This window comes from Neltuma alba, unplaced genomic scaffold, assembly GCF_004799145.2.
Source record: "Neltuma alba isolate B1F8T4 unplaced genomic scaffold, ASM479914v2 tig00000901_pilon, whole genome shotgun sequence".
NCBI classification, from domain to species: Eukaryota; Viridiplantae; Streptophyta; class Magnoliopsida; order Fabales; family Fabaceae; genus Neltuma; species Neltuma alba.
In genome coordinates this window covers 60,067-132,155 of record NW_021632246.1, presented here as the reverse complement: position 1 = coordinate 132,155, position 72,089 = coordinate 60,067, and the positions used below count along the sequence as shown (strand labels likewise).

General features: G+C 33.5%; 2 protein-coding genes and 1 pseudogene across 5 annotated transcripts; all 3 read right to left on the bottom strand.

The window, feature by feature from the left end:
• Positions 1-5,376: 5,376 nt before the first annotated feature.
• LOC114747702 (G-type lectin S-receptor-like serine/threonine-protein kinase At1g11300) lies at positions 5,377-13,678 on the bottom strand (annotated as a pseudogene).
• Positions 13,679-38,255: 24,577 nt separating this feature from the next.
• LOC114747655 (G-type lectin S-receptor-like serine/threonine-protein kinase At1g11330) lies at positions 38,256-42,917 on the bottom strand (the record flags this gene model as incomplete). Its single annotated transcript, XM_028936008.1, has 8 exons — positions 38,256-39,062; positions 39,171-39,321; positions 39,395-39,632; positions 40,006-40,216; positions 40,293-40,456; positions 40,920-41,030; positions 41,460-42,652; positions 42,895-42,917. Coding segments are annotated over 8 exons (2,403 nt in total), but the record flags the coding sequence as incomplete, so codon positions are not given.
• Positions 42,918-59,473: 16,556 nt separating this feature from the next.
• On the bottom strand, positions 59,474-63,970 carry LOC114747629 (G-type lectin S-receptor-like serine/threonine-protein kinase At1g11300). 4 transcript variants are annotated; one of them, XM_028935988.1, is made up of 8 exons: positions 63,835-63,970; positions 62,657-63,742; positions 61,650-61,760; positions 61,252-61,406; positions 60,962-61,169; positions 60,401-60,638; positions 60,170-60,320; positions 59,474-60,062 (listed from the first exon to the last, which is right to left on the bottom strand). In XM_028935988.1, exons 2-8 carry the CDS (start codon positions 63,729-63,731, stop codon positions 59,751-59,753), a joined length of 2,250 nt encoding a protein of 749 aa, XP_028791821.1. In that variant the 5' UTR covers positions 63,732-63,742; positions 63,835-63,970; the 3' UTR covers positions 59,474-59,750. The 4 variants fall into 4 exon arrangements, 3 of the variants coding, with proteins under 3 accessions (XP_028791821.1, XP_028791815.1, XP_028791830.1); XM_028935982.1 differs by having other exon boundaries at positions 62,657-63,970; XR_003740397.1 differs by having other exon boundaries at positions 60,052-60,062; positions 60,170-60,237; positions 62,657-63,970.
• Positions 63,971-72,089: the final 8,119 nt, after the last annotated feature.

The following is a 72,089-nucleotide window of genomic DNA, read 5'->3' as shown; positions in this document are numbered from 1 at the left end:
GTCCTTCCCCTGGCATATGTTGACCATATTTTGTGTGCACACCTATTTCGTGAAAAAAGAGCACAGGGTAAATACACTTTGGAAACCATCTACTGATGGCCAATTACAATTAATTTTGCTTATAAATTTCTCCTTGTAGGTACTGAATAGCAGGTGGACAATATTTGGAAGAAAATTTGGCAATTACAGGCACCAGAGAAGGTCAAGTATTTCATGTGGTTGTTTTCATATAGAAGAGCTCATACAACAGAACTCAGACAGAGGAGGGGTTTCGAGATGCCAACAAATTGCCCCTTGGTTGTGAGGAACTTGAGAATGATATGCAATTGATTCGTGATTGTACTAATGCTATCCATAGATGGCAGCAATCAGTTATTGGTCTAGTATATTTGGAGTCATTTTACTTCCCTTTAAGAATAGACTGGGTCAACTGAAACCTCAGTCATTTTACTTCCCATATGTTGGATATTCCTTTTTATATCTTTAATCACCCTCCACCTTTTTAGGAAGAGGTGGACGATGATAAGAGATTGCCCTTGATCACATTACTTCCCATATGTGTTATTTGATGTTTTTGCAATGATTATTGTTTCAATTCAAAAAAATATTGAATCCTCCTTCCCATTCTTCTATTTTCCTAATAGAAATGTTGGTCTCCCTTTTGATCAATGTCAAAAACATAATAAAAATCCCTTATATATGTTTGTTTACCTGATAAAAAATATATATATAATTTGTCCTTGATCACATTACTTCAACTGGATGCCATCTTCTATCTGACAATTTTGTTTGTAGAATCTGTTGTAAAAATTGCAAAAGGGGTGCAAAGTGTATCAGGAGTTTAAATCCTAGCCAAGGACATGTGGTTTCTTTCTTCCCTTATCTCGATGTTTTACACTCCAGTCAAGATGAACACGTAATAGAACTTGACACAATTATTTATTGATAATAGACCATTTTGCAAAATTTAACTAAAAGCAATAATAATCCAAATCCTGCTTTTCTTATGCTGTAAACACTAGTTGTATAAATAAGTTGGTGAAAATGTATCATAAGATCTAGTGGTCAGTCACAACTTGCACTTTACAAACTAGCATTAGGAGGGACGCGACACATAAATATTCATTAAATATAGCGAGCATATTAAATATATAGGACTGACAAGGCAGAATTTTTTTTTTTTTGGACATATTTCACAATTCATGTCATTTACATAATTCAAGAAGATATTTTTTTTCCGGTTCTAAATATAAGACTTGTTTTGTAATGTAATTTATAATATAAAATAGATTTATATTTAGGACCGGGGAAGTATTAAATAATTTATTTTTTATTTTGTCCCTGTTAAAGCACTCGTTAGTGGTCAAATAGATTTTTTAAAGAGTATTTATTAATAAGTCTACAATATATAGACTTTTCAAATATTAAGTTGTTCACAAAACAAGCACACAGAGAGTTAAGAAAATTATGTTAAAAAATGTTTGAATCTACAAGTGGTCCATTATCATTTACATTAAAAACCACATTTTTATTATCATTTATATTGTATAGGCAATAGAGCAACCCCACAAAATAGGTTAGTGATGAAAAGAATGAAAAGAAAGTATAATTCCACTTCTGGGACCACATTTCATTTTCATTGCATTATTTCATTTATGGTCAGTCTTATAAGCCATAAATAGATAATATAACTCAAAAGATTAAATCATGGCAAGATTGGAAATTTTGTGTGATTTTTGGCCATCAAAATAAAGGAAATTTTGTGTGATTTTTGGCTATGAAAATAACAAAAAGATCAACAGATTTTTCATTAATGACTATTTTTATTTTGCGTTTTGCCTAGTATATTGAAGTTTTTCCTGGCATTATTTGCAAAACTTACTACGAATGTTGATGATATGACGAAGGAAGAGATGTTAAACATGTTAAGATTAATGATTTTTTGGATAACTGCAAATATTAATATATTAAATTGTAGGAATTGCAACCATGAGATTGAAAGCTAAGATATAGCCAATATTTCATGAGTATTTTTTTGCTGCTGTTGATTCTTCTAACTTATTTAGGAAACTGGAGCTTAGAAAATTTAATTGTGAAAAATAAATCCATATGACTAATATTAATTATGAAGTTACTTTTTTTCCTTTAATAAAAAGCACTCATCAATTCTCCTAAAACATATAGGTACATGGCATTGACTTTTCAAATTTAAGTTGTACCAAAAGAAGTTGATGCAACAAAAAAGAAAAAAAAATCACATTAGCGATCCATAATCATATTAAGGCAATGCTTTTATTATCCTTAAATTATGTAGGTCATAGAGTAATTCCAAAATGTATATTAGTGATGAGAATAAATTGTCACTGTAAGAAGTGTAATTTTACTTATCGAATCACATTTTCAGTTTTATTGTATTAGTTTAATAAGAGAGAATACTTTCAAAAATGGGTTAACGACAAGACATCAAAGAAACAAACAAATATATGTAAAATCTTTGGAAATAAAAAAAATATTGGCATGCAAGAAGTCAAATTGTATTTTATGTATCACATACGAATGATCTTATTAAAAAAAGAATCTCCTTGTGAATGATAAAAGCAACAGCTAGATTTATTACTCATATTGGTAATGATTGGTGACTTTTTCAAATCTTTAAAATTGTATGAGCAATGATCATTTTTAAGTTAAAGCAAAACTTGAAGAAAATTTTAGAGATTCTTTAATTCTTTATCCAAATATAAAATATAAAACAATCAATATGAATATTAGCTAGTTAGGTTTCCCGGAAAGAAGAAAAACACACACGCGCACACACCAAATTTTACGCTTGAAGAAAGATCAAACTAAGAAAGCATCTCATAAAGTAACACTAAAAAAAAAAAAAATTTGAAAACAAAGGTGTGCATACTTGATGAGTCTAAAAGCAAAAAACCAGGCCCTAGCAGATCAAGCATTAGTGTCATGTCCTTGGATCGTAGGTGAGCCCAACCCTTTTCTAAAATTTTGTTAAAAAAAATATTGCATAAATAGTTTTAATTTGAAATTTAAAGTAACACTCATTTAATCTTTCTGAAAAGAGAAATTCAGTAAATGACCATACATTCAACGTTAGATTATTTTACTTAATGGCAAAAACAATGTTCAACATATGATAAAGACAACATATAATCTACTCTAAATCCTGGAAGGTTATGCCACCAAACTCTTTTTAGGCATGTTCTCATAGACCACATCCTACTAGTCCTTTGATCAGATGCTCTTGAGAGCCTCTTCACTGCAATTTCCTGTCTATCTTGCAATTCTCTCTGTAAGAACATGTTATGAAAAAGCAGTTACTTCATAAATATTATTTGAAAAGATTTTGAGCTTCACGTGATTAAATTACTTTGTAAACAAAACGACAAAGCCACATCATCCAAACTTATTAGCATAATTGAAGTTGTATCATGCCAGTTGAAATGATTCCAAAATCAAAGTGTCAGTTCCTCTAAATCAGTTAATTTCATGTCTTCAGTTTGGTTTGCACCTTGGTTTGTTAGATGTAATCCTACTTTGTTCCACTGTTTTCTTTCCTTCTAGCTGAGTTAAAACATAAAGTGAAAGAAATGAATGAAAGAAAGACAGTTAGTTAGTTAGGAGAAACAGAACATTCTGCTGTGTTCACCAGAAGGTCCAGCAGTACACTACCAAACAAATTATGCAGAAAAAAATGATAGTTAATTTACTGCCCTTGTAACTATAATGACTACTTTCAACTCCTTCTCTTCATCTGTATCCATAGCAGTACATAATTTAGAATCTATATACTGGACAAGTTGAGAAATAAACTTAGCAAGAAATATCATTATATTAAACTTTTATCGAAATGTTGTATCTGCCATGACTACTTTCAACTCCTTCCCTTCAGAATGGGCATGGTAGATATAACGATCCGCTCTTCCACTTGAGAATCTTACAACGTCATTTAAGTTTCCAATCCAAAGACATGCTGCCAATAGCAGCATCATATGCGTATGCTGTACAATTGTACTTATTTAAGCATTAAATGCTGCATCTGTCCTGAGAAACAAATGACTGATAAGCAAAATCTGGCACATTTGTCATTGGCAGTTTCAATAACCTCTTTATCTTGATTCAGCACAAGAGTCTTGTCCTCAGATATTGCAAGAATCCCAGATAAATCTCAGATGATTCCTACAGAGCGATTTGTTGGATTTTAAGAGTTGAAGAGTCCAAACTCAAATGCACCATTGGCAGAGTTTACAGTTTCAGAATCTCTGATGAATTGAGGCTCTCTAATGATGTCCAAGGCAATGCTGAAATCTACACAAAAGCCAGAAAGTACAAGAACACAGGTAATAAGTTTTCAATTGAATTAATTCCCATCATTTGAAAGAATGCTCCTTAATTGCAGAAGCTTCATATGCAAAACCCAAAGGGACCTATAAGGTTATTATATTTGCAGGTAAAAGATTAATCTGTTTGTTATTTAAGAAGTCATAATTTTTATTCTTCTTACGAAGCGCTACTTTGAAGACTGCTTTTTGTCACTATGCTAGTTTACCTCTTTTAATCTTTTTGTCCAAAGTACTCCCTCCTTTCTATACGCCTTCATTGCAATGCATATAAACACACTCCTGCATGTATAAATATTGCTTCAGTGATCCGTGAATGACTGTTTGAGGCAGCAAAACATAGCAATTTTTTTATATTTTTAGTTTCTTATATATATATATATATAGAACAAAGTATTGAAGCTCAATCCAGGAATCCCTTGCCAATGCTTTATGTACTATTCTTCAAAAGCTGGTATGAGAAGTTTTTTTGGATCATTGCCAAAACGTCGTAATATTGAATCCTCTTTCTCGTTTATCTATTTTCCTAATGAAAATATTGGCCTCCCTTTTCTATTCCCCTCTTTATGTTTCCTTGCCTGATCCACATTACTTTAACTGTATGCCATCTTCTATTTGACCAACATCTGACAATTTGTGTTTGTAATATGAATACGTTGTAAAAATTGCAAAGGGATGCAATGTATATCAAGAGTTTGAATCCTAGCCAAGGGTATTAGCCAAAAAGGTCCAATCAATGAAAATACTTGTGTGGGCGGGGGCGCGCTTATATTCTCCTTTCACAACTTCTCATCAACATGTGAATTCTTTCATCCCTTATTTCTTCTAATATGTTTTACAGTCTTGTCAAGATGAACAGGTGATAGAACTTGCACAGTTCTTATTGATAACAGACCAGTTTGCAAAATTTAACTGAAAGAAATAATCATCTAATCCTACACACGTTAGGTGCATTTCTTATGCTGTAACACTAGCAAGGTAAATAAGTTCTTGAAAAATATATCAATAGACAAAGTGCACAGAACAAACACAAATCACATCATGATTTTACAAACTAGCATTCGAAGGAGGGAACATGACACATAAATATCCATTAAATATTGCGAACACATTAAATATTTAGGACTGCACGGCAGAAAATTTTTTCACTAGAAACAAGGTTTATGCCTACCCTGTTGAAGATGTTGAAAATATGTCTGATATATCTTAGATCTTCCAAATGAAACAGAAACATAAAAAATCCTATCTATCTCGCCTCAAACTTTGAGATAGTTACATTATTGATGGAACATAAGACACCATTATTTGGAGTTTTCTTTGCAGTACAAGGCATAGTTTGTCTAAGGATGAATGCAGGTTGGCTAGGAGGAGAAATATCCACAATCTCACTTTGAAGCATTGACATTATAGAGGCCATGGTGGGCCTGTCTTTTGCAAGTTCTTGCACACATAGAAGACCTATATGTATGCACTTCAACATATCCTTGCCAAAGCTTGGATCATATATTTGCGGATCAATTAGAGGTATAACATTGCCAACGATCCATAACTTCCATGCCTAAAATAATTGACAGAAAAGAAGTATAACTGTTATAATTTAATGTTTTCCCGAAGAAGGCATTCTTGAGTTATTTTATGAAAGAAAGGTACAAATTGGAGAGGCTTACAAATCCTAAAAGTGTGAAAGATTCCGCATCTTCATAAAAGCTGGTATTCTGTTTTTTCTTCCACTAATAATCTCTAGCAACAAAATGCCAAAGCTAAAGACATCAGACTTCTCTGAATAGAGTCCTTCTGTTGCATATTCTGGAGGAATGTAGCCACTGCATTTAAACAATACATCTCTAAGCTCTCAATATGTCATTGATATTATTTTCTTGGGCAAAGGAAAAGGAATACTTACTATGTTCCAACAATTCTTTTAGTGTTTGCTTCACCTTCACCACCTCCAAAAAGTTTAGCTAGCCCAAAATCTGATATCTTTGGATTCATTCCTTCATCTAATAAGATGTTACTTGGCTTCAAATCCCTATGTATGATGCTTAATCTTGAATCTCTGTGGAGATAGAGCAGTCCTCTAGCTATTCCTTCAATTATGTTGAAGCGCTTCCCCCAATCTAAGGATTTTTGTCGTATTGGATCTGGAAAACATTATTGTAAGAAAAATTGATGAAGCAAAACTTGTGAAGTGTAGAAACATCCAATTTAGTAAACCACCATGTGCACAAAAGTATACACTAACCGAAGATATGTGCATCCAAACTTTTGTTTGGCATGAATTCATAAACCAATATCTCTTCTTCTCCTTCAACGCAACACCCAAGAAGTGTAACTAGGTTTTGATGTTGAAGCTTAGAAATCAAGTCCACTTCATTGATAAATTCTTCCATACCCTGTCTAGATGATCTAGATAATCTTTTTATAGCAATGTCCTGTCCATCTTCAAACTTTCCCTACAATAAAATGATTGCAAAAAGCTAATTGCTATGTTTTGAAAGATGATAAACCGGACCAAAACCACCCTGTCCAAGTTTATTTGGTATGTCAAAGTTGTTTGTTGCAGTTGCTAACTTTCTAAAATCGAACAATGATTGCTCTTGAATATGGAGTTGCCTCAGGTTCGTTATCCTCTTGCTGCTGTGAATTTGTGTATGCATTTCCCCTGTGTTCTACCCATTTTTTTCCACATTATTTCATTCAAAAACATATGTTGCTATTCTAATACCAGGTTACTATAGATAATTTAACCATAAGTTCTCATATAATCTGTATCGAGATGATGAAACTCAAATGCTCTATAGATTGGCTATGATTTACGTGTCCTTTCTAGATGAAAAAAGCGCTCTCTCTGTTTCTCTCTGTCTCTTAGTCTCCCATTCCCTCCCTTCCTCTATATAATGTGAAAGAAAAAGAGAGATAAACTAGAAAGGAGAAATATGACTTCAGTTTTCAAAGAAGGATTTATCCACCTCAGCATTTGTTAAATATAAGTTAAAAATTAACAATAATTTCTTCCCCGAAAAAATATTATTAGATTTTGTGTAGAATTACTTTTTCATTGACTAGCTTGTTTTTATAACTGTATGCTTTTGTGTTTCATATATTTTTGTCATGCAGGTGCTCAAAAATCAGAAACAAAATCATTGATCCCTTGAATGAGGTGTTGCAATGAAACTGAAACTCACCCTTTTGCTTTGAAACTTTTTTCCATACAAAATATCCAAAGCCAGTAATGAGAACTATTCCCATCAAAACTGATATTAGAATAGCTGTTGTCATTTCCTCCGGTCTATACCTGTATCAAAGGGAAGAACATTCAGATAAATCTTCATTTTTTGATGACATAAGTTCAAAACTATACCTTGTACATTATCATTAAAAGAGTTAAAAAAGAATGAAGTTTCCCAGTATTTATTGTCAAATTCAGTCATAAATTCATAAATTTGAACATCTTATTTTTGCGATCAAGCACACCCTAGTTATAATTCTAATGAAGAACCTAACAATATAAACTGCAAATAAACTAAGAGGTGCCAGTATTTACATGGATATTTAACATGACATAATATGTGAATAGGCATAAGATAAAGTAGATAATGCTTGCATTAAATTTAAAGCTTCGTTTTTGGGTATGAAGCACATGTTGAAGAAAAAACACGATACCTAGCTCTGAGTGAGTGAAGTTTAACTGCCCTTAATTGTCGCTTTGGGGTTACTCCAAAAATTAACTAAATTAATGCAATATAGTGCACAATCCGGGTCGTATTCACTTTGAGGAGCCGAAAACGAAATTAAATCCTAGTAAATAAATGTAAGTAACCTAAACTATAAAAAGGATTTTTGATTTGAGTTTGAAAAAATTGCTAACTAAATGCCTTGAATTAAATTGAAATTAAAATACTTTTTTTTTGTTTTTATATAAAAGTGATTAAAATGAATGAAGATTAAAGAAATGAAAATGAGACACACAAATAACACTGATAAAAATCAATCCTCCAATTCAACAACGCAGGCAATCATCACTCTAAAAGATGTGGGAGTTAAAAATAATGAATTAAGAATTATAATTAAGCTTTTGATCCAACAACCGAGCCACCTCGAGTTGCCACAAAATATTTTCCTAAAATCCCAACTTACTAACTGCAACCAGAATAGTAAAATGGGATTAAGGATGCTAAAAACCAATGCTTAATTAGAACTCTTAAATCCAAAATAACAGAATTAAAGCTAGCAAGAGACTATATGATCCAAAATTCTAAGCCACCTTAGAAAATCACAATATATTAATTCCAAAATCAATACAAATGTCATAACCACAACATTATAATTGAGATCAAAACTATAAACAGCCCAATGTCAAATACTAAGCAATAATTCAGTCACAATAATCCCCAAATATAATCAGATTAAGCAATACAATTATCCCAACAATCAGAAAAACTATCCTAAGACCTAGGAATTGTTAAACAATTATTGAGTAAGAAATTAAAGTAACTAAAGCTCCCCTTTGATGATCCAAGCTCCGGCCATTGTTGTTGAATTAGAGAATCACATAACCTCAGCCACGGACTGCCATAAGGAATGCTACAGTCAATGTTCTGCTATGGGCTGCCATGGAGAAGACGGTGATAATGGTGATTCGGTGGAAAGGAAGAATTCGCCGTCGCTGGTCTGCTATATTTCACGCCGCCCCTCAGCTCGCTTCTGTTTCGCTGCGTCTTTCGCCCTCAGCTCGCTGGTCTGCGTCTGCGTGTTCTCTGGTCCTTTCTCCAGCCGCGCCCAGCTCGCCTTCAGCGTCTGTGTATTCAGCTCTGTTCGGCGTGCTCTGCTCTTCGTTTTTCCGCTGGTGCCGCCTGCGTCTTCCCTCAGCTCGTGCACACCTCTCGCTGTCGCACTCCTCTCTGCCACCAGGAGGATTCAGCGAAGACGAAGATGGTGGTGATGGAAGACTCTCTCGCTCGTGCCTGGTCCAGCCCGCTTCTGTGTGTTCGTTCTCCCTCCCGTTCGGCGTGCTCTGTTTTTTTTCGTGTGTCGGCCGTGCCTCCTGGAGAAGATGAAGAATAGATGATTATTAGGTTGGGGCAAAACGCAACGTTTTGCCCCCCCTAATTATTATTTTTATTTTTATTTTTATTTTTTTTCTTTTTCCTTTTTTTTTCTTTTTATATTTTTGAATTTTCCAAGAACCTGCAAACAAAATTCAAGGATAAGGTAGCATTAATTGTCCTAAAAAATCAATTAGTCACATTTAAACCAAAATATGACAATTTTGCCCCTTATAAAAAAATAATTCAAAATAAAATAAAATAAATCAATTAAGGCAAAAAGAGAGCAATTAAGCTGACAAAACTCATATAAAAGATACCAAAATATATAAAAATAATTGAGTTTGTCAGTGAGCCAAACGTATGTAAAAATCAAGCCCTCCAATTGGGAAGATTTGCAGGTCAAGTAAATCTACATTCCAAACCATACATCCAAGGCTTCTGTCGTAGGCATAAGCAATGCAAGAGCAATTCCTTAGGCACAGAGTTTGACAATCTTTAGTCTCCCCAAAGGTAGAAGGTAGCACTTCTGCATGATCTGGTAGTTTTATCCTCTCCAGCTTAAAAAACCCATCTGTCTTGCTAGCTTGAGAACCATTTTTGTCTCTCTCACACTGAAGTACTTTTCTTCTCATGCATCCACTGGTCCAGTTCTGCCTTGCCCATTCTTCTTTGTTCTTTGGTTCAAACCCTCTCAAGCAGCTACAGATTGGTGAATTAAGTGAATTGCAGATCCCGGATGGGCCACATATGCCATAAACATCACACTTAGTATAAGGACTTTGTGTTATCATTGAAAAGGGCTAAGAGACTAAAATACTAATTCACTCAACAACAATCACACCAATCAAAGCCCCTATTTATAGCCTTAATAACTAGATTCCCAAACTACCCCTGACCTTATCCCTAATTCCCACGTATCAATACTCCCCCCAAGAAAAAGATCCTTGCCCTCAAGGATCAGTACAAAAGTAGGGGGGACTTTAAACTCTTTCCCTAGCTCTTTCTCTTTGATTTTTTTTTTTTTGGGTTGCATCATTGTTGCAGGCGCAAGAAAGGAAAAGAACTTGGAAGTAAAATGAGCATCAAAACCCAAGCCTGTTGCAGTATGCCCTTAATCCAAAAACCCATTGTGACGTTACATGCAAGCCCAAGTGACATCCGCTGCTGAAACTTCAAGGACTGCATACCCCTCATCCCATCAAAAGCTTTTGGACCACATATGCTTGAAGAGCCCAAATCCCATTCAGATAAAAAACCTTACGTCCATTAATGTCAAGCCCAATTTTGATGGGATCTTGCTTGCTACCACGTGAAACATACGTTAGCCACACATGGAACACTTCTTCGTGAACGCACAAGACAAAAGCGCTAGCATCAAGGTTCGTATAGCAGGGAATTGGCACCGCACTCTCTGGTGCCTCTGGAACCTTCTCTGCGAATTTGAAACCCATGGAAACTTGCAAAGCTCCACCCGACCCGTTTGCTTCAACAACTTTGCCCGACCCAAATGCAAAACCATCTCCATCCTTGATGATCTGTTCGCTGCCTTCGTCGATCATCGTTCTGCTTGCGGCCTTGTGATCGAAGCCCCTCCCCTTGATGAATAATGCGAATAGCTCCGGTGAATGCATTGGAGTTAGCTTGAGCTCGTTGATGAATAGTTTGGCCGGTGTGTTCTCTATTCCTTCGATCCAAAATTTCATGTCAGTAATATTGTTGGGTGCCAATAGTAGGGTGACAGTGGGTTTGGTGTTGTTCGAATCAGACACCATAGTGACGCAGCGGCAAGACAAAGTAAGGATCACAGTAGATGGAGAAAATGCATCAAACGCAGAGGAAGGAGCAGAAGGAGGAGCACCAATGTGGGCTTGCAAGTTGAATTTGTGTCCCAGTGATTGTAGAAGTATATCGGACTTAGTGCTCAAATGGAATAGAATCTGGATGCCCCAAACTTGGCAGCCCGAGCAGTGAACGGAAAAGACGTTTGCGACGACGTCTTGCGAGCAGAGAGGGATGGTCGTGTATTCTGGTGCGAAGCTTGGGTGGGTCGAAGTTGCAACGGTTTCTCCATGAATAAACGTTTACCATGAAAACGGAGGATACAACATCCATTGTCATTCTCGAGACTTAGCAGAGGTGTTGATTCTTTCAATTTTTGAGCCGTCCTAATCTTGCCAATCGCATGTGCAGCGAAATCATCACGTGCAGAGGACTCATTCTTGTTCCTGTTTGATTTAGCATCGTCCATGTTCAGGTTAGTAGCATCGGCCTTTGATTCCATAAGTTCATCCTCCCGCTCTTTGGTAATAGCAAGGTTGAGTTCCGAAATCGCACCAAATTCTTTTTCGACACTTCCGTATTCCTCTTGCATCTGAGTCTTGAGTTTGAGTCCTCCATTTTCAAGTGCTTCGTTCTGGTCGTCGACATCCTCTGTTTCTACTAGTGCGTTCTTCGTCACTTTAGCTTCAGCAACAGCAATGGTGAGATCGGAAATCTCACCAGATTCTTCCTCAATTTGTTCAGGTTCAGCATGATTCAGAGTCTTGAGCTCCACTGGCTCGATGATTCCATAATCCTCGTCAGTTAAGGAATTAGTTCCTTGGTCAGCAGCAAGCCACAGAGAAGAAATCTGAGCAGATAACTCCTTTGCCATATCAGTCAAACGAGCGAAAGTGTGCGTGAGGTCAGTGATGGTGAGAGTATTTTGATCCAACCGGTTGTTGATAGAAGCGAAGGTGGATTGGTGAAGCTCAAGGCGATGCTCCAAGTCGTTGAGGCCTTTATTGACACAGTCCGGCAGCACCATAGTGGTGGTGGAAATCATTGAGGGGACCTCCGGCAATGGTGACGGTGGCCAGAGGCTAGGCTCTGATACCTTTGTTATCATTGAAAAGGGCGAAGAGACTAAAATACTAATTCACTCAACAACAATCACACCAATCAAAGCCCCTATTTATAGCCTTAATAACTAGATTCCCAAACTACCCCTAACCTTATCCCTAATTCCCACGTACTCCTCCGGTCCTTATTATAAGACCCCATTTGACTTTTTATTTGGTCCTAATTATAAGACCCCAATCCATTTTGTCTCTTATATTTATGCATTTTTTTCAAGATAATCCTTCTAATAATGATAGTTTTAGCCAATATACTTAATTAGCAAGGATATTTTAGGAATGACAACACTTATTTATTATAAATAACCAACTTAACTTACTTCTTTAATCTCCTCAAATAAATCAATTGGGTCTTATAATTAGGACCAGAGGAGTATCACTTTGCCTATTAGGTTCCCAAATATTTGTCCTGGAATTCCAAATCATTGGATTCACTATACCTTGAGAATCTAATATAATAGTCACTAAGCTTGACTTGTCTGTGAGATCATAAGATAGGTAAAAAATGCCTTCCTCTTCTTTAATCTGAAACCCATTCTGGTAGACCGATTGAACCGTCCTAGGTATCCCAAGGAAGGCTGTGCCACCCCAGGGACCAGAGCGCCAGTAAGGAAGATTTTCTTTCCATACGAATACTTCAGTGACATTACGGAGTTCAAGACTGCAAGAAAATGCTCCATAGGATGGATCGGATGTACTTTTCCATGATGTTAGTCGCACTTTCGTGCCTGTTTTTTTTACTAGTGCTGAGTTCCAAGCCTTGTAATAATGTATTACTGGGATGCTGGAAACTCTGCCACAAGAATGCTCCAGTAGTTCCATCTGCGAGAACTAGGTTGCCATAATCTAAGAGTTGAGCACGATAATTCGATGCAATTTGTGATACATTCGTTGACCAAATGACTTGCTTTTGCCCGTTCAAAAGTACAAGATTGCCATTCTCTGATATTGTGAGAGTCCCAGAAGAATCCGTTAATGGGTTGTCTCTGTTAGCCACCCACACAACAAAGGATTTTGCCATGAACCAAATTCCCACGTAGCGATTTGTCGAATTCTGAGGGCTGAAGAATCCCATTGTGAACATAGTATTGTTTGAGTTTATTGTTTCAGGTTCTTGAATCGACATAGATGTCATGATGGTGTCCAAGGCACGGACCTGAACACTAGAAGAGAACAAATATGCGAAAAAAGCGAGCAACAAGCAAGCTTTTCTACTGAATCCAATGAAAAACATGATGATTATCGGAATTGGAGACAGAAAATGGGTTTCGGAATGCCGTGAACGTTACTCTCAACCTGTTCTACTATGGTTTTACGACAATGCAACCAATACTGCTATTATCATAACAACACCGTCAACACATAATAGTATTTTGAACTATCAATCCCCCCCCCCCCCCGGTACAATTGCATTGGCTAAAGGGGTAAAACCCACAGCAAAAATTTGGAAGTGAGACTGCCAGCCTCCAAAGTGCGACCATTCTTCAACAATCCTTTTCTTCTAAACAACTTGCAAACAGAAGAATTTTGACACGTAACTCTGCAGGGGTGTGATTTTCTCAAGTTTCTCTGCCCCGCAAGTTTGTAATGGTGTTTACTAGAGAACGTTCGGTCTTCTTCATATCGGGGAAGAAAAATCTCCAGAATAGAAAAAGATAACAAGATTGATAGTGTCACTGTACCGTAATGACTCATCAATTTCTGTCCCAATTGACGGGTCAACGGAGCAAGTATGCTGTCATTCATCTTTGAGTAAATCCGATCAGAGGTCATAGTTGGCATGAATCGGTGAAGGAACGCCCGTGAATTGCAGTAACCTTCATGTACAAAACTGAAGGCGACGGTACTAGAGGCCCTTTTATCTTTTTTAAAAAAGTGATTTAATTAAAGGAAAAATGACAACAAAATACCCTCAAAAATATTAAATGATAAATAAGAGCAAGTGAATTTTCAAGATCTCAAGTACCATTTTAGAATTTTTAAATCTTGTAAAATTACACAAATATCTTTTACTATTTTTTTTCTTTTTTATTTTAATACTGTCACTTCAGCACTTCCTACCGCCGAAGCTCCGACGCTAGTGAACTTGTCATTGGCCAGCTGTTAGAGCTCTAGTGACATGTCACCAGAACTCTGGTAACTGGTCGCTGGAACTCTGATGACTATTCTTTTTTATATATTAACTACTCTTTTCTGGCTATTGATTACATTTGTTTTTAAAACTTTGATGACTACTTTTATTTAGTTAGTAACTACTCTAGTATTGTGATTGATTACTTTCATTTTTAAAATTTTGATGACTACTCTTATTTAGCTATTGACTACTATAATTTTGCTATTAACTGCTTTTGCTTTAAAAATTCAAAAAATGCATTAAGCATTGTTGGAGATCTAATAACTACTTTTTGTTTAGTTATTTATTACTATTGTGTAATAAATAGCTATATAAAAGTAATTACTAAAACTTTGAAAACAGAAGTAGTTAATAGTTAAACTAGAGTAGTCAATAGCTATACAAAAGTAGTCATCGCGAGTATAGAGAATCTTGTCGTTTTCCAAGACTTGGAAATTCCAAAATAGTACCTAAGGTCTTATTTGAGATTTTGAAATTCACCTACCCTCATTTGTCATTTAGTATTTTTTAAGAGATTTTTGTGTAGTTTTCTCTTTATTAAGGTGCTTTTCTATTATGAAATTCCAATATCAGACCAAAACTTACTTTTAGGAATATGTTCAGATAAAAAGTGCTTTTTATAAATATAAAAAATTATAATGGATTATTAAAAAAGAACAAAATTTATATAAGATTAATTAATTACAAATTGAACCATCTGTGTAACAAATATATTAATTACCCATGTAAAAACAACATCAAGTATTTCATAGTGAAATACTCCATCAAATCAAAATAAAGCAAATAACACATATTCAAAATAAACCACTCAAAATAAAGCAAATAACACATAGCGTATCATGTTCAAAGATGCATCCGAATATCATGGTCAGCTGCAGTAGGTAGCCATTTGCCTATTTATGACTCGAGAATTGAAGCCCATTTTCTCTTTTTTCACAACATATTTCAACATATATGACTTGTAAATAAAAAGGCTCCGCAACATTATAGTTGGGAATACGGGTCAGCCCGTCACAACCCGTGGGTTATTCCAGCCCACATTTTGACGGGTTAGAAAAATCCCAACCCTAACCCGCCACAACAAGTTGGCGGGCCAGTCCGCCAGCCCGGTATCTTTTTTATTTTTAATTCTCAATTTTCAAATCTTATTTTTATTTAATTTTTTAAATTAATAAATGATGATCTAAAATTTTAAAAGCAATCATAAGTATAAATTATGTTTAACCACATTTAAAATATAGTCAATACAAATATAAAACAATACATTACAAATATTTTACATGGTTAACATTCAACATCAACTCATCAAGTGATAAATTTTATAATTTTTTTCATACAAATGCCATGTTTGATACAAAACACTATCTCTTAATAAATTAGAAGTGCATTTATCTTTTTTTTTTTTTAAAGTTCATTCATCATGTTTTTCTAAAACATTTTTTTCGATAATAAATATTGTCTTATATTTGATTGTAATTATTAAATTTTTGCCATAAATATAGTATGCTTGTTTTTAAAAAATATTTTTTGTTTACATATGTATTATGTAACATGAAAATTGAAATATAAATAAGAGAAGAAAATTTTCAAATATAATAACATATTATTTATGTAAAAAAAAATTTAAAAAAAGGTGGCAGGTTAGGCGGGCCAACCAGCCAACCCGCGGGCTAGCCCGCCATAGCCCGTGAGTTATGCGGTGCGGGGTAGAGTAGCCCGCACCTTGGCAAGCTAACAAAATACCAACCCTAACCCGCTCTTTTATGGTGAGCCCCAGACCCCAACCCATATTCCCGGCTCCACACAACATATTTCAACACGTGACTTGTAAATTAAAAAGCTCTGATATTTAGAGGATGTTAAGCCAGGCTTTAGTTTGCCTATGCCTACAATTGAGATATAAAGACTGAGAATGAAGTTATATACTTTTGCCAAAGAGAAGTTTAGTACGGACAAAATTAGCAACAGAAAATTATTCTGTTGCTAATTTTGTCTCTAAATTTACAAATAAATTAAAGATAGATTCATAAGGAAATTTGATTGATAGTTCTGTTAATAAATTTTAAGTGACAAAATTTTATTATTGCTAATTTTATCACTTATTTTTGCCATAAAATTTTTAGTGACGAAATTTTTTATTATTATTAAGTTGTTTGCCATGCAATTTCTTGTCACTAATCTTGTTGTTAAGTCAATTTTATCACTAATTTGTCACTAATTTTAAATTTAATTCTTTTATATTATAACCCTGCAATAATTTAATGAATTTATATGATAACATTATTAATAATATAATGATTTAAATAGATTTTTAATTACAAAATAAATTGATATAAAATAATTAAATTTATGACAGTTAATTTTGTGAATAATTCAAGTTTTTATGATAATTATATAATGATACAACAATTTTATCCAAAAAATTAGTTTGATTTTGCAATCGATGTTAATAGTTAGTAAGAAAAATTAGAGAAAATACTAAATTCTTCTCTAAAATATAATATGCGAAAAAAAAAATGCAATGATAAGTTTGTAAGGGAAAATCTTTTAAGATATTTAAATAACCCAAATGACTCTAATTGCCCTTTTCATTAGAAGCCTGTAAAGATGAGGATTTTCTATCATTCTAATATTGCGTAAGAGTTTTAAACAAGGAAAACTTGTTGTTTACCATTACAAAGTCAAAAAATTAATAAAAAAGGCAATGGTGAGTTAGTTTTTTATATTAAATCTTTCTCTTTTTTATATTAAATCTTTCTCGCTTAATTCTTATAGTTTTATCCTAATATAAAGTTATTAAGTTAGAATTGAAACGTGTTAATTGTAAAATGAAACATATTAATTTTCAACATTGTATTGTGATAAAGTTTTATTCAAAGATTTATTACAAGTATGTTATGGAGACAAAAAGTTATTAATTTAGAATTAAAATATGTTTAATTATAAAATAGAACATATTAACTTTTAAGATTGTATTGTAATCAAGTTTATTTAAAGAGTTTCACAAGTGTGTCATTGAGACACACTAATGTTATTTTAAAATTAGAATATGTTAACTACAAAATGAAACATATTAATTTAGAATTATTCTCTTTTAGTTTCTAATAAAAAAGATATTATAGTCATTTCATAAAATTTTAAAATTCTTTTTTCGAGTCATGTGACTTGATTAAGAAATTAAAAAATTTAATGACACAAATGAGTATTTGGGTTTTTTAAGTATCTTTTTAAGGAACTTTCCCAATCTTTATTATTTAATAATACTATTACTTTTAAGATAAAAATATATTTCATTTGTAATTAGTTTTAAATAAAAAATAAAATTTGATAGAAAACTCATAATGTAATTAGTGATATAAAAAAAAACTTATGGATCATATTCAAAATTGAAATTACAATATAACATACGTGAAATTTTCAATAAAACATTCTATATGAACAAGAAATATAAATATTATAAATAAAAATAAAAAATAATATGTACATTATATAAATATTATTTTACCGAAAAAAGATTTAGAAAAATATTAATTATTAATAAATATTAATATGAAATATGAAAATTGAATATAAAAATTTAATAGAATATTAAATTATATGTGTGTGTTTGTTTATATACTATAAAAATAATACATTTGTGATTGTGTTTGTGAAATAGGGAAATATAATAGCTAATATATTATGCATATTAAAAGTATGTTCATTTTAGATCACTCTGCAAAGGCTCTGGTCACACGCGAATATGGTCACAAAATGGTTTAATTTGTGGTGTGACGATCATTGTCAGCAATGAGGTGATGATTGGTGGAGGTACGTGACAGAAATTTACTCACTGTGAAAAATTTTGTCAATAATCACATATTTTTTGTGGTGATGTATGATTTTTTTTTAGACGTAGATCTGAATCTTTAAAAAGCCTCATAAGATCTAAAACTTTTTAAAAGTTACTTAAAATGCAGGCTTTTAAAGAGGTTTAAAAGCCTATACTTCTAATCTTATATATAATTTTTCAAATCTATTTAAAAACATACATACGTTTTAAATATGTTTTGAAGTTATAAAAAAAGTTACATATAATTTAATTATTTAAATAAAATGAAAGTCTCAAAAAATATTTTTAAATTTTAAAATTTTAAATCATATTATTTATTACACTTTAATAACAAATGACAACATCTGAAAAACAAATGACAACAATTTTTTGTAGTCATTTCTAATTTGAGATTTTAAAATTTTAAAATTTTTTTATATTTTTCCATAAATAAATTTAATTTGAATTTATAACAAAATAATAAAATTTCCTTCATTGCAAAATGTCATAACAAAATCAACAAAATCACCATTTTACAATAATACAAATAGGATGATTTGCTTATAATAATAACAAAAGCAATCCTAAAAATTTATAATGGCCCCATCAATGATCTTGAATTTCAATATAATTTCTTCTTCATTAGATGACTCCTACAAAATGAATTAAGTCATTAATATCAAGGAGCATATTTAATACACTAAAAATAATTTTGAATAGTAATTGTATTAATTTGCTTATTAGTAAGCTAATTTAGATATTATTGTCGGCATTTGCTTTAACCCTTAAAATTGTGATTTGTATGGAAAGTGTAACATGATTTGGTTCTGCTGAATTGTTATCATTATTGCTATGTGTTGGTTTTGCTTCATACACTTTAAACCTACATATTATAGTAAAACTAACAATGCAAATAACTTCACTTGTTTTTTTAAAAAACAATGTCACTATATTCATCTATTTTGACCAAAAAAGATGTATATGGTGTGACATATTTGTCTGTTTGACCAAAACAAATGAACAAATGACACCATATTCGTCTATTTTGAGAAAACAAAAAAAATGTGAGGCATATATTCGTCTGTTTTTCTAAATAGATGAATATGTGCCTTACATATTCATTTGTTTCTAACATATGAATATTCAACTTCTATCTATATCTCCTTTGTTCACATCTCCCTTTAAATAGAAAAAAAAAAAAAGCCTTTAGAACAGACAAAAATGGACTTTTTTGTAATAGTGAAAGAATTATACTATGTAATAACCAAGCAAATTAATATTAAAATTGTAAATTTCATGCTACCTATTTTGTTTTTAGATTACATGGCCTCGTCTTTGGATCCTTGAGCTTCCACTTGCTCACTAGTATGACTCGCCAAACAATAAGAATAACTGTATTCCAAATCAATAATACCACCTACCACATAATTCTTTCTAAAACCCTCCCCCTTTTATCCTTTACTTTAGGGTTTTAGTATCATCAATCCTTCTATAATTCCTATAGATTTTTTCTATACAATTTCTCATGTAGAATCCATATTTGAACTTAGATTTATCAAAGCTCAATTCATTCTCTCCTTTTTCAAGTTGGTCGAATGGTTTCCTTTAAGGTTCCAAAATTCTATTTCCAATTTCAATACTTTTAAACACATGTTTTTCACATATCCATACACAAAATCACCTTCTAAATCTATTGGAAGCATCAAAACAACAAAAATCAAACCCTAGGGTATCATTCTTGCCTTGGCCGAATAGTCCCATATACATGCATAACTTGATATCTTCAAACAACAAGGTTTAACCACTATCTACTAATCATTTCCCATCCTTTAAACCATATAACAACTTAATATCAATCATAATCCATCAAAGAGCATTTCACGCAACACCAACCCTTGGGGTTTTCAATCATCAAACTTCACCAAAACCAAGTTTTAAACTATCAATCCATAGAAAGTCAAACACTAGATAGGATAGTCATGCTTTTATCTTGATTGAAGATTTGAATCACCTTGTTTATGCCTTGTTTTTTCTCTCCTCTTTGTCCTCTCCACTTGACCAAAATTCCTCTGCCTTCCATGCTCCTAATTTGGCTTAAGAAAGGTGAATAGGATGGAGAGGAAGTGGTATATATAAGGCTTGATCATACTTACCATATGGTAGTCTTTTTAAACATTGATTTTTACTATAGGAAACTTGGCCAAATCTCCTTTCTTCTTCCTCATTTAGGCGCCGCATGTTCTCTTAGGTGTCTTCCACATTTAATGAATATGCCACCTCATGGGACACATAAGCTCTAATGTGTAAAAATCTATATATTTTATTCAAAAATCCAATCTTCCAACTCTATCCTCTAATAAATTGTATTATTCCATAGGTCCTCAACCTATATATGGCACCATTCAAGTCAAAAAAATGAAAGAAAATTTGGCCCCAACAAGCTTAAGATTATCACACTGTGTAGTTAATTAAATTTTTCTTAGATCCTGTTAAATTTACTATCTCCAAAAATTCATTTTCTTGACCAATATCTTGTTTTTAATGAGAAAATATTTTTCAAAATTTTCTCAGATTTTATTTTGACTGATGACTCCTCCAATTGAATTTCCTTCGAAATTAGCCCTTTAACGACATAATTTCCAGCTTTAAATAATTTAAAGCTGACTTCTACATCTCTAGAGGTTGTGAGAAATTTCAAAATTCATAATAACCCTTCAAATAATTTTCTTAATTTTTCAGGAATTATTGAGCCCCCTTATTTATTATAAATAATTCAATTTGGCCAATTTTTTTTAATTAGTTAAAATTTTCAGAAAATGCAAAAAATTCTAAAATAAATTATTTTCATCTTCCAGGCCTTAAATACTATTCAGTATCCTTTATACTATTTTTCATGATTTTTGGAAAATTTTTGAGAATTTCTAGTCTAAATTCCTACTCTGTTCAATATTGACTGGATATTTCTAAAATGATAGTCTAGTCCTAGTATGATTTTAATTCAAAAATTGTGCCATTTAACTATTGGATATCCTGTTTAACCCATGGTCTAATTTATATTCTTCATTTTCAGGGTTAAAATTAACAAGATATAACAAATTACCTAAGAATGGGCATTAAAAGAGATAGAAAGTTACTTTATTTGCTATAAGTTGGTAGCCATGAGATTTTGATCGTAAATGAATGAATTTGGCCATGAAGCTTGGCAAACTAAAATCGATCATCTTAAGCTTTAGTTTAACAAGAGTGTTAGATTACCTAAATTGAAGTTATGTATGAAAAATTATGCAATTTTGAAGTTATGGCAAAACTTTGGAAAATGAAAAATTGACCATATGAATAATATATCTTTGATGTCCAATGGAACTCGAATGGCAAGGCTATAAATCTAATTAGTATTTTTTTTTCTATGTAGAAGATTGAAATAGATTCAAATAGAATATAGAATTACCTTATTTTTATTTTTATTTTTGAAAATTAGTTATGAATTTTTAAAATTAGCTAAAATTTTAGAGTTATCCTGTGAATGGTAAGCTGAGAAATTTTTTTTTTTGAAAACTTGATTTTCTAATCTCATGGCCATAAGTGTTAGTGGCAGTCTCACCCAAGAGGGGGGTCAATTGGGTGAGTTATAAAAATTTACGGAATTAAAAATAAATACTATCGAAAACAGAGAGTGTAAGTTTAGGAAGATTTCACCGTAGAGAGAAAGACATAGGATTTATACTGGTTCGGTCTTAACTACTTGACCTACGTCCAGTCCTCAGAACACCTCTGAGTATTTCACTATCTTCCAAGATTGATCGGGCTCTTGGCGCCTCAGTACAGTAATTGAGTCACTCAATCACTCTCACTTACTTCCCGTAAGGTTACAAACCCACTCAAGAGTCCGCACTCTTGAGTATCACACAAATGTAATTAATGATGAGTAAGTAATCTCTCTTGCAAAGTGAATAGATGATAAATACTGACGCTCAATATAATGAAAGAACAGAGTATTAAATGCAACAGTAAATGATCACAGACGGTAGCTCAGGTATTCAATTCACTTTCATTGATGCTTCTTCGCCCCTTTTATAGTTGAGGTCGTTAAGTAACCATTAGAAGGCAGATCTTCTAGCCATTGTGACTCCGTTTGTGTGTTTTCCTAGTTGCAATGATTCCACCATTAATGCTTCTGAGCTTCTGACAAAGTAGGTTACAGGCTACGTAATTATCTGTTGAAGAGCCGTTGGGATTTTCCTTTATAATCTGCAACAAAACTTTTACTCAATAAGTTGATCTTTGCAGTGTAACCCTTAAAGCAAAACTGAATACATGATCATATGATTATTCACTGTTTTCAGGTGGAATCAAATATTTGTTGAATATGCAGAATAATAATCTGAACAAATTTGATCGAAGTGCTGATCGATCGATCATGTTATAGATAATCAGAGTGAAAGCTTTTGACTCAGTTAATGAGGATTATCGATCAAGTGATGGATCATTGCTTTATCGATCACTTGATCGATAAAATGCAGCAGAGACACTTATGCTGATATGTAAACCAGAGAAAGATTAGAGTCACTTTTGATTATAAATCACTTACCAAAATAATCAAGATGATCATGCATACTAAAAATAGTTTGAAAGAAAATAGATAATTGAATATGAGAAATATCATAGCTAATTGAAATTGAATTGAAAGAGTTCCATGATCGATCAGTTAATCGAATACTTGTTGGTCGATCAGATTATCGATAATCCAAATATTACAGAAATGAAACTTCAGTCAATGTTGATCGAACACATTATCGATAAACTCAAGATCGATAATGTTATCGATAAACACCATGTGAAAAATATTCAGTGAAGAGTAAAGACTAAATAGATTGATCGAATAGGTGATCGATCAGTGAATGTTCGATCATGTTATCGATAAAATGTGAGACAGAGACTTTATCCTGAAGCATTTTATTGATCGAGTTATGTGAAAAAGAACTATGCAGAATGGTTAAATTATTGATAATGTTATCGATAATTTGATTATAGAAGAACCAAGTAAGAGCAGATGAAACACTGATTATCGATCATGTGATCGATAATTTGGTGATCAATCAAGTTATCGATAAGCAGCTTTGATAAGTACCTGCATTCAGAGAGTTAACAAACAATATTCGATCATATTATCAATAACTGGTTGATCGATAATGTGATCGATAAATGATGACAGAATCAAAGTGCAGAACGAGTAAAGTGTATTACCATTTATCGGAGTCTTTATCGATAACTGATTTATCGATCATGTGATCGATAAATACACTTCAGATTTGGTTGTCTTATCTGTTTCATTATCGATCAAGTGATCAATAATTCTCAGTAAACTTCTATGACCTCTATGTTAACAATGATCGATCATTTTATCGATCAGTCGATTATCGAACAGCTTATCGATCAAAATATTAGTTATGTTGCTTGTTTACACTGTCAATTTATCTGACAGCTTATCGATAAACACTTGATCCATCAGATAATCGATCAATACAATAAACCACTTTTATCTTACTTTGTTATCATCAAAACCATAATCCTAACAATAAGATCAGATTCTTTTTGCCTCTATTTGATAACTTATATAGCAAAAAGAAGAGATGTTACATCTACTCCCTTGTCCTATCTTCTAGTACTACTTTCTCCAAATTCAACCATACCACATCTCTGCTCCTTCTCACCAATATTCACTTCTCTTTCTTCATTTGGGGCTATAGATGTGAGGTTTTTCCTCTGCCAAACCTTCACTATTTCCTTTGTTTTGCTAGGCTGAGCCTCCTCATTTGATGGGATAGCATCTGAAGATTCAAGGAGCACCTCAAATCTTCCTGCCAAAGTTGCTTCTTGAGTTTCTCCCTTCACTGTACTTTATCTGTCATGTCCCTTCTGATTATCCTCTGCTAGTATTTGTTTGAAAGATCTTTTAGCTTTTACCCACTCTGCATACTCTTCTGTTAGGTTCATCCCCAGTGTGCTAAACAAAGACTACGTTTTTGGGTTCTCTGGTGGTGGTTAAGACATACTTTCCAGCAAGCTCACATTGAGTTGTGGCTGGGGCGATCCCTGTGTATTATGGGTGAAATGGCAATTATCTTGGTTATACCCGTATCTTCCACATTTAAAAAAATCACCTCTGATCCTTCGTACTTCACATTATAAGTCATCTTCCTCAACAAAATGAGATTGAAGTATATGATATAAATTGATTTCCACATTGACTTGTGCAAATTCTCCCCTTTCAACCGTGTTGCTTATTTCTTGACTTCTGGCTAAAGTATTCAAGTCTACCTTTAAGGCTTTCCCCACCATTTTCCCTAGTTCCTAAAGGCAATCTTTAGAATGAATATGGGAGGCAAAGTAGGAATTCTAGTCCAAATTTCAACTTTTTTCAATTTAATAGAATAAGGACTAAAGTTAGGACTCCACCTTTGAACAACCAAATAATGCCCTCAAATTAGCCAGGGCCTATCATATAAAAGACCGTTGCATAGATTCTTATCCTCTGACCAAAAAATGAAATAACCATTAGGAAGGTTGATGAGTTCAAAGTTCGAGGCTTTCAACATCCAGTGAACTCTATCTCTCGTCACTTCTAGTCCTAAAGTTTTCCCTAAAATGGTAATAATCAGAGTCTTTACATGGCTTACAGAGCTTCTTGAGTTGATCATCACTCATATTCAAGCATGGCAGACTTTCCACGAGTTTTCTCTATCCATCAATAACAACAGTTTCCTCTTTTTCTTTAAGCCATTCTTTCATTAGTTAGTCAAGATCACTCTCCTATGTATCACAATCAAATTATCAGTTCAGAAAATGCAGAAGTTACTTTAGCCAACGAAGAAGATGGAAAAATTAGTGTGGGTCAACATAATAAAGCTGCCAATTTAAACTCAAATGTACAAGATTTGTTTGCAAATGAAGATGAATATCAACACATCGGTAAGACCATAAGTTTTGCCCACCCGGTGAAAAAGGCAAGAAATAATCAAACCCAAACTCAAACAACAAAGCAAAGCTCTAGTATTGAACTTACAAGTAAAATTTGAGAGAAAATGATTATGCCCATTGAATTAACACATGAGCAAACCCAAAAAATCACACACGATTCCGCACTTCGTCTCAAATCTCGATCAACAAAAATCATAGATGTTGCTGCCCATTGTCTAAGATCTCATAGTCATTGTCATCATCTTTTGCCATCTCCGATCTTGATAAGAGTAAGGATGGCAAAACAGAGTCGAAGGTCAAATCTAGAGTTTGAGACCATTAGATGACATGAGATTTGAGATTTGCTAGTCGAGGCACTATGGCCTTTTCTTCCCTCGCATCACTCCGCCTTCTCAGGCCGTCGATCTTGGGATGTAATGGCTGTATTTCTCTCCAAGTTTGAATTGGTAAAATTGCCTTATTCTTCACTCTAAAGTACTGTTTAGATGAAAATCAAACCATGATTTTAAAAGTGTTTTTACGATTTACAAAATAAATATGTGGAGTAGTTTGCCTCGTTTTACAGAAAGTACTTTTAAGAAGCACTGTTGAGGGTTATCAAACACCCCCCAAGTTTTAAGTTGATGGTGGACTTTTTTTTTTTAGTCTGGGAGGGAGATATGAGTCGAGTAGATTAACCAAGAAAAACATGGGTGGGTATTTTTTCTTAGGAGGATTTTGGTACTTTTATTATAATATTGTGGGCCCCATAAATAAAAGTAACAACCATTAAGTTATTTTAACGGGGTTGATATTTTTACACCAAATTTAAACATGCGTTGATACATTTGCACATAAGAAAAATAAATGGTGTTAGATGCACTTTTAAAAAAAAATTGATAGATATTTTTACACCTTAACTCAAAAATCAAATCCACTACAACTAAAAGTGGATAAAAACGAACCAATTTTCAATTTTTTTGGTTATTTTTCAACTTTTTATTTATCATAATTCAATAATTTTTAACAAGAATTTAAAGTTTTGCAACCATAATTCAGCAGTTTGTAACACAAATTTGGCAATTTGCAAGTCAAATAATGTAAGGGTATTTCTGTCTTCACATACAAAAAATTTTGGTCAAGGGGGTGCAGTGAAATTAAATTTCAAAATTTTTTGAGAGGTTGACTGACAATAATTGGCTACTGAGGGGTTTTACTAAAATTTTCCCTAAAAGCATCCTCCATAATGGTATTTCTTGGTTGAGTTGTTATGCTGATAAGGCGAGTGAACTGCTTCATAGTGACCATGAGTGTGACTGAAGAAGTCCCAAAGGATCCGTAACAATTGTTTTATGTAAGATTATATTCTCTTTTTCCTAAAGACATTTAAGAGAATTATGATACCTTTAAGAAGGTGGGAACGGTCAGCCAAATGCAATAGCTGGGGTCTTTAACCATTGACAAAAATCTTGAGAGCTTAGATCATCAAATTTGATATTGAAACATTCAAACCTAAAAGCTCTTGCAAAGGAACAAGTGAAGAATATGTGCTCTATAGTTTCTTCTTCACAACAGCCAGACAAGCACAAGCCTGAAATATTGAGATGGTATCATAGAGGATATCAAGAAGACAAAGCTTTGTCAAGAAGTTTTCATATGAACATAAGGTACCTTACAAGCAAAGATATGGTCCATAAAAATTTTCAAAAAGGATCATTAACCCCAGATAAATGATGTCTCAGGCATAAGGAGAAACCATCCTTAACTAAATAATCACCATATTTGTTAACAGCCCGAATTATTCAATCAAGAATATTGGAGAAAGAAAGTAGGGTGCTTATAATTGCATTAGCAATATTAGAAGGAAATGAAGAGCATACTGGTTGACGATTCCAATGAATAAGATTCCAACCATGGGGATTAGGCATTAAGAGATCAGCCAGTACCTAAGGAGATCTGAGAGAGACTAGTTGATGAGCAAGAGAGTCAAGTTGAGAAGATCTTCCAAAGCATATGTCCGAGGTGTTACGACACTCTATTCTAAGAAAAGAAACCAATGTCACTGGTACCACAGTACCAAAACAGAAGTGCCAATGCCCTTTGTGCAAAGAAGATACAATGCTTCTGGTGCCACTGTGATAAGAGTACCATGGCACTTTGACGGAACCCAAAATGCAAAGTTTCATTTTTCTACCATAAAAAGACCTCAAGGACCCAATTTTCAACATTCTGGACGCCATCTTCGACTAAGAAATGAAGGAAGTTACTGGAAACATGTTTTTAGAGTAAAGTGGAGTTAGGTTTTGAGATTATTGAAGATCTTGGAGCTTCTTATGGGAAGCTCAGATTGAAGAGATTCAAGCTTCCTTTATTGGTTTTTCTAAACATCTTTCCACTTTCTTTCTTACTCTTTAATATGGACATGGGGATTCTATATATTTCTTGTTCTTTCTCAATTATGAGTAGCTAAACCACTTGTTCTAGGATTATTTCCAACTTTTGTATGGATTAAAACACGTTTATTCCTCTCTTTTAGCATTTATTGAATTTATGTGTTGAATTTATCTTAGGCTCAATGTTTCTTAGCGATTGACTAGCACCTGGAACATTTTTTTTAATCTTAATTTGACTTGAAAAAGATAATTGGGATATAGAACTTAGACAAATTTGTGCTGGACTTGATATTCACTGATTAAATGGATAGTTTATTGGTAACATAGAGATATAGTTACTAACCTAGTATTGTCAACTTAAGAGATTAAACATCTTATGGACAATTAAAATTTGGTTTTGACTTGAGAAAGCCTAATCAAATAATTCAGAACGACCTAAGGCAAAAAAACATAGTTTCATTTAATAGCTAGTTGAGAGGGATTTAGTTGGGTTTCATGAGATACACAGGGGAGAAATAATCATAAGCTCTAATTGTCTTGAAATAAAACTTGAAATTTAAGTTATTTTATTATTTTGTAACAACTAAATGTTACAATCTTTTAAATGATTTCACTCAACCTAATTAACAACACAAGTACTATAATTAACTGATTTTTGCCATAGTCCTTGTGGGAATGATAATTTTATACTACCTGTGACCCATACGCTTGCGGTTTATGTTTGATGGCGAACAAGTTCGTAAATCGATATCTAACTGATTCAAGCTTCCTTTGTTGTTGTTTTTTTTTCCCCCCTTTCTTTTCTTTCCCCTGCTCACTTTCTTTCTTAGAGCTAAGATGGCATCACCTCAGGTAAAGATGAGGACAAGGTCTAATGCAAATCATAAAGAGGCATCCACTTTTAGCAAAAAGAACTCCAATACCAAGAAAAGAGTTCGCTCTACTACAGCGGCTAAGGAACACCAGGTAAATGCTCTGTCACCTTCACTATTGTGTGTTTCGTTAGCTTGGCAGAAGTATGAAAGATGCTTCAAGGATAAAAGCCTCATTCAGGAAAGGTCGTTCCCTTATGATGACCCACATCCTGCATTTGCAATTGGTCAGCAGAATCACTGGAGACTATTGTGTAGCTGACATGAGATTGGCTATAGGATGTTAGTGAGGGAATTCTTTGCCAATGCATTATTTTGTGAGGAAGGTGACTATTTTGTTCGAGGCTCTGAAGTCATAATTACAATTGATTCCATTCGACAATATTATAACCTGCTAGTCATTCAAAATTGCAAATATCAAGAAATGATAGACGATAAGGCTAATCTTCCATTGGCTCTGATAGAACAACGAATCACTAAAGGCAACAATAAGGGATTCTTGTGCTCATAGTTAAGGGAGGCAGCCAAATTCTGGCATTACTTCTTGCACTATAATGTCTTGCCTACCTCACGCCTGAAACAAATTTCAGCCCCTCGAGCGGCACTTATCTATTACATTGTGGAGGGCTTTCACGTGGATTTAGCCGCCATCATATACAAAACACTGTCCATAAAGAGGATGGCCACATCACCAAGGGAACAGATTTTCACCATGATTTACCCCCATATAATTTCAGCTTTGTGTGTCGTAAAAAATGTCCAATATTCTGCTCTTGACAAGCTTGAACCACCACAGCCTTTTCATGTGGAGAACTCTGATACAGCCATTGCAAAGGAGAATGCATTGAATGCAGCTGTTGCACATGGCATTGAGTCCATTGGTGAAGAACAGAATATAATAGATACGAGTACATCTAAAGCAAGCATACCAACTAAAGAGGCCTTTGAAGAGAAAATCCTTCATGAGCTTGCTGAGCTGAAAGCAACGGCTAAAACACGTTTGGATCAGCACCAACTAAAAGTTATGAACGAGTTCACCTCTTTCCCTTTTCATTTGTGGGGAAAATTACAACTAAATATCTCATCTTATCAGCCTTCCGTTCAAAGTTTGGAGAAAATTATAATTAAACCCCATCCTCTTTCCCTTTTACTCCTTGATGGGAAAAACACACAACTTAAGCTTAAGAACTACATGCAGTGAAAATATTTTCTCACCACTTACAAGAATTTCTGAGTAAACAAAACAAGTATATGACAAAAATTAAATAGTACAAGAAACACTAAAATTATTAACATAGAAAACCCCTTAATGTAAGGGTAAAAATCACGGGTCATCCAGACAAAAAAAAAAAAAAGTTCACAATTCCACCATGATTAAAATGGTATAGAAGAGAACCTCAATAGTACCCTTATTTAAATATTGTTAACTAGTTATGATAAAGATGAAAATTAATAACTGTATATTTTATAATTAAATATGTGTAGATTTGGATGTATTAGTGAAGATCTATAAATATTTTGTATGAATTTAATTTGTTTATTTTCTTTAAATTTAAGTATTAAGATAAAAAGTAATTTTTTGACAAAGTTTTGCTCATATTTTTCCCATGAAAGGAGATCTAGAATAACTGAAGAGGAAAGGAGTAGGAATAAAAGGATGGGATAATTATACTTTCTCCAAACTTTAAAAGGAAGGGGTGGCAGAAACTGACAAAATGTAGCATTTAGTTGTAATTTTTTTCACAAATAAAAAAGAATTATTTATTGAAATGCTGCATTTTCGGTAAATTCGTCCACGGTCTGATGAAGTTCCACTTTGACACTTTGTTTTATTTTTTCCCGTTTATTTTTTACTGACTACTTATATTTAGCAGTTAGCACCTCATTCTTGAAAGCAAACTCAGGTTTAAGCCAAGGCAACTCTGCTAGTTGTTCCTCACGCTTTTGTTCTCTGTCCCTAATCCCCAAACTTGATTAAGAAGCACGGTTAATGGATGAACTACTTGACAAATATCCTGTTTAAGCTTTGATATTTTCCGGACTCCTGCATTTTGAACCCTTATTGTATTTTGCTAAACCATGGTTAATTAGGTGCTTAGAAATTGCCTTATAATATTATTATGATCGAAATAGTCATAACTACTTGACAAGAGTTTTACATATGCCTATTAGCACAATAAAATAGATGCTCAAAACTTTTAAAGTGAAAAGGATTGCATTAAACAAATGCCATGATACCAAAACACTCCTCAACATACAAGTGCCAAGACTATCATTCTAGACAGGTGGCAAAATATAATTAGCATCCTTATACTTTACATTCAGCATCTTAAATGACAGAAGAGTGGCAATATCATTGCCTTCTCACAAACTATATTTAACATCCAAAGTTACGGTCTATTTCCACATCAAAAGATTTTGTCTGGAAAGATCAGATTTCTGCTGCCCTGCCTTGGTTATCTTCCTCATATGTGTTTCCTGTATCTGCATACTGTCCGTGCAAATCCGTAGTGACTTCCTTCTTTTTTTGGATGAAGAAATCCATAATGACATCCTTGGTTTCAGCATTGTGCATTATATCAGTAGAATTTGTCATAGAAGTTGACTTAATTTCTCCTTCATCCATAACTGCCTTGTACTTCACATCATCGACAATAATATCTTTCACTGCTTAATAGCAGAATTTGTCCTCTCCCATCTTGTTTATGAATCCCATTATCTTGTTCATTTTGATAACAAGGAACACTAATTTAATCAGAAGACCCTGAAACAATTCAATCAATTGATGTTATTAAAGAATAGATGACCATGAAATGGTACATTAGTATGTTAAATTAGATACCAAGGCAATCGATTGATGACTGCTGTTGCCTTGTAACTTCCTCAACGCAATTTACTAGCAGCATCTACTAAAGTTTTAGAAAAGAAAAGCGAAGACACAATTCAGAGAAGGGAGTAGTTTTTTAGGAAAAAATTCAGGGAGGGGAGTAAGGCGTAGTATGTGAAAGAGCTTAGGATTTGTCAGGCCAAAATTACTTTTTGTAGAGTAAGCCATCGATGATTTGACCAATCAAGAAGTTGAATAGATAATTGCAGTTGGCGGGGAAGATTCGACAAGCTCTGGTTTGAATGTTAGAGAACCATGCAAACAGGGCCACAACATCGATGCGAGAAAATGAGAGCGCGTTTGAACTTACCCCACACGATGGCATACATATTACGTCCTTAATCTCAAGCTTTGCGCTATTGGAACTGCTAGTGGCTTGCATCCACTCAAACTTGCATCAGCAAGGATATCTAACAAATACTTCCTTTGTGTTGGCACAATTCTTTTCTTAGACCTTGCAATTTCAGTTCCCAAGAAATATTTCAGGACCCTAAATCTTTAATCTTAAAGTGGCTATGTAAGTAAGCTTTCAGCTTTTTCATGCGATCCTCTGAACTCCATGTAATCAGTAAGTCATCAACATAAACCAATACTAAAACAAGTCCATTACTGTGCCATTTAATAAACATGGAATAATCATTCCTACTTTGCAAGTAACCCGTATTAGTCAAGGCACAAGTTAGTTTACTATTCTATTGTCTAGAGGTAGAGCTGGGAATGCGGGCTGGCGGTGCGGATACGGGCCAGCCCGCAGCGGTGTAGGCCAAAAGCAGTGCGGGCTGGCCCGCCGGCCTGCCTAACTTTTTTTTTTTTTTTTTAAAAATATTATTTGTATAAGTTTGGGCTTAGTTTGTAATGTTAAAATTGGACTTGGAGTTTTAAACTTGAGTAATGAGTTATAATAAAATAATGTGAGGATTAATTTATAATTTGAGAAGATATTTTAAAAAAACTAACACATATTTTTTTCTAAATAATTAATTTGACTATTTTTCTTATCCAAATTAATTAAGTAGATTTTTTATGTATGTATTACATATGCAATTACATGGATGAGAAGATGTAAATATGAAATTTGGGGGTTAAAATCTTCCAATTATATTGTATAACATATTAGAAATTATATAAAAATTAAAATTAAAAAAAAAAAAGCGGGCTAGCCCGACAATCGGCGGGCTGAAAACGATGCGGGCTGGCATTTTGCCAACCTGAGCTCGCCATTTTTGGCGGGCTAGCGGGCTAGGCCCGTATTACCAGCTCTATCTAGAGGCTTGTTTAAGCCTGCATAAAGATTTTCTCAAACAACAAACCACATTCTCTTCCTTACTCTCTTACTCTCAAAACTGTAGGGCAAAGACATGTAAACTTCTCTTCCTGCCCAAAAAGCATTTTTATATCCATTTGATAAATGTTCCATTTATTTGCAGCTATAAGTTTAAGAATGATTCTAACAATGACCATTTTGACTACCACAGAAAAAGTTTTATGATAATCAATTCCTGCCTTTTGGTTGTAACCTTTAGCCACCAAACTATTTAGATTTTTTCCTTCTTTTACAATAATTATATCAGAAATATTGTTTCTTACTTTATGAATTTCAAAAGGTCTATTATCACTGTATACATGGTACATATTTTTATGTACCGTTTAAATGATTTTATTAATTTTAATATATTATATCATTAATTTCAACGTTCTTTTTAAAATCTTATAAAATAAGAAAAGTAGAAAAAAAGGATAAAATTTCAATCTCATTGATTTGAAGTGACGGAAACAAGTGTGTGAAGGATAGTGAGTGGCATGAGTGACTAAGAGAAAAGAAAAAAAAAAAAAAGAGTTTTCAATGGGATCAACTTGAAATAGGGAAAATTTGTTAAAACCCCTCATTTGACAAGTTAATTAGGAAATGAGACTTGCAATAAATGTAAAAGTATAGGCCTCTCAAATGTTAGTAAGTATGATAGAAAGAAGATCATATTACCCTAACAGATACAAATTGCATATTATGAATCTTCACTTGTACATAATGGATTCTTATTTGCATGTAACGGATTCTCATTTGCATTTGACTAATTGCATATGATGGCTACTTATTTACATACAACTCATTGCATATGATGGTGCTCACTTGTATATGACATACGCCTACTTGCATATAGGTTTACTATGTAATACAAATGTTAATTGTATATAACAGATACTCATTTGCATATGATGAGTACTTACTTGCATATAGGTTGATAATGTAATATGGATGTTCATTTGTTTATGATAGATGTTCACTTGCATATGACAAATGCTTATTTGCATATGATAAATCCCTACTTACATATGGGTTTATTGCGTAATCAAATCTTTATTTGCATATAGGTTCTTATATTATTGCATTATACGAATACTAATTACATATGTAAGTGAGCATCTATCATATGTAATTAGAATTTGTATTAATGAATAACATGCAATAAAGACTGATATGCTATTAGGGATCAATCATATGTAAGTAATCATCTACTATATACAATTAGCATCCATTTTACGTAAGAAACCTATATGTAAATGAACATTTGTCAATTCGTGAGGATTCTCATATGTAATTAACATCTATCAAGGTGATGTGATATGCTTTTATCACACTTACTCATACTCGAGAGGTCCAGACCTTTACATTCATTGCAAGCCTTATTCCCAATTACTTTGTTAAATAGGATTTTTAGCCAATTTTCCCCCTTAAGATATTAAAAGATAGGCATGGCTAATTAAATTAGTTGGGATGTTACATAATATTTTGCTAATTTTTTTTCCAGCATGACATAATATTTCTCACCATCACAAAATCCCTAAAATTTTGAAGGGGAGGAAGAGAAGGAGGGAATTACAAAAGTACAAAATTTTATACCTCCTATCTTTTTTTTTATTTTTCCTAATCCAACACACTCAGTCTTTATCTCTTCCTCTTAAGAAGCTCTAGCCGAGTAGGGCCTAACTGCCTAGTTAGGATATAAATTAAGGATTAATTTTTCTTGAAGTGAAAATTTATTCATGGAACTATTTCATTATGAACGTCTAACAATATAAACTTTTGTTGTTGCAAAAATATACATGAAGCTTTTAAAATTGTATAAAACTACCATGGCTATTAAGTCAACTAATGTTGATTGCTTAACAAACATGTAGATAAAAAAAAATGATATAAAAATACCTATGGTGTTTTCAAAATGGTGCAAAAATGCTATAGCCATTGGAAACTTCAGGTGCATTTTACACTATTTTCATTATTAACATATTTGTTAAAAAATCAGTGTTAGGTGACTTAATAGCCATGGCATTTTTACATAATCTTTAAAAAATTTCATGTATACTTTTATACCCTAAAGATGTTTATGGTGTTAAATGTCCATAATGAAATATTTTATGGGCAAAGATTGATTATATATCTAAACTTTCGTTTTGGTAAATTTCACAAAAACAGTCCTTTTAAGGTAATTTGCACCAAAAAAATGATTTGTGATAATAATAATTTAAACATTTTTAATATAATCAATATCAGAAAACATCATCCAACCATGAACAATTTCATAAAATCCATTGTACTCAAAATCATCATATTTAATAAATCTCATCCGAAATTTATTCTTCCAAGCACTGATATTAGGGGTGTTCAAAGTCGGCCCGTTCCGGTCCCGATCTTATTGGGACGGGACGGATCCGTCCCAAAATTTTTCGGGACGGGACGGGACGGGACACGGGACGGGGTCGTCCCGTCCCGGTCCCTTTTTTTTAAAAAAAATTAATTTTTTTAATTTTTTATATAATATCATTTTTTCATATTTTTTTTAAGATTTGAGACTATTGTATGGAACTATGGATATATTTATTTAGAGTTTTTATATTTGTTAATGATTTGAGATTATTGATGATTAGAATTTTTAGCAAGTTTTTATTGTGTTAAAAGCTTTTGTTTAGAGTTTTTAATAACTATTATATGTAATATTTTGAGCTTTTGTTTAAGAGTGCCCAAACAAATAAAAAAGATGTTTTTTATAAGATTTAAGCTCAAAAAAATATAATTAAAAAAATTAGATTTTTTTAAAAAAATTAAAAAAAATTAAAAAAATTAAAAAAATTAAAAAAAAATATTATTTCGGGACGTCCCGTCCCGACCGGGACCGGGACAACCCCGGGACGGGTCGGGACAGAAAATCTGTCCCGTTACTGTTCATCAGGACGGAACCGGGACGGGCCTGTCCCGGTCCCGGTCCGTCCCGTGAACAATGATATGCATGACCTTCTAAATAAAGTACAGTTACAGTAATATAGGAATTAAACACAAGTGAAGCGCAAATTCCTATATGACGCCAAGTATTTGGTGAAGAATCATGTCGTACTTTTGTTATGCCACGAGTCCCAGCGGTGTAGGTAAATGATCCAGCTTGCATATCACTGTCAAATAGCAATTGACAATTTCAGATCACAAAAAAATAGGCTAAGATGATTATCATACAAAATTATCTATCTGGTCTTACTAGAATTAACACGCCTGTAAAATTGGAGATGCTAAAGAGACTCAAAAGAATGCCCATGCAGCAACCTTAACATTAGATACATCAATTGCATAGACTTTAAAAAAATATATCATAGTTTCAAATGCAGTTTTTGATACCACTAGCCGGATACCCAAGTGTTTATATATCAAGTGTATCAAGTTTACTACTAGCAAGTCTAACAGGAACAGACCAAGGAAGATAATCATAAGGCTCTGCTACTATAGAAACAACCAGGTCTAGAACATTGATAACCAGGATTCCCACTATGATTGAATAATTGTTAGGGAGAATCACTATTAAATTCTAAAGAAAAAATTTAATTACCAAAAAATCTGTTAACAGCTAAAGAACTTGCAATGACAAGTATAGAAAATGACAACACATCTAAACTGCTCCCTTGTCATTGAAACTTTTTGGTAATTAAACCCTTTCCTTGAGGCCTTATAATAATTCTTCCTAATTTTTAACATGTATTGGTCCAGAAAAGAATTTGCAGCTCCTAATCACAGATAAAATATAGCTGCACTTTATGCATCCTCTTAGCTTCAGATCATTCAGACACTGACATTGAAGTGAATTTCTTATAAAGCACCATCTCATTATCCGACAAGTCAAATTTCTTTAAATGATGAACAGATTAGATATAATTATTTTAAAATTATGGTCAAGTCAAATTACTTGCGTTAGGTAACTTATCAGAAACAGAAGAAACACAATACCCACTTCAACTTTAACAAAATTATGACAAAATCAAGGTGAAATGCAGGCAGTTCTATTATAGGCCGAAATGATGCTTGTTGACTTGAGCATCATATTGCTTTTTGCTGTTTAGTTGCTGAGGTGCTTATAGTCAAAAACTTAGAGCAAAAGGTGTTTACTCCCTTAAAAGATGCCATTACACGTTTTGGAGGGAACGAACCCTCCCATCTTGATTGACTTCACCCAAGGTTATCATACAAATAGCAGTATAAAATAAAACTTACACAATTATAAAGCAACAATTCAAAGTTATAAACAATATGCTACTTTTGTTAGCATCACACACATGAAAGAAAAAATGAATACAGAAAAAGTCAACTAAGAGATAAACTCTATGTAGCTTATCAAGCTGTTATCATCAAAGTAGATCTCTCCACCTTCTACATGACTATAGAACGCAATTTCACCTAAGCCCTCAAAATCATTTGATATACAGCCTCAATATAATATATATACTAAACAGAAAACAATCCAAACACTGACGTATAAATCATATATACTATACAGACAGATCCAATTTGTGATATGCCAGAGAAAAGGACTTACTTCCTTGCGATATAGTTAGTAAACAAATTGTGAGATTATGCTAGACAAAGAAGGAACTCATTCTTTTGCTGTCTAATATTCTAATATAAGGAAGATCCGATATACTAAACAGAGGAGGAAGATATCTCATATCTGTAATTTCTATTAGGACGTAGGGTAAGGGAATCTGAATTTCTTGTATTATTCATGATCAAAAGGTAAGTATATACAGGAGAGATAAGCCTAGGCATTTATGGCTCGTAATGACATGATAATACCCTAAGAGTAACATCTTAATAACATCTGATCCTAAAATATATAATGTCTTTACAATTTCTAATATTCTTCTCCCCCTTCACTATAATTCTGATTTCTCCCTCCCACTTTCTTCCCTCAACAGCCCCTCGAAACGTCACAAACTCACCTCCATTCTTCACTTTAATCTTATTATAGTCATCTTGAATTATCTTGACAGACCACAAAAACTCTGACGTCAGGTTCACTCTCTCCCATGCTTTGCTCAAACACCAGAAACCTCCCCTTTATCTTTTGCTTGTTTGTTTAAACTATCTCTTATTGATGCGTGTAACTAAACCTCCACTTATTTCACATAGAATTGACAAATGAAAAGAACTCAGCCCGTAAAATGCACAAAATCAAGGAAGATAGAGGGGGAAAAAAAGTTTCAACTAATAGCAAAGACATACAAAGGGATCTGAAAGTAGGATAATCAATTGGAGCCAATGTAGGGAGATAGAAAAGACGGAGGGAGAAAATACCATATGGGGTGAGGGAAGAAATCATATCCAGCAATTCGCAAGAGGGAAGAAACTGAAAGAGAAAAGAGGGAGGAAGGTGAGAAGTCTCGTGCCTACCTAATGGAGGATAACGACGTTCATTGCTGGCATGAGAGACCAGATGGAGGTTAACTACACATTAATGTAACAATAAAGACGTTCATTGCTGGCATGAGAGACCAGATGGAGGTTAATTACACATTAATGTAGCAATAAAGAATGCAGTGTAATTCCGTAACAATAACAAATTAATATTTAGAGACTTGAAAATAAAATCAGATAGCTAAAAGTAAAATAGATAGAACTAGAAAATCAATAAATAAAAAGACGGAAAGTTACACAATACAACAATATTGATTGGACTTACCAAGGTCAAGTCCTCTTGAACCCAAGGAATTTTCTTCACCATCAAAACAATTACAATGGTTGGTTTCCAAGCTCGGTATCAACTTGTACAAAAGATTTATAAGCTCACCAACAACTTCAGGTTTTTGTTAATATCACCTGGAACTTACAAAAGTCTAGGTTTCTACTCAACTCACCCTCGGCTGATTTCTCCCACTAAGTAAATTTACAAAATATGAAAATATAGACCTATATACACAAGCAATATGCTCAAGCTCAAGGAAGTAGACCATTATCCTGGCAATAACTCCCCAGTTAAGTAATCACGCATTATGATGGGAATGCCCAATTCTCACCAGCAAGATGGACCAAATTAGGTACAACTACAAGAAAAAGGAACAATATATTTTTGGCAATATATTTCTATCTCCCCTCAAAATTAGAGATAGTTACTTTATTGATGGAACATAATTCATTACTTCTTGGACTTTGTTCTGTTGCATGAGACATAGTCTGCCTAAGGATGAATGCGGGTTGGCTTGGGGGAGGAAGATCTACAATCTCACTTTGAAGCATTGACATTACCGAGGCCATAATAGGCCTATCCTTTGCAAGTTCTTGTACACATAAAAGACCTATATGTGTGCACTTCAATATATCTTCATGAAAGATTGGATCATATATTCGTGGATCTATCAGCGGTATAACATTGGCATTGATCCATAATTTCCATGCCTGTGGAAAATAATAACGAGAGAAAATGATAGTAGTCAAATATAACTGCTGTTTTCATCAAGACAAAAGCTTTTGCAAGAAAGAAGGCTGCAAATTGAAGAGGCTTACAAATCCTAAAAGTGTCAAAGATTCTGCATCTTCATAAAAGCTAGTGTTTTTCCTTCCACTAATAATCTCTAGTAGCAAAACACCAAAACTAAAAACATCAGATTTCTCTGAATAGAGTCCCTCAGTTGCATATTCTGGGGAAATATATCCACTGCATTTAAACAATAAATCGTTAAGTTCTCAATATGCTATTGATCTTGGACAAAAGGGGGGAAAAAACTTACTATGTTCCAACAATTCTTTCTGTATTTGCTTGATTTTGACCACCTCCAAAAAGTTTTGCCATCCCAAAATCTGATATCTTTGGATTCATCTCTTCATCCAACAGTATGTTACTTGCCTTCAAATCCCTATGTATAATTCTTAATCTGGAATCTCTATGAAGATAAAGTAATCCTCTAGCTATTCCTTCAATGATGTTGAAGCGCCTTCTCCAATCTAAGTACTTTTGTTGCAGCGGATCTGCAAAGGATTATTTTGGGAAAAAATTGATGACAAAAAGCAAACACTGAAAAGAAGATTCTTCATCACTCCCAATAACTTACTTGGCATTGTGACTTAAGACATGTACCTTAAGTCCTTAACTATTTCCCTGTAAATAGACCATATAAAATGTTCATACACTCCATTGAACATGCATATCAAGAAAATAAACAAACATGCATCACTACGAAACACGGGAAGCTTACATCAGTTAAACTAAGAGCGATACTATAAAAATGTGTTTCTTTAAATATTCATAAACATAATGAAGTTTCCACTTTTTCCCTATCCCTCTTATGTAATGAAAGGAAACATCAAATTTAGTAAAATAGGTATCAGAATATACACTAACCAAAGATATATGCATCCAAGCTTTTGTTTGTCATGTATTCATAAACTAATATCTCTTCATCTTCTTCAATGCAACAACCAAGTAGTCTAACAAGATTTCGGTGTTGAAGATTGGAAATCAACTCCACTTCATTAATAAACTCTTCAATGCCCTGCCTAGATGATCTTGATAATCTTTTTACTGCTATTTCTTGTCCGTCTTCAAACTTTCCCTGAAATCAAATGATAAGAGACCTAATTTCTTAAGATTTGGAAAATAATTAAATTAAAAAAGAAAATGAAAACTACCTTGTAAACAGGACCAAAACCGCCCTGCCCAAGTTTATTTGCCAAGTCAAAGTTGTTTGTTGCAATTGCCAACTTTCTAAAATAAAAAAATGATAGCTCTTGATTATGAGCTTGCTTCAAGTTTGAAATCCTTCTTTTGTCATGAATCTGCATCTGCGTTTTCCCTGCATTTTACACATTTTTTCACCTCAAAATCATTGAGAAACATATATTGTTATTCTAATTCTAGGTTACTATAGCCATGAATCAGCTACCAGCTCTGATATAATCTTTGTCAAAATGCTGAAACTCATGTTCACAGGAATTTCTAAGATTTCAAAATTTCTTTGCATCCTATATATCTAAATGATAATAATGATCTCTCCATCTTTCCCTTGTATGTATGCATGCATCAGGATGTATTTATATATGTATGTGTGTGTAAAAGAAAAGGATAAATTTAACTTCAATTATCTAAAAGCTAATGATAATTTCTATACTGAAAAATTAGTATTAAATTTTGTGATAGAAGTATGTTTTCAATGACTGCTCTCAATCTAGATATGCTCTTATATTTCTTATATCCATGTCAAGCAAGTTGGCCCAAAAAAAAAAAAAAAATCACGTCAAGCAAGTGTTTAAGATTACCTTTTTGCTTTGACCTCATCTTCCATAAGAAATATCCCAAGGCCATGATAAAAATTGTTCCTATCAGAGTTGGTATTATAATAGGTGTTACCATGTTCCTCCTGGCCTTATCTATATCAAAGAAAAGAAGAAATTCAGATAGTCTCCATTTTCTGACAATATGTTCAACACTGTTGCATATATTATCATCAAAAGTGAATTTAAAAAACAAAGGAAATTCCCTAAGCATTTATTATAAAATTCACTCATAACTAGATAACATGTGCACTTGTTTTGCTATCAACCATTACGTTAGTAGATCTCTTCAATGAAAAATGACCCCACATGTGATAACTTTATGGAAGAACCTAATAACAGTATCAATCACACGTAGGATAAGAAGTACCAACGTTCACATGGATATTTAAAATGACAAGACATCACGAGATAGATAATGCCTAAATTAAATCTGAACCTTTGTTTTAAATCCTATACAGGTTAAACAGAAAACAAGTGTGTCATTAAGTGTTTTAAGGAGCTTTCTTTCATTAAAAGAGATACCTAGTTCTGAGTAGGCCAAACGTATGAAAAGATCAACTCCTCCAACTGAGAAACTTTGTATGTCAAGTAAATCTGCATTCCATACCATACAGCCAAGGCTTTTATCATAGGCATAAGCTATACAAGAGCTATTCTTCAGGCATCGAGTTTGGCAATCTGCAGAATCCTTGGCAAAGTTAGAAGGTGACGCTTCTGCATGATCTGGTAGCTTTACCCTCTCCAGCTTCAAGAACCCATCTGGCTTGCTGGCTTGAGAAAAATTTTTGTCCCTCTCTTGCTGAAGTGCTTCTCTTCTCACGCACCCACTGGTCCAATTTTGCCTTCCCCATTCTTCTTCGTTATTTGGTTCAAACCCTCTCAAGCAGCTGCAAATTGGTGAGCTTAGAGAATTGCAGATCCCAAATGGGCCACATTTGCCATAAATATCACACACAGAATTCTCACTTACCCACTCACGATCCCATAAATTCGTGTGAGAATTCCAACGTTGTTTTTTGAGTTTACCTTTGTGACCTAACTTTAGAGTTAGCAATGCAGACTTGTCTGTGTAATGAAAATATAGGTCAAAACTCCCTCCCAGCTCTCCTTGCATCTGAAACTCATTTAGGGACATAGATGAACTCTGGGGTACCCCAAGAAAGTGTGTGCCATTCCAGGGACCACTACGCCAGTAAGGATGATTTTCTTTCCATACAAACACTTCAGTAGCATTAAGAGGTTTAAGGCCGCAAGAAAATCCTCCATAGGATGGATCTGATGTACTTTTCCATGATGTAAGTTGCATATTAGTACTGAATTTCATGTTTTGTAATAATGTATTATCAGGATGCTGGAAACTCTGCCACAGGAATGCGCCAGTCGTTCTATCAATGAGTACAAGGTTGCCAGAATCTAAGAGTTGGGCACTAGAATTTGATGCCATTGAGACATTGGTTGACCAAACAACCTGTTTTTGCCCATTCAAAACAACAAGATTGCCATTCCCTGATATTGTGAGAATCCCTGAAGGATCTGTCAGTGGGTCGTTTTTGTTAGCCACCCAAACAACAGAGGATTCAGACATGAACCAAATTCCTAGGTAGCAATTTGTGGAATTCCGAGGCCTGAAGAATCCCAGAGTGAACATGCCATTATTCGAGCTCACTGTTTCACGTTCTTGGATCAACACAGATGGTGCGACAGTGTCCAAGCCACTAACAAGAAAAGTGAAAAGATACACGAGAACAGCAAGTAACAAGCAAGCATTCTCACTGAATCCCATGAAAACCATGATGATTATAAGAAATACAGAAAAAAGAAAAAGGGTTTGGTCGTCCAACACTGCAAGCAATGCTAGTAATTTTATAATATACTATTAAACTGAAAAAAAAATTGGGAGTTCGCAGGGACTTTCACCAAAGACTTCTAAGACGGCTGAATTAATATTTCTACATACCGTACAACTATTGAATCTTCTAGTATTCATCGATCCTAGTCTGCTAAACAAGGTGTGAACAATAGAATTCTGACGCGTACCCGTGATTTTCTCGCATTTATCTGTGTCCCACATGCTTAAACTTGAAGTTAGCAGAGAAAGTTCGGTCTTCTCTAATCGCAAAATGAACAGAAGAGCTTCAACCCTTTTCACTTCCAAAGCAAAAGCAGAAAGTGTGATGTCCAAATTGTTCAAAACAAAGTTGGCCAAAAAAAAATGTTTCAAAAACAAAAAATTAGTTAAATTAATTATTTATGAAAAATATGTTTTTATTTTTTTATTTATTAACGTTTGAACTAAACTCCCTTGTTGTAAGCCATTGACATAAATAATTTGGATAAAATATTGTACATTAAGAACACTGTGAACTGAGGTCAAAATAAATTCTCTAATTAACTTTTATATTTTTTTTTTTAAAGTTCTCTCTTATTAATACTTCTTTGGTTACTATCCACCCAGCTTAAAGTTATTATCATATTCTTATATTTATAAAGTGAAAAAGTGGATATTTAATCTTTTAACCTCACACGATGCTTTATTTTAGTTCATGAATTTTGTAAAATGTCTCCTCCATCTTTGAACCTTATGCCCTTAAAAAGAGAAAGATCTCCCAAAAAAACCACTTAAATTCTAAAATTACAAAAAGAATGCTAATATATCAAAGAACAGATTGGTACAGAGTAGCAATCTAGTATTTCAATATTTAAACAAGAATAGTCACAAGAGCTCTGAATATAAAAATAATCAATACTTCAGTAAAAATAATTGATAGCTAAATAAAAAGTCACTAAAAGAGTAGTCAGCACTAAAACTTCAACCAGAAATACTTAGGCGGCATTCTAAAAAAAGAGGGAAAAATTACTAGAGGCAAAATTGTAAAATTATCAACATATCAAAATTCCAATTTGGTCATGAATATTGATTTGGGATTTTAGAAATTGTGTCACCATTTTGGAATTTGGAATTTCAAATGGTATTTATTTATCATTTTCCTTAAAAAAATGCCTACATAGAAATTTTAAATATTACAAAAGATTTTTAAATATTGATAAATTAAGTTTAATTTTTAATATAATAGTTATTGTTAACAAAATTATTATTTGATACTAATAATGTACTAATGTAGAGTTAGATAAATGAAAAGATATTTCATCAAATTAAAAAATAAAACTAAAAGCTCGTAAGTCCAAATATCTGTTTTTCATCCATTAATTATCAAATATTTATACACGCGCTTTTGTGAATTTGGAAATCCAAATTTAGACGCGTGTGTAATGGAAAAATTAGATTCAAAGGAATATTGGAAAAGAGGAGAGAGAGATTTTGTTGGACCGAAACAGATTTTTGCGTTTCTTTCAACGTCATGACTCAGATACAAAGCATAGACCATAAATTTTGGTCCAATTGGCGGGTCAATGAAGCAAATGCTTTTGGCCAAATAATGGCTTTTCTAATGTTTGACCTTAAATACTTACGGTCAACTACTCCGATCATAATCATTATATAAGGTACGCATTTTTCTAATTTTGATTTAGACATTGGGCTTTTGAATTCCCACCCCCCTCCCAAAAAAAGTCTAATATATATCGGTAGAATATAAACAATACTGGATGCGTTGAAAATGTTGAGAGTTCATATTAATGAATACTATATTTTAGATTATCAATTGAAAGAGACATTGCAACTGGTAAAACTATTGAATTTGTACAATGTGATATGGTTCTATAAAATTGAGGGCTAACCCATGAAATAATATAACTCTTGATTCATAAGGTAATTCTAACTAATTCATATAACTTGAAAAGAAAATTAGTTGCATTTTTTGTTTTTTAATAGTAGTACAAAGACAAGCCAAAGCTTGAAGAATCAACTCTAGAACATATATAGTTCTAGAACCCATGTAGGCACTCATAAGATAAAAGTAATCTAGTGAATAAAGGCTTTCAAGATGAAATGACATTTGTTTTCAATTACATTCTTATTTATTGTATTAATGTCAAAAACTACGTTAGATTCTTTTAGACACTTGTTAAATTCTAGACGTTAGTGGTTTTATTTTGAAAACTGACCAACCAAACCCTACACACTAGACACTAATATGCAACTCACACATACATATAAATAAAAAGACAAATTAATATTACATATTGCCACATATTTGGGACTAAATAATGCATATAAAAGTTGTCATAAATACCGAAGGCAGTAAGCATCGTGTGTATGTATTTGTCAATATAGGATACATCTTTCGGTCTATTAGTGACTGTAAAGTTTAGTAGCAGATAGAAACAGCCAACAAAATTAACATGAGTCGTGCATGGAAGGAAAAAAAACATCATTTGACAAGGCAATGTTTCTTTCCATATATGATTAAGAACATCAATTACCAGAAAAAAAGCTTTTAACGACAGTTAATAGTGGTTTTTCACAGAGGTTTTGAAGGCGATGTTGATACAGTCGATGTTGAAAAGTAAACAAAACATGGCAGTTGAGAACCATTGTGGAAAATCAAACCGCTGTGAAAAGTTAAAATTCCACGGCGATTACGTAAGAAACCGCTGTGGAAAGTTAGATTTCCACAGCAGTTACCCAAAAAACCGCCGTGGAAAGTTAACTTTACACGGTGGTTCCTTAAATGACTGCCGTGGAAAATGGTTTTAACGGCGGTTATTTTAATAACCGCTGTTAAAATTTTTTTCTTTTAAACTCTGCATGATTTTCTTTTTTACCACCTTACAGTTTACAGTTCCAAATAAATGTAGGCAGTGCAGAATATGCAGAACAAGACCATATGAACAAGTAATCAATTAGTTAGTTAATATATACATCAAGTATTGAAGTTTCTTTTACACAAAGCAAAAATAGAGAACCAAGAGAATTAAGGGGAGCCTAAGACCAAAGAACATGTATAGGAACCAAGAGAACCAGCATCTTGAAAGAAAAGTAACTACTTCTGTCTATACAATAGAAATAATGAACATGTATAGGAGGGAACCAAGAGAAAATATCTAACAATGAATTTTTTGGGAAGTGACCTAACTATTTGAAAGTTTTAATATTTTGTACCAATGTTGTTGACAAAGTGTCCCTCATCAAGTTGATGTCATCCATGGGATATGGCACAGTATTTTGAAATATCTGTTAATAAAAAATCACATAGTAAACTTAATAAAAAATGTGAAATGAGTTGAAGAATGTCATACAATGTAACTTATCTTTACCTCGTCTAATTTCTCAGTCACTCCTATCTCAATGATGTCATTCTTGTAGCAGCTGACATAATATCCACATTCAACATGTCTTTGTTGACAACGGTACTAAGAAAATGAAACATAAAATTGAATATTAGACATTATTGATTATAAACATTAACTTTGATTCATCTAAAAAGGTTTAAAAGTATATATTTAGTTCAAAATAATATACCTTTGGGAGAATCCATGTTAGTAGCTGTCTATTTTGTTTAATCACCATAACATTGAAACCATGAAAAGCTCTATCAACAGTATAAAAGAAAATGATATTAGAGCATGTTTTTATAAACTTCACACATAATAAATATATAAACATAAACTAACGTGTCGATGACATCTTTGGTTTCTTCGAATGGACTTCCACATAGTGAATCGAACCAGTAAACTTTGTTATCGAAAGGGGCACAAACAATTAGAGTCTAATGATAACTGCAAAAGACAAACCATGTTAATTATCATCCTACACATGCAACTTGTGTATCTCAGATATAATAATACACTTACCCTTCCACGTAAGGTACAAAATATATGGCTTTCTAGTCTGAGTCATTGTGGTCATCATGTAGATCGACCTCGCTTCCACAGTATTAAGCTCTTTCTGTACCCTTTGAAAACACATAAAACCATATGTTCCTTCAAGTCCTCTGTTCCGACAGATTTGAGTAAAATGCCTGTTGTTCAAATAAGAAACATTAGGACATACATAAAGCATAATATGAAATAAGAAAATGATATTGTAACTTACAAAATAGCAAGCTGCATGAAGACTATATCAAGCTCCTCAAAGTTGAGGAACTAAACGAGGTCCTTCTTGTCAATGGTGAAGTTGTATATTATATCTAAACCCACAATCCCAACGGCATCTTGAAAGTAATAGGCTTATCCATGTTTGGCATTACAGAATGAAGAACCTCCAAACTGGATTACATGAGCACAACATCACTAGGAAGAGGCAGGAGTACAAGATTTGATGATGTGCTCTTTATGGCCTTCTTCGCTGCCGCCTTCTTCACCATTGGCTTTGCAATAAGTCTCCTTGGCCACAAAATGAAATGTCTTTTAGCTTGGGCCAAGAGTTGAACCTCATCAGTAAGATTGGGCACTGGTGTATCGCCCTGGCCATGAACAATCCTCACTACTGTCACCCTTGCTTGATCGCTCGAAATTTTGTTGCCGTGAATCGTTGTGCCCATGAATGCTCGACCACTAGTGACATGAACAGGTGAATTTTCATAATCCACAAAGAGAGTACACGGCATCCTATTGTCTTCAACAGGGTTAGGGCTAGGGTCAGGGTTAGACACTGTCAGTTGCTGTGTCTGATTATTACTGCCTTTCCCGCTTTTTATCACAGGTGAACCCTGAAACATAATATGAAATTAGTTAAGGCACATTGAATAAGTTTAAATGGATCAAATGAACCCTTAGAAGATTTGAAAAGATGTGTGATTATTACCTAGGAAGGTTTAGATACTCGGGGCATCTGGGATCCGCTCGTGCCCATCATCATCAGAGCCTGTTGAAACTTGGCATCGAATTCATCATGTATCTTTGCATTTCTACCATATGTTGTTGACTGAGTTCAGCTCGAGCTTTCTCTGTTTCTTCCTGTAATCGTTAGTCGAGCTCCTCTTTAGATACCATGTTAGCAGAGGATGATCCAGTGCTTCTTTGTGAAGCAGAGCCAAAAAATTCTCTAATACCAATCCCTTTAGGTGTCCCTCTGACTCTGCCGGGATGGTTAGCCTTTCCAATGGCAGTGGCTAAGATATCCATCTGTCCTTGAGGGACGAATGTACCCTGAGATAATTGCTCCTCAAGTGTATCCTGTAACATTAAAGCAACAAATTTAATTTGAGATAATTGCAAAAAGCAATTAATGAAGCATAATTCTTAAATATTACTTACAATCCTCTCAGCAATAGCAACAGACTGTGGAGTAATGTATTGACCCTTTTTAATCCTTGCTGCCTTCCATTTTTCTTGGCTAGAAGGATGCTCAATGGATGGAATGTAGCCAGTAGGATTTGAAGCAGCAGCCATCTATGCATTCTTCATCCGTTCCTCCATCATACTTTTTTCCAACCAACCATACCCTGCACAAGGCATGGTATGTGGGTACACATTTTGCTCAGATATTTGTTTGTTTTTTTGACTAAATGCCTATGACAATGAAATAAATTCGACAAAGTTAGTCTAGTTAAATAAAATATGACCTGATTAAAAATTAAGTTTGAAGTAACCAAACCTGAAATGGAGGTTCTTCACGTTGCTTTACAAAACTCTCACATGCATTGTTACTAATAAAAGCATATCGTTCCTTAGGATGCTCACCCTTTCTTTTTTCACGAATATAATGTTTTGTAAGCGTGGATTTAAAATCTCTCCACCGTTCATGAAGTTGCTTAAATAGACGGTCTCTCATTTGCTCAGTGGCGGGAATATCAAATGTTAGCTGCAATACAATAGCATAGAGTTATAAAGTAAATAAGCAATTATAATTGAAACAAGTAGAGAAAATAATTCATAATGTACCAAGATATCCTCCCAAATGTTTTGCTTCAAATCTTTGTCCACCTTCTTCCAGCTAGGAATGTCAATCCCAATCTTACTGCGTGTGAGATAACCCACATAACTAATAAATTAAGCCCCAGTCTTTCCTATAGGCTTCAAATCATCATCAAACTCCGCTGTAATCCTCATAGACTGTGTGGTTTCATCACGTAAAGCCAAATGCCTCATACGGGTTGGCCCTCTACCCTTTCTCTGGCTAGTAAAAGAGCTATCATCACCAGAACCCTGTTGATCAGATCCGTGTATTTCCTGTTTGAAGAACAACGAATTAATAAATGTAAGAATAAGAAATATCAAGTTAATATAAAACATTATTAAGTATATTTAACAAAAAAAAATCAAATAATTCATTTAAGCCTTACAACGATTATCCTCCTAAATTCTTTCACAATGATCATCTCTAACAACATAGTCATCATCTACCAAATCTAATTCAACTGTTTTAGGTCGAGTAGTTGTGAAAAGCAAGGTTTCATTAAGATTAAACTCTAAGTCACCATCATCTCCACCAACTCCTTGCCTCTTACCTTGAAGCACGATAGACAATTTCTTTTTTGCTAGATTGGGAATGAAAAACACTTGTTTTGCTTGACTTGCCCAAATAAATGGCTCGTCTCCATATCCAAACCTCTCAAGATCGACCAAAACAAATCCAAATTCTTCATCCACTTGCACAGCATTACTATTAACCCGCTCACATTTGAAAACAGGAACTTTAAACTTGGTATAACTAACCTCCCATATCTCTTATATTATTCCACAATAGGACATTGCCGCCAACGTTAGGTTTCTGTCTTTAGAACTAACAAAATGCATAGCTTCTGCTACTACTATCACTCCACTATTTTGCATGGTACTCTTATCGTCTTGGGTTTTTGTATAAAATGAATAACCATTTATGTCATATCTGCCCCAACATAAAACCTCAAAAGAAGGCCCTATAGCTAGCCTCTGTATTGTCTCAGAAGGATTGCCATCTTTTAACACTTTTTGCTTGAACCACTCTGCAAATGACTTATTATGTTTATTAGCTAGTTTCATATAGTTCTTTCTTAGATTCAAGTTCTTTAGCATATTCTTATGAGCATTCAAGTAAGGCAAAACTTCATCCGTGTTGTTTAAAATGTATAGATGTGCCTGCATTATAACTTCTCTTGACATAGACCTCACTAAAACACCCCGTGTTCCCTTACTTCTCCCCTGATCATGTTGAGATTGAGGAAGACCAATTGCCTTTACCCTATCAAGATATGCATTACAAAACTCAACTGCCTCCTCAGCTACATATCTCTCAACAATTGATGCCTCAGGCCGATAAGGATTCTTAAAGTACCTTTTTAGGATTTTCATGTATGTCTCAAAAGGGTACATCCATCTTAAACACACAGAGCCACAAAGTCTTATCTTTCGCATAAGATGAGCTATCAAGTGGACATAATATCAAAAAATGATAGAGGAAAATGCATTTCCAATTGGGAGAGGATCACATAACCTTCATTTTCTAATTCATCCAACTCAACAAGATCAATGACTTTGCATTAAAAAACATACAAAGTTTGGTAATAGTATTTCTCACATCGGTTTTCATAATGCCTCGATTAGTAAGTGGAAGTAATTGTTACATCAACACGTGACAATCATGAGACTTCATTCCTCTTATCTTCAAATCTTTTATTGAAACAAGTTTGCTTAAAATAGAAGAATAACCTTGTGGCACCTTAATACTATTAACAAAACCACAGAAACTTTTTTTCTCTTCTTTTGATAATGTGTGCGCAGTTGGATGTAAATAAGCCATCTTACCATCTCTTTCTTGTGGGTGAAGGACATTTCTTATTCCAATTTCGACTAAGTCTCATCTTACATTGATTCCATCCTTAGTCTTTCTAGTTGTATGCAAAAGTGTACCAACAAAGCTCTCACACACATTCTTCTCCACATGCATCACATCTAGACTATGCCTCACATCAAGACTTTGCCAATATGGAAGATCAAAAAAGATAGATCTTTTTTTCCATATATTCCTCTTACTGGCAGTGTTCTTCTTCTTTTTACCAAAGACCACATTAATTCTCTCCACCCGCTGATGAACTTCTTCTCTAGTTAATAGTCTTGGAGCCATTTCATATTCTTATGAGCCATTAAATGACATTTTCAATCTATGGTAAGGGTGATACCAATTGAGAAACCTTCTGTGACCAAGGTATACCATCTTCCTGTCATGTTTAAGTTGTATATAGTGGGTGCCTTCTTCGCATATTGGACATGCTTTATGCCCCTTAACACTGTATCCTGACAAATTTTCATATGCCAGAAAGTCATTTATTGTGATGAAGATCATGTCATGTAAATTGAAGGTCTCTTATTTATATGCATCAAACACATCAACACCTTCCTCCCATAATTTCTTCAGATCCTCAATCAAAGGTGCCAAATACACATCAATATCGTTTCCTAACTGTTTTGGTCCTAAGATCATCAAAGATAGCATGATGTACTTTCTTTTCATACATAACTAAGGAGGCAAGTTGTAAATTATGAGGAGCACTGGCCAAGCACTGTGTGTACTACTAAGGTTACCATATGGATTAACTCTGTCCGTACAAAGTCCTAGCCGAAGGTTTCTTGGCTCACCACCAAATTGAGAAAATTTTTGATCTATTGTTTTCTATTGAGGAGAACTTGCTTGGTGACGAAGCTTTCCATCACATATTTTCTCATCGAAATGCTATATCAAGTTCTTTGCATCTGTGGCATTAGCAAATAGACGCTTAAATCCTGGTATTATTAGAAGATACCACAAAACCTTCAAAGGAGAACCTTTGGTCATCTCATTATAATCACCATCATCTTTCTTCACTTTGTATCTTGAAGTCCCACATTTAGAGAACTTATTCAACCTTTATAATCATTTTTGAATAATATGCAGTCATTAGGACCAGCATGTATCTTCTCATATTCCAAACCCATCAGACACAAAATTTTCTTTGCCTTGTACATTCGTTTCAGAGGTGAATTCCGTTTTGGAAGAATATCACTAAGCAGTTCAAGTAATTCCATGAAACTAACATCTGTCCAACTATTTCTTGCCTTCAAGTTCATTAGTTTCAACATGGTTGTCAACCTTATGTAATCATCTTTGCATCCTAGGTATAAAGGCATCTCTGCATCACTACACAAAGTTTCAAAAGTAGGAGAGAACTGTGCAGAGGATTCAGATCTTATATCACGAAACATATCTGAAATTCTATCACCAAAGTCTTCATTCACAACCTTCTTCTTTGCGGATAGTGTAGTCCTTCTAATTTCTCCATGTCATATCCAATCTGTATACCTTAAATTTATCCCATCATAGATAAGATGCTCTTTTATCTCAGAAATACTCCATCGACTATTGTTTAAACACTTGACACAAGGACAATAGTACAATCCATCTCTTTTACTAGGAGCATTTCTTTGAGCAAACTCAAGAAACCTTTCAACTCCATCCTCATATTCCTTGCTAATTCTCTTAGCTTTCATCCAACTACGATCCATTGTTCTACAGAGTCAATGAACATAGTTGTCAAGCTCAATTCTGATTCCTTACTTCAAATATTGAAATAATAAAATCATTAAATGTTAGTCAATAAATTAAAATTGCCTAACACTTAATTACAAAATTAAAGGGAATGTCTCTTTTTTTAAAAAAAAAAAATCAACAGAATTTCCTCTTAACAACTATGTACACATTAAACACCAAATTAGAAAAAAAAAACTCAAAATTTTTAATCTAAATTAAACTTTTCTCAACCCCTATTTATCTTATTAAATATATTATAATAAAAAAGTAAAATATATAATTATTTTTAAAAATTATATGAAGTAATTTCTTAAAAATTAGTATATATAGCGAATGAACGAAATGTTAATACATAAGAAATCAAACAAACATATATAAGTTTTGTGAAATAGTTAAACAAAAATTATTTTAATCAACAAAAAAACTATTCTTCATAACATATTTCAACATGATAAATTTGAAGAAATATAACAAATAAAACAAAAATACAAATTCAATTTCAAACCAATTCAATGAATAAAGATTCTTAAAACTAAAACTTCTGAATTCAAAACGGGAACACAAATGATATATATTTGCAATGAAATTTTAAACAACACTTTACCATCAATCAAAGTTCATAACGAAAAAAAATCACAAATACTAAACAGATTATTTATTACTAAATTCTCAAATTTATTACAAAAAACTACCAAAAATTCGAAATAAATATCAAAAAATTATTAAAAAAATCAAAAACTTCAAAACTAATCAACTTCAAACATTTAAACATATTTCTAATATAGTATATAGGAAGGAATTGAGGTTTTTTCACACCAAATGCCCACCAATCAATAGTTCAAGCACATAAAAAACGCAAAATCAACAATACAAGCCAACCACAATGTAAAACTAACAAACCCATTTGAAATACAATTGATTTTTATGGTACAAACATTCAAGAAACCAAGAAAAATTGAAAAGAATGAAAGAAGAGGATACTCACAGAGTAGAGATGATTCAAGTACGAAAATAGGGGTATTCAAACGGCGGCGAATAGCAACAAGGCACCACAAGCTAAATGGAGGAGTTTAAACCACGGGGGAGTGGGGGGAATGGCCGATAACGGAAGTCTTTTGGTGGTGGGAGAGGGGGGACCATGGTGCAACTGAAACGAAAGTGAAAATGAGAGAAATTGAATGCACCGTGTAGGGTTAATTTAAAATTTTCCACAGCGATTATTAAGAAAACCACCGTAGAAAGTATTTTTAATAGCGGTTATTTAAATAACCGCGATTAAAAATTCTTTCCAGGACAGTTTTCTTAATAACCGTCGTGAAAAATCATGACTTAATCAACTTATTTACAAAAATACTACCGTCTTTTTTTTTCACGTCGTTTTTCTGATTAACCGCCTTTATTTGGCAACATTAAAAGTCTTTTTTCTAGTAGGCATGATCACCACAACTTTATCAATTTATTTTGTAATACTCATTACTCTAAATCAAGCATCAAGCATACAATTTAACCAAATACAGGAAAATAAGTAAGAATTATCAGTGAGCTCCATTACCAATAACGGTCCTTATTCAATACTCATCACAGCAATGAGCAATCATCAATGTAATGTAATCTAAACTATTCAAAATATGTATGAATTATTCATATTTAAAAAATTTTAATACGTAATTTTTTTATGACAAATTTATTTTTTGAAGAAGTGTGAATTATAAGATTATTTTTATTTTAAATTATTTATCTATTAAAATAAAAATGTAATTAAAATATATGAAAATATTAAATTTAATATGAACTATCCAAAATTATTCTGAATTATCTTAATTAAGATAGCACCCCATGCTTATTATTATGATGAATATAGAATGTATTCCATTAGCGGTAACAGAACTTACAATCATATACACAACCCAGGTTTAATTTCTGCCCTAGAAGACCTATATTCACAATTCAATTAGAAAGAAATTGTAATAGATGGGACTTAGCTTTTACTATAGTGACCTCAAAACACTAAGCCACCAAGTAATGAATAACTCACAATTTACAAAAAGACAAGCTTTCAAACCAACAAATTAAACAAATGACAATATTACTCCCTCACTACTTCAACCTGCTCGATCCCTTCTTCCGTACCTGCATTGAGAAGAAGACTGCTTGGTAGCTTTTTGAATGCATTTGTCCACTTATGCAGTAGACAACAACATAGGGCTACTAGATGATCCTGTAAGCATAGCACAACTAGCTAGTAGACACTTTTCTTTTACAATCAATTACGATGTTGTACTATTAAATGACAATCAATTCATACTGATTATCACATCAGTCCCATTTAAGGGCAAGCAAATTAGATCAATTATAGTTTATGATTTACAAACATAAGGGTAGGATACAAATAGGCCTGGGCTGTCCTAACAAACATGCTCGTAGGGATAGATACATTCATGTCTTAGGACAACACATACACAAACTTTAATCTTCGGGCACAATCAATAAATACAAATAAGTGGGCAGCACCAGAATCAAACAGGGATCAAGAACATTTGAGTCCCTCAATGATTCATATAAATTGCTAGCCTGACATTTCAATCAACTAACCCTTCAGAGAGAGAGAGATCAAAAACATTTGATTCCCATCAATTCTTAAGTCTCCTTTTTTCTATACACTCCTTTTCTATCTTCTTTTCTTTTTTTCCCCTTTTGAATTATTCTTTTTCTTATTCCTTCATAAAATAGATAAATATCAATCATTTTTATTGTATTTTGTAAATTTCAAACAGGCTTTTTTAGAAAATAGAGATTGTTTTTGGAAGCCAGAGCTTTCTTATTCCTATTCCCTTTATTATTTTCTTTTGGTTTTTTTTCCCAAAATTCCTTTCATTATTATTTTCACTTGATATCTAACCAACTATATTGAACATTTTTTATTTAAATTAGGAAACTTCAAATTTTTAAATGATATCAATATCTCCTTTCATAGTAGCCAATATACTATGACATGGATAAGTTCAACACTTTATACTCAAGAAAAACTAATTTACACTCCATATATGAGTATGATAATTTTTAAAAGAATAATTTTAAGTTATACCCCTATTTTAAGAGAATAATTTTAAGTTTTACCTCTGAGGCTATTGTGAGAAATAATTAATAATTTAAAATTAGGATAAGGTCCATCTCAGATGTTTTCGTTTAGGAGCCGTGAGTATCTTTTTTTTATTTTTGGAGAAGTGTTGCCCCAAAAAAACATAACAATGTCAGCTCACCCATTAGCAAAGTTAATTTTGATTGTTAGTTGAGTCAATTATGCTGAGGTGGCTCTGATATGTAGGACATCATGTCACATAATACTTCGCCTATTAGGCCATATAGGCATCATCATCTTCCCTTCTCTCTTTCACCCGTACACTCCCAACCCCACCCCCTGCTTCCAAAACCTTTCCTTCACTCCTTCATCTACTCCCTTCCCTCTCACACTAGATGTCACCTTCTAGTCTTGATATTATATTCATGAACATCATGAGAAATTGATCCCCAAACTTTTATCCTTCACATTCTTCTTACCTGAAAAAATACCACCCTTATCTCCGCCATCAAAATTACCACCTCGATTCTGTTTATGATCAGTTGAGGAGCCAGAAAAACAATCATCATCACTGTTTTTCTTGAAGACTCAAATCTAAAATAGATTGGCTTGCTTCAGCTTCTTTCTCGAAGATATTGTTGGGTCATGAGAGAGATTCCTTCTCTTAATGTCCATGCTGCCGCTACAATATTTCGGTAACAATATCTTTAAAATGAAAACAAGTTTGAAAAGGGATCTCGCTCATGACCTTGTAGTGGCATGATACTACGAGGCAATGCTGGAGCGAGTCAAAGACCATACCGGGAAGCAAGAAAGGGTCAATGGCGAGCATTTAGGAGATGCTAGGAGGACCGTCAGTGTTGCAATTGGCGAGGCGAGTAGGGATGCTGATCGATGGGGAAGCTGATGAGGATGGACACTGCATTGGAAGTGATGAAGAAAGTACTGATGGAGGTATTGGAGAGAGCCAATGAGCTGCGAGTCTCAATGGTTAGGAAGGTGGTAGCAATTCTGAGGCCATCGCAGATGATGCAATTTCTGGCAAGGACGTCTCAATTTCAGCTTTACGTAGGGAGTTTTAGAACGCAGTTGAACTCGCAGTTCAGAGAGGGTTAATCTTCTTCACTCTAGTAATTCAACACTGTCGACACATCTAGTGTGAGAGGAAAGGTCAAAGCGAGAGAGGAGGTAGAAGGCGTGAGAGGGAAGACAGTAGATGAAACGGTAAAGGAAAGGTTTCAGAAGTAAGGGTGGGTTTGGAAGTGAAGGGGAAGATTGATGTAAAACAAGGAGAGAGAATAAGAAAGAGAAGACATCTAAGGAAAGAAAGAAGAGGCAGAAGGAGAAAATAGAACAGGGAAAGAAAGAGTCAGGAGAGGAAAAGAGAAAGAACAATAACTGTCGATCTGATTTAATGATTCAGGTTTGCCATAAGATGAAAATCCTAGATCTAATTATACTAAAATAATAATAAAATAATAATAACAATAATAATAATAACTAGCCCTAATAATTAAAATACTAAAATACTAATAAATCTAAATAAATCCTAAAATAATAATAAATCCAAATAACTCAGATATCCTAGAAATACAATAAAATCATATTCTTTTCAAATCCCATCATTTCTCCCCCGCTTGAAGAACTTGGTTCCAGACAAGTTACAAGTGATGCTCAAAGCTAGGGAGGGAAGGACGGGACAAAACTTTGACATGATGCTTCATTCTGAAAATCCTTTCCAATAGGCGAGGCACCAAGAAAGAAAACCTTAGCAAAAGTGAGTAGCTAGATCTTAGAGAACATTTGGAAAACCTTTCCAACAGATAAGATATTGTTGAAAAAATTTGTTCAGCAATGGGACAACCTTGGGAGGTGCAACTTTCAAATAGGGTGGCATTGTAGAATGATTAAGCTGATTCTTATTGGCCATCGTCTAAGAATAGTTTACTTGCACTTGTGCTAATTGAACAACATGAGTTGTGGGCACTACTTCAATTGGCTTTACAATATCGTCTTTTGTGTTTAATAAAGGATCTTTGACCTCTATTAGTTTGGTTACTTGAAGAGACTCTTCTGCTTTATTCTTTGAATTGTTGATGAGTTTCATAAGCTTATCAATACTCTTATTAACTCGTTTTTCAAGCTTATCAAGTGCATAATCATATGATTGCTTCCAGCAATCAAGTTTTGCTTTCAAATTGTTCTATTCAAACCTTACAATCATGTGGTCGTTACATGACATGCTCATAACAATAGTATTGAGCAATGTGATCATTATAATCAGTATGGTAGTGCACCCAGTTGGCATACTAATGATGGTAAGCAGTGTATTTAGTACAGTCATGATCAATGCCCTTATATGAGGTGTCACATGCATAATGACACTTCCTATAAAGGTATTCTCCATAACTTATACGTAGAATTAAGGAGCATTACAACTCTCCTTTTCTCTCTCTCTTTTCTTCTCTCTTTTTTTTAACATTTTTATCTCTTTCTTTTCAACTAAATACAAGAAATAAATATTAATAAAAATTGAAAAATAAAAATACCCAAAGTCCACAATTGCAGAGGCAGCCAAAAAATGGGTCACTAGTGCAAATTTTGCCAACATGGGGTCCAAAGTGAATTTTTCTCAAACAAAACTAGGGTCAAGAGTGTAATTTTTGCGAAGACATTGGTCACAAAATGTAATTTTTGCTAAAATATAATTCTGGACATTGCAATCCTCGTTGGCGCGCGAAATCCACTTGCAGAAGAATGGAGTGGTGCGTGGCAGCTTCTTTCGTCATGAAACTTGATGATTTGGCTGAGTTCCTCAAGCCACTTCTAGTAGAGACGCTTTCTTGATGATCAGATTACATGAAGGTGGTGAACGAGGATAGAGAGCGACAGTGACAGATATGGAGGAGTTTGAAGGGAGGACATGTTTGGTGGTTCAGAAAAAAAATTTAGGCACATAAAAGAAGATTACAACTAGACTCTGATACCAAATTGATGTAAAACAAGGAAAAAGAATGAGAAAGAGAAGAGGTTTGAGGAAGGGGGAAGGCACAGAAGGAGAAAATAGGACAGGGAAAGAAAAGTCGGGGGAGGAAAGAAGAAAGAACGATAATTGTCCATCTGATTCAATGATTCAAGTCTTCCATAGAATGAAAACCCTATAGCTAATTACACTAAAACAATAATAAAAATAAAAAATAATAATAACAACTAGCCCTAATAACAAAAATACAAAAATACTAATAAATATTCTAAATGAACCCTAAAATCATAATAAATCTAAATAACTCAGATATCTTAGAAATATAGTAAAATTATATTTCTTTCAATATCTCATCAAAGATAATGATGCTTACGTCGCGTAATAGGTGGAGTATTATGTGGCATGATATCCTACATGTCAAAGCCATCTTAGAATAATAGAGTCAACTAATAGTCTAAATTGACTCTGCCAACGAGTGAGGTGACGTTGCTATGTTTTGGTAACTTGCAAGACAATATTGCTATAAAAAAAAACTTCCAGATACCCACAACTTCTGAGCAAAAACTTTGAGGATAAAATTGGACCTTGTTCCTTAAAAATTTGACTATCATTTGTTTCTTATCAATAGGCCCAAAGGCAGTATTTGTGATCAAATATAATTCACCCATAAACATAGAGAGCTTTCAAAAGGCACAAGTTGTTTCAGGGAGCTAGCTCATTTTTCTTACAAATGAATCTTCCGTCTAATATCAGACAATTTGTTTTTGTAATATGAATATATATGGAAAATTGCAGAATGGTTGCTACATGTACATGTATTCAGAAAGTTTAAATCCTAACCAAAGATATCATCAAAAAGGTCCAATCAAAGAAAAATAATCTATATATTGTATTCTCCTTTAATAACTTCCCATCAAAATGTGATTTCCTTACTATGGCTTTTTCTATGTAATAAAACTTGCATACTCATTACTAATAAACAGTTTTTCCAAACTCATCTGAAAGCAATATGGCAGCTATATCCTACACAATTTAAGTTACTTAGGCGCATTTTAATCAGCACTTTGCCGGGATTAAGAAGCATCTAATTGTCAAAGGTGTATGAATAGAGAGATAATGATGGTAACTAACACATCATCACATCTTGCGTTTATTTACATAATGCATTCAAACGAGGGAACATGAATGACTATAAATAATCATTCAATACAGAAAATATATTAAAGTTTTTGGATAGCTAAGGTACATAGATTTCTTGGAGAAGAAAAGTTTAAAGTTTCCTTCTTGAGCTCAAAGTATGTATCAAATGAGTAAACATATTTTACATCTTTCACATGAAACAGAAACATCACAAATCCCTAATCTCTATCTTCCTTCAAATTTTGAGAACGTTAAACTATTGATGGAACCAAACTCATCATTATCATAAGTTTGCCTTGTAGTGTAGGGCATGGTTTGTCTGAGGATGAATGCTGGTTGGCTTGGAGGAGGAATATCCATATTCTCACTTTGAAGCATTGACATGACAGATGCCATAGTAGGTCTATCTTTTGCAAGTTCTTGTACACATAGAAGACCTATATGCATGCACCTCAATATATCCTTATGAAAGCTTGGATCATATATATGTGGATCTATCAGAGGTGTAATATTGGCATCCATCCATAATTTCCATGCCTACAAATTAAGAAGAAAAATTGTTAGGGGTTCAACTTTAATTAATTTGATGTTACATTCAATAGCACTAGGCATTTTAGTGTTTTTCCAAGAAAGAAGAGGCTTACCAATCCTAAAAGTGTAAAAGATTCTGCATCTTCATTGAAACTAGTGTTTTTCCTTCCACTAATAATTTCTAGTAACAGAACACCAAAGCTAAAAACATCAGATTTCTCTGAATAGAGTCCTTCGGTTGCATATTCAGGAGAAATGTAGCCACTACAATTAAACACTACACTTTTGAGCTCTCAATATGCTATTAATTTTGTTATAACATGAAAGAAAAATGGAGCACTTACTATGTTCCGACAATTCTTTCAGTATTTGCATGATCAGCATTGCCTCCATAAAGTTTAGCCATTCCAAAATCTGATATTTTTGGATTCATCTCTTCATCTAATAATATGTTACTTGCCTTCAAATCTCTATGTATAATTTTTAATCTTGAATCTCTGTGAAGATAAAGCAATCCTCTAGCTATTCCCTCAATTATGTTGAAGCGCTTTCCCCAATAAAATTTTTTTTGGTGCTTTAGATCTGCAAAACATTGTTTTAGGAAACATATGATGAAGGCAAAAGTTTGTAACAAGACTTTTCACTCACTTCCTACAATGTGATAGTAAATGATGGTAGTAGTTAGCATGCTAGCTGACCATTATATGTTTGTGACTTATTAACTACTTGTACCTTAACTATTACTCTACAAGACACATATGTACTTAGAAACAAGGGAAGCGCTTCTAGAAACGTCAACAAAGTAATAACATCTTGTAAAATGAGTTGAAGTTCTAAACTCGTGTTTCTTTAGACATTGAAACATTCAATTTATTCATAATTAAGCATGGAAGATGTGCACTAACCGAAGATATATAAATCCAAACTTTTGTTTGGCATGTATTCATAAACCAATATTTGTTCTTCTTCAACGCAACAGCCAAGAAGTTTAACAAGGTTTCGGTGTTGAAGCCCAGAAATCAACTCCACTTCATTTATAAATTCTTCCATACCCTGTCTAGACAATTTTGATAGTCTTTTTACAGCTATTTCCTTCCCATCTTCCAACTTTCCCTGAAATAAAATGATTATAAAAAGCTAATTTCTTATGAACTGAAGCATGATAATAAATTTTAAATAGAAGAATGAAAATAACCTTGTAAACTGGACCGAACCCACCCTGTCCAAGTTTATTTGCTATGTCAAAGTTGCTTGTTGCAGTAGCTAGCTTTGTATAATCAAACAATAATAGCTCTGGAATATGGACTTGCTTCAAAGCCATAATCCTAGTGTCATGAGTCTGCATTTCTCCTGTGTTTAACACGTTTTTTCCATTTCACTTCCTCAAAAAAAGTATATTGTTAATATAATACCAGGTTCTTAGAGAATGAGTTAACTACATGAAGTTGTCGCATATTCTCTGTCAAAATGATGAAACACAAATGTTTGAGAATTTGTCTAAGATTATATAATTAAGATTGAATCCCATCAAAATAATTTAAAACAAAATCACTGAACCCTTGAATCAACTTTTAAGGTAAAGCTGAAAATAACCTTTTCTCTTTGAGCGTTTTTTCCACAAGAAATATGCAGATGCAGTAATGAGAATTGTTCCTACCAAAACTGATATTATAATAGGTGTCGTCATTTTCTTCCTGCCCGTGCCTGTTTCAAAGAAAAGAACAACGTTCAGAGAGCTTTCATTTTCTGACAATAAGTTCAAAAGATGCCAAATACATTGTCATCCGATCCAAAGACGTTAAAAAGTATAATAAAGTAAAATAAAGCTCCCCAAGTTTTTATCATAATATTAAATCGTTTAGCAATAGGCGCCACACTACTTGATCCTTGAAAGAAAATTGCCCCACACACATTTAATAAGAACTTAAGATCAATATAGATTGAAAATAAACAATGAAGTAACATCGTTCCCAAGGATATATAATATGACATACTACCTTCGATTTCTAATATAAAACCCAATTGATTAATTTAGGAAGATTAATGAAGTTACTACATTATTTAATTATAACTCATGGTACATTATCTCTCTAAAATACCTATGTATATTATTAAGCTATATATCAATTTATAAGTAAGGTAAATTAATTTTAAAAAAAATTATAGATATAAATACTTATGTCCGTTTGGTATGAGGGAAATGGAAAGGATAGGAGGAGAGGAAAATTTTCAATGAGCTTGATTTAAAAAATTAAAGAAGAGAGGTTTTAAAATTTTAATAAAAAAATATGTGAGATAAAAGAGCAATAAAAATTAATTAAACCATGCTTTTTCAATTTTATAAATCAAGCTCATTAAAAATTTTCTTCTCCTCACCTCCCCTCCATTTACCTCATACCAACATAGGGTAAAGTAATTTTAGCAATTTTCTTAATCTTTCCTAATTAATTAATCAACTGAGCCTTAATAATATTAAGGAGAGGATGTAGTAATATGTAAGCAGTCAAATAGCAATATAGATCATGGTCAGATGAAGTTTAAAGTCGTGCCAGATCTTACAGGAGTGTACTTTAGAGGTTTCTTGAAATAAAAATACATACCTAGTTCTGAGTAGGCTAAACGTATGTAAATGTCGAGTCCTCCATATGAGAAGCTTTGTATGTCAACTAAGTCTGCAGTCCAAATCATACAGCCAAGGTTTCTTTCAAGGGCATAAGCTTTACAAGAGCAATTCTTGAGGCATGAAGTTTGACAATCTGCAGCATCCGCATCATAAGTAGCTGACACCTGAGCATCATCTGGAACTTTCACTTTCTCCACCATAAAAAACCCATCTATTTTGCCAGCTTGAGAATCATTTGTGCTTCTTTCACACTGAAGTGCTACTCTTCTCACACACCCACTGGTCCAATTCTGCCTTCCCCATTCTTCTTTGTTCTTTGGTTCAAAGCCTCTCAGGCAGCTACAGATTGGGGAGCTCTGCGAATTGCAAATCCCAAATTGGCCACATTTGCCATAAGCATCACACTGTGAAGATCCTAATGACCTCAAAAGTTCCCATGTATGTGTCTGGGGATTCCAACGTCTTCGCTCTAATTTACCTTGAGGAACCAAAGTATAAGCCCAGATAACATTGTATATATAAAAAGATAATCTAGAACTGTCTTCATCTTCTTCCATCCGAATCCCATTTTGGTTGTTAGTTGAAATTACCCTAGTTATCCCAAGAAAGTCTAAGCCATTCCAAGGACCACTGCGCCATCTAGGACGAGTTCCTTCCCTCAGGAATATTTCAGTCACGTTACGGATTTCAAGAGCACAAGAAAATATTCCATCAGATGGATCAGATGGACTTTTCCATGATGTAATTTTCACTTTCTTGCCTGTTTTTCTGTAAGCAATCAATTTCATGCCTTGTAATAATGTATTACTAGGATGTAGGAAGCTCTGCCACCTATATGCCCCTGAACTTCCATCTGCAAGGACGAGGTTGCCAGAATCTAAGAGTTGAGCACTGGAATTTGATGCAATATGGGAGACATTTGTTGACCAAACAACCTGCTTTTGCCCATCCAAAACGACAAGATTGCCATTTTCTGATATTGTGAGAATCCCAGAAGAATCTGATATTGGGTTGTTTTTGTTAGCAACCCAAACAATAGAGGATTTGGTCATGTACCAAATTCCTACGTAACGATTGGTGGAATTTTGAGGACTGAAGAATCCCAGCGTGAACATGTTATTCCTTGAGCTCACTGTTTCAGGTTCTTGGATCAACAGAGAAGATGTAATGGAATCCAAGGCACAGACCATAAGAGTAGAAGAGAACGAAAATATAAGGAATAAAGCAAGTAAAAACCAAGCTTTTTTATCGAATCTCATGAAGAACATGATTATTATCGAAAATTAAGGAAGAAAATGGGTTTCGGAGTGCTGTGAGGGATGATAGCCCATATAATATAGTCTTTACTCTTTAGAGCTATTTAGTTTTACTTAGACTGTGATTCTAATGGAGGACGAAAAAATATCAGCAAAAATTCGGAATTTTCGCCGGTCTTCTAAGACGGCTGCTGAACCACTTTTTCGTCGCATTGTACAATTATTCAATCTTCTCATTAATCGGTCCTCAATCCTACAACAAGTTGCAAACTACAGAACTTTGACGAATACCTTGGCAGTGCTGTGATTTTCTCAAATTTGGCTGCTCCACACATATTTAAAATTGAAGCTATTGAAGAAATTAAAGTTCAGTCTATTTCATGTTGACCAAAACCAAGTGAAGTCTTTTTCACAACCCAAATATAACTAAATTATATTCCAATTTTTTATTGAAAAATAACACCAAGAATTTTTGTGTATACATGTGTTTACTTTTTAAATATGAAGATCCATCTGTTAGGTGCGCATAGATGTATAGAAAAAGTTTTAATTTAAGAATAACACTTTTATTTTTCAACAAAAAGATTGAAAAATAAAAAAAGAAGAACAAAAGGTAAAAATAATGCGATGGCAAAAATACGAAGTCTTCTAGGTGGACTGGGGACAAAAATACGAAGTCTCCTAGCGGATTGATGTGACGGCGTAGCTAGCATGTCACTACACCCTAATGAATTGGACTTTTTTAGTGGAAAAGTCAAAGATGTACCTAAACCGTAATGACTTGGCTTTCTGACCATTGATCATAAATTTAATTCGCTCCCAGTTGGTGGGTCAATGAAACAATATGCTTTAGGCTAAGAGCACATCCTATGCTCATTTTAATCCGGATCAGATAATCTAAATTGAATTCGGATGGTTTAATTCATTTTAAATTTTTTATATTTTAAATAATTTTCATTTTAATAGATCCTAAATTTAAAATAAGTATGCCCTTGTAATTAACACTTCTTAATCAAAAAAATAAATTTATCACTGTAAAAATTACAAATAAAAAAATTTTAAATTTCAACAATTCATGTTAGATTTTGAATGATCCAGATTTTATCACAGCAAATGAGTACTAAATGGAGATCCGCTTTACACCAACTTTTTTTGCTTGCTTCCAACGGAGGAAAGGAAACGTCTGTGTACTTCATCTTATATTTAAGGCTTCTTCATAAGAAATTCACTAAAATCCTTATCATTCTTAAATTATATTGTTTTCGAAGATAAAATTTTGCTACATCTCACTTTATGAAAAGGAACCAATAACCAGCAACGGAAGCCATCGTAGACTTTTTGAGAATTAATTAGAGACAAGCAGACTCAAAGATTCAAGCTCAATGTAATATTAATTTTGCTAGTTATTTTGCAGAATTTTGGGTTAACTTCAAGAATATAATTCGTAACTTACTATAGGAAGCTCGAATTGAGCTCATTCTTGTTTCCTTCCAAAGCATAATCAGACCTCTCTATAGGAAAAATTTGAATAATAATTCAAACACGTCAATTTATACAGTTTATTAACAAAACTTCTCTGCTTCTCCCACGCCAATTTCCAAATTTCTTGTCTTCATTTTGAAAATTCATATCATGGGCTACACTTGTCTTTTAAAAGCTTTGAAAGTCTGCTCTCACAGAAAAACTATACATGACTTCTATCATCCAATTTACTCCAGTTTGTTTAATCTATAAACCTGTCATATGGGCTCAATTCACTTTGTTCAGATTATATGTACTTCTTTAATTACCTAGCAAAATTAAAGTTTGTGTCTTGAGTTATATTACTGGATTCCATTTATTTAGCTTGGTTAAGGACTTGTTATATACATTGGAAAGATTTGGAAGTTGTCTAGAGGATGCAAATATGAAACATCACTACAAAAAAATTGACTTTCAGCGGCGACAAAAGTCGCCGCTGAAAGTACAAAAGTCGCCGCCGAAAGTTTTTTGCGGCGACAAGTCGCCGCTGAAAAGTCGTTGCCGTAGCAGCCGTGGCTGAAAACTTTCAGTGGCGACTAAAAAGGTCGCCGTTAAAAAATACTTTCAGCGGCGACTTTTAGAAGTTTCAGCAGCGACAAACGTCGCCGCCGAAAGCACTTTCGGCAGCGACATTTGTCGCCGCCGAAAAGCCTTTTAGCGGCGACAAAAAAGTCGCCGCAGAAAACACTTTCGGCAGCGACATTTGTCGCCGCCGAAAAGCCTTTTAGCGGCGACAAAAAAGTCGCCGCAGAAAACACTTTCGGCGGCGACACTTTTGTTGCCGCTGAAAGACTTTTCGGCGGCGACATTTGTCGCCGCCGAAAGTGTTTTCTGCGGCGACTTTTTTGTCGCCGCTGAAAGGAATGCCTAAGAAGAATTGGCTTTACCAATGCCACGTCATCACCGCCGGTGCCACATCATCGTCTCCGACCGCCACGTCAGCACCGTCGACCTCCACGTCATCGCCATCGACCGCCACGTCATCACTAGCCACCTCCACGTCATTGCCACGTCACTCCTCCTCGCCACGTCATCGTCTAAATATTTTCACCTTAAATGTGTCTTCTTCCAGGTTCGAACTCGTGACCGCCTCCCTTCGTGTCCAACCTTCTTGCCGCTGAGCCAGATTGAATTTGTTTATTAATATTGTAAAATAAAATATATATTATTATATTATACTTTCAGCGGCGACAAAAAAAGTCGCCGCTGAAGGTCTACTTTCGGCGGCGACAAAAAAAGTCGCCGCTGAAGGTCCATTTTCGGCATTTTGTTTATTAATATTGTAAAATAAAATATATATTATTATATTATACTTTCAGCGGCGACTTTTTTTGTCGCCGCTGAAAGTCCACTTTTGGCGGCGACAAAAAAAGTCGCCGCTGAAGGTCCATTTTCGGGAATTTGTTTATTAATATTGTAAAATAAAATATATATTATTATATTATACTTTCAGCGGCGACAAAAAAAGTCGCCGCTGAAAGTCCACTTTCGGCGGCGACAAAAAAGTCGCCGCTGAAGGTCCATTTTCAGCAATTTGTTTATTAATATTGTAAAATAAAATATATATTATTATATTATACTTTCAGCGGCGACAAAAAAAGTCGCCGCTGAAAGTCCACTTTTGGCGGCGACAAAAAAAGTCGCCGCTGAAAGTCCATTTTCGGCAATTTGTTTATTAATATTCTAAAATAAAATATATATTATTATATTATACTTTCAGCGGCGACAAAAAAAGTCGCCGCTGAAGGTCCACTTTCAGCGGCGACACTTTTGTCGCCGCTGAAAGTCTTGGTTTCAGCGGCGACTTTTTGGTGTCGCCGCCGAAAGTCGTCGCCTAAAGTCTATTTTTTTGTAGTGCATGAGTTTTGTTGGCTCAGTGGATAGCTTTTAATCAATAATCTTAATGTAGTCAAGATCTTTCTCTACCTTGGAAATTATCATTAAGATTTCCATGACCAAAACTGGATTCGTTGTGATCAACTCTGGGGCCCATAATTGTTTCTTTGATTGCTATTTTTGCATGAGAAATTAAAGTGATTATGTCATCTCTTGTATGGTTATGCCTTGGCCATGCGTATGTCTCTTGATAATCATACGTCAACATGAAAATGTTTGGCTATTGTTTTAGAGCTTTGCAATGATCATGGCATGCTTTGATGAGTGATTGTGATGGTAATTATTCTTCTGAGATTTCCCCAGATTATAACCATTTCTATGGAGCAAGTATATCCAAGGAGAAGTGAAAGAATGTGTCCAAATGATTGAAGAAAGTTTATAGTTCCTTGGATATTTATTTTCCGAATAATGTTCATGGAATTCATAAACAGTTTTTTATAACCCTTTAGGCCACATGTCGTCCAGCATTTTTTTCTGGATTCTATTACTAGATATATCTGAGCGGTTGACTAATCTGGATTGAGCTTCATATGACTGCCTTGAGCGATAGATTCTCCAACAAGTTTGTTTGGATGCAACTGTGTTAAAACTCGTTGGGAGAGCCCACCGCCCAAATTGGTCCTACAAAGCTCGATCTGGATTGGTCGATCACCCAGATACCTGATAATAGGATCCAAAAAGCGTCGGATACTAGGTTGACCTAAATGGTTAAAAAAAGGTTTATGAATTCCATGATATTATATTGCAATGTCAGTCGATGTTTTAGTATTGAATTATGTTGTAAATACTACTATGTCTTTAAATTTGGACAATGATGACCTGCATGTATATACATGCACAAATATATGTTCAAGAATGTGCGATTCATGTTCAAATGTAAGTTTTTTTTTTAAAAAATACTTTTGTCACGGTTAAAAGTCAAAAAATTGTTGCTGAAGGTTTGTAATAGCAACAAAAAACAGCTGTCATGTTGCTGCCTTGGCGATTGTAGCTCATATTTTCAATGGCAACAAAAGTTGTCGCCAACCATAAGTGAAATGCCATAGACAAAAGTCACCCTTCACTATATGCCAAGGTACTAAAAATCGGACTGGTCACTGAACTTGTTAACATAGTGGGTCAAGCGTTAGTGGATCAAACCAGAGTCAACTTAGAGTCAGACCGGTGATAATTAATTTAATTTAATTATATAAAAATATTTATTTTTGATAATTAAAAATAATTTTTAATCTAAGAAATATGCGAAATGAATAGCTATGCTAAGTGTTCAATTTCATTTTAACATGTCAGCTTAACAGGTGATGAGCTGTGATGGGATGCAATTTTTCTTTTTATTTATTTATATTTCTATCTTTTCTTTTGTTCCTTATTCTCTCTCCTTTCTTACGTGTTTAGCATGTATTATTGCTGCTTAGTCACCTCAATAGCATAAGACTACTCCTTAGTCATCTCAATAGCAGAAGCCAGCCTTTTCTTCTTCGTTTTCTTTCGCTCCGGTTTGAATTTCTCATCAATGCTGCTTTATTTGTAGTCTCTCTCTTCCTCTCAACACAACTTGAAAAACAAACCTCTAGTCCTCACAATCTCACTCTTCCTAATCTTTCTGATCCCCTTTCTTTTCTCTTTTGTATTCTAATATCTCATTCACTCTTTTTTTGTCCAGACTTTTCAGAAGGCGTTGGTAAGTTTTTTCTTCCCCCATTCCTTTTTATTTTTCTTCTCTCTCATTTCCTTTCTTCTTTTTTCTCTGGCGATCTTTCTTTTTCCTTCTCAGTGCTGGATAGCAAAAGTGACCCAGTAATCTGCTCAACCCGACGAGTTACCCGAGTTAAGACCAAGTCACACCGGTCCATACCGAGTCACATTGAGTCAGCTTCCCTTCGGTTTTTGCAATCAACACGACCGGATGATTGGTCAGGTCGCTGGTTTCTGGGCTAACCGGTTCGGTCCGATCCGGGTTTCTATACCATGCTATATGCTACATTTTCATGATACATCATGCCAATATTTTCTTCTCACAATAAAGCACTTTGCCGAATTAACTATGATGAACTTGCATCTTTTAAATTCAAAATTAAATATATATTGTTAAATATCACAGACACACATATTCGTATATATTATTTGTAATATAATAAAGTGTATATGTATTTTTGTTAACACACACATATTAATTTATACATTAATATAATATTTAGAATTTTTTTTGAAAAAATAAAATAGGTATATAATTAATATAATTTCATTAATATAATGCATTTTAATTTTTACTTATAGTGTATTTATAATATTCATTTAATATATTAATAAATGAGTAAAAGTATAATTTGTACATGTAAAAAACTTTAATATATAAAAATAACTAAAACAAATGAAAGTCCATTATAAATTAGATTATATGTATTGTTTTAATTACTATAAAATTACTTTTATTTTCAACAAATTATGTAATTTTTAAAGTATTATTGATAAATTTTGATAAAATGATATCAATCATTAATCATCAATCTATCATCATCGTCAATCATCAATCAATATATATATATAAAAGTAAAGTAGTCAGTAGTGTCCAGCCACACAACCAACAATTTGTTCCATTAAAATAATAAAAATTAGAAATACTAGAATTTTTTTTGTTATCAGGCTATTTATATCATATAATTAAGCTTTCCTCTATGAACACAACAATATCAATATATATAATAAAATAATAAAAATTAGAAATACTAGATTTTTTTTTGTTATCAAGCTATTTATATCATATAATTAAGCTTTCCTCCATGAATATATTTCCATTAGAGATGGTAATGCGGGTTGGCGGTGCGGATACGGGCCAGCCTATGACAGTAAGGGCCCAAAGTAGTGCGGGCTGAAGTAGCCCACACCTTGGCGGGCTGGCCCTACATATTCTTTTTTTTTAAAATAAAAACTATTATTATTAATATAGGTTGAGTTTAATTTGAAATGTTAAAATTAGGCTTTGAATCTTGAATTTGAGTAGTGAGTTATAATAAAATAAAGTGAAGATTAATTTATAATTTAAGAATATATATTTAAAATAATATATATTTTTTTATAAATAATTAATTTAACTAGTTTTTTTTATTCAAAGTATTTTAGTTTTCTTATCCAAATTAATTAAGTAGATATTTTATGTATAAATGTATAAGTATCACATGTTTATTTAATTTTATAAAGGCTTTCATAGTGACACAACAAATAAATAAAAAATAAAAGATGGACGATGATCTTCATATAACTATACACAAAATCATAAATATATAAAGTGTTTAATTATTTATGCAATCACATGAAAGAAGCAATGTTTAATTGTTCATTTGGAATTTGAGGGTCAAAATATTTTAATTATATTAGGAATTATATGAAAAATTTTAAATAATAATAAAAAAAAAGCGGGCAACCCGCGGGCTAGCCCGCGGCGAAACAGGCTAAAAACGGTGCGGGCTATCTTAGCGGGCTGGCATATTGCCAACCCGAGCCGCCTTTTTTGGCTGGCTGGCAGGTTAGGTCCGCGTATTATCAACTCTAATTCCCATAAAAGTAGACTAGCCAATAAACCTTCTTTTGACACGTGTCCATCTACTCAACTAACAGTTTCTTGCATTAAAATATTAGAAATTAAATTAGAAACACTAGATTATTTTGTTATTAGGCTATATATATATATATATATATATATCATATAATTAAATTTTCCTCCATGAACACATTCCCGATAGCACCTTCCAAAAATTTCGCAATAACAAATTAAAATAGATTTTTCACTGGTTTTTTTGTTTGCCAAGTTTAATGATCACTATATATCATATTGATTAGATCATATAATTTCCTAATTGAGAAAACAAAAAAAAATAAAATAAAAAACTGTATCATATAGTTTTTTGATTGAGAGCACCAATTATCACATGCCTATGCTGCTAATTGTGATGTCGTGCATCCTGAGTCTCGTGGTTTTACTTAATTAACTATGCATTGAAATTATGGTTTAGGACTTAGTAACTCAGAATTCAAAATTTTTCATGTTCATTGCTTGTTATTAGGGAAAAAGACAAGAAAATACCCTTAATAACCCATATTAGTGCTAGTGAAGGGGTGCTGATTTGACCTATCCAAATGTTGGCAAAAGACAAGCTTACCCTTCATAAATTGATAAAAGGAAAGACAATGCAAAAAGCAAGTTGGTCTAGTTTATTCATATAAAAGTGTTGTCAATTGATATGAAAAACTTGTCAATGCACCTAACAAGGGGGCAACATGTATTTGCCTAAGTTTTTCAATTGGTTTGTCCTATAATAAATTTCATTAATTACTCATTGTTAATAAATATAAAATTGTCGTCAATCTATTTGGAAGAGTTGTCAACAACCTTAATCAGTTCACATCATGTGATTTGCCAAAATTTGCTAATTGGTTTGTCCCGTAATTAATTTTCCTAATTACTCATTGTCACTATATATAAAAGTCTTGTTAATCTATTCAAAAGAATTGTCAACGTGCCTAACTTTTGTTATAATGAATTTTCATGATTACTTGTTATCAATACATATAAGATTATTGTTAATCCATTTGTAAGAGTTGTCAATCTACCTATGAATTTCCTTGATTACTTCTTGTCAATACATATAAAAGTGTTTTTAGTCTATTCAAAAGAGTTGTTAACATGCTAACAAAGTTGTTAATCTATTTATGTGATGGCAATTGGTGTCTCTTATTATG

What these genes read in the sequence shown, in the direction of transcription:
- LOC114747629 (XM_028935982.1), bottom strand. Translation starts at nt 63,947, where the DNA reads ATGTTCTTCATGAGATTCGATAAAAAAGCTTGGTTTTTACTTGCTTTA. An exon ending in AAAACGCTCAAAGAGAAAAG is followed by an intron (nt 61,407 to 61,649) that starts GTTATTTTCAGC and finishes TGTTAAACACAG; the next exon opens with GAGAAATGCAGACTCATGAC. An exon ending in TTTGGATTTATATATCTTCG is followed by an intron (nt 60,639 to 60,961) that starts GTTAGTGCACAT and finishes AATGTTTTGCAG; the next exon opens with ATCTAAAGCACCAAAAAAAA.